This window comes from Magnolia sinica, chromosome 5 (assembly GCF_029962835.1).
Source record: "Magnolia sinica isolate HGM2019 chromosome 5, MsV1, whole genome shotgun sequence".
NCBI lineage: Eukaryota > Viridiplantae > Streptophyta > Magnoliopsida > Magnoliales > Magnoliaceae > Magnolia > Magnolia sinica.
In genome coordinates this window covers 74,396,291-74,468,379 of record NC_080577.1, presented here as the reverse complement: position 1 = coordinate 74,468,379, position 72,089 = coordinate 74,396,291, and the positions used below count along the sequence as shown (strand labels likewise).

Sequence of the window (72,089 nt, the reverse complement as noted above, 5' to 3'; positions counted from 1 at the left end):
AAGAAAGGGAAAAAAAAGAAAAAAGAAAAAGAAAAACCCACTTGAGTTCTTTGGCCTCCATACCATAAAGCTTGAGTTGTGTTTCAAGACCATGGCTCCCACTTGAATCACCTCCACTACCACGCCATTGGGTTGTTTATCAATCAACCACACTTGCACTTCATTACTCCTAGTCCCAAGCAATATGGTCATTTGTATTCTACAAGTCAAATGATGGTGATACAGTCATTGTCCTCAAGTTTGAATGGCTAAAGAAAATGAAAACTCAAAGCTAATTAACCAAGTGCTATGGTTTCTTCCTCTAAACCTGCAGCAGAAGACTAGATTCACAAAGTTAGAAATTAGAATGGAAAATCCAAGGTACTAATCCAAATAGGCCTGGAAAAAAAATACTCAATATTCATACTTTTTTGGAATCTTAAATAGTGTTAAATAGTATGAAATGAGGTCCATTTAAGTTTGAGTCCTATGGGGCTTTTTCCTTTTCTTGTTTTAGTGAATCAGGCCACAGGCTTGAATTCTAGACAGAGTTGCAGGCTGTAGATTAGTTATCTTATACCTACAACAAATAAATCTTACTGTTTTCTGGTTTATGGTCCATCCACATGGTGGCCCGCCAAGTAAATGGCCCTGACCACAATGTAGAAGTACTGCCATGTGTACAGTAGAGATGTTTTTCACACTTCAGGGACCTCCAATACAGTATAAAAACACCAATAAATAATAATAATAATAATAATAATAATAGCAAAGAAAAATACGAGCTTATTTGATAGCCAAAAGCTATATTCCATCACATTTTCTAACCTGATATCGAAAGATATGAGTGCCAAAAAATCACGGTACCAGTTAATCATTTCAAGCATAAAGAAAACAATAACAACAATAGTAACAGAACTTAACATCATACCAATAGGAATTACTAAGATGTGGTTAAAACTCTATATTCCATCAAATTTTCCAATCTGGCCATTAAGACACAAAACACAATTCAACTATTTGAGAACATAAATATCCATTTCCAAAAAAAAAACATAAAAACCAACAAAAAAAATATGATTATGTTGCTCAAATGCTACTTGCACAATGTTACCAATCCAACATTGAAAATCATAATCTTCACAAAAAAAAACCTTGACCTGGATCCGCATCCAGATCCAGACCTAGACCCATATCCATACCCTGAGCCAGATCTTGAACCCTCACCATAGCCTAACCCATAACTGCTTCCTGATCCTGAATCTTGTCCTAATCTTGAGGTAAAACCGTTGAATCCAGATCTAGATCTGGACCCATGCCCATGGCTAGAACTGGATCCTGAACCAGATTGGGATCCATGCCCAGACACAGAATCTGAACCAAATCTGGAACCCAATCCGGAGCCAGAAATTGATACATGCCCAGACTTATAACCTAAACCAAACCCAAACCTGGATCCAGAGCCAGAGCTTGTGTGAGACCTGTATCCTACCCCGTACTGTTCTGTATGCCTCTACGGTCCTCTCGGTCGAATTCCGGTGACCCGCGATCTGTTATCGGCATTTGCGCGTGATCCTGAGTCGTGTCCCTTATATCAGAGTTAGCTCGACCCAAGACTTGTACCCTTACGACCATGCCGTCGCCGCAGTTCCGACACCACTTCTCGGGCGCCGAAACGATACCCGAGCTAGGAGATGTGGGCCCGCGTTCAGTTCGAGAAAAATGCCACGCGTTGCAAATACCGAGGAAATTTCTACGACACATCACATCAATCATATCAATCAAGTACACATCACTCTCATTACTCACACACATCCCCAAGTACTACCACCCTCCCCAAAAGTCAACTTCTCTTACAACAAGTTACACCCTTGCATCACTCACCATCCCTCTCCCATCACATCTCTCCCATCACCTCTCTCTCTCTCTCTCTCTCATTCTCCCAAGCAATCCAAGCCCCAACGTCCAAGCTTCTCAAGCTTCCATGAGAGAAGCTAGTGTGGCCCACCTTCCTACCTACCATCTCCACTATTTAAGGTCCATTTAAACCATTGGAATCATTGCATTGCACCGGTGGAAGGAGTCCGAGAAGATCAAAGGTAGGTGATTTTTATATGATTTTGATGATTAGAGGGCCCACTTGTTGTGGGACCCACTTGATGTATGCATTATATAAGAGAGGGGCCCATAGTGGCGGGGTCCCTCCATCTCACCATTTCTCTCTCTCTCTCTCTCTCTCTCTCTCTTGTATGAATGATGGTGTGTGTGTGTGTGTGGCCCATCATGAAGTACATACTTTATCCATGCCATCCACCTTTGTGGGACCCACCATGCTATACGTCTGAAATCCACACTGTCCAGGCCATGAGGCTGCATGATGTATGTGTTTTACCCACGCTGGTCATTAGCCGTGGGGCCCACCTTGATGGCATGTGGTGTCCATGCGTGTGGACCCACCTAATTTGCACCGTCCATCTGTTGGGCAGCCCAGCAGCATATAGTTGTTGTAATTATCTATCAGTAAACTCTGTGGGTTGACTGATGTATGTGTTCTATACACACCGTCCATCTATATTATGTGGACCCCACCAACAATAATGTATTTCACATGTGGGGTGGCCACGTGTGGACCCACCTTAACATTTGTAAGATGTACCTGGGCCGTCCATTTGCTGGACGGCCAGTAGCAAAAACTGCTGTTAAGGTTAGCAATTCCCGAGGGGTATGACATTGAGGTATGTGTTATACCCATACCAGCCATCCATTTTCATGATGGGTGGGGCCCATCCACATGTGTTGCATGTGTGGGATGGGCCCACCTTGATGAATGTATCCTTCATTCCCACTGTCCATTTGATTTGGGACGATGGGATGACACGTGATGTATGTGTTTTCCCTAGCCGTCCATCAACGGACGTGCTGGAGCCCTGCAACCACCATGATGTATATATTTTATCTAAACCGCTCATCCAATGGCGTGCTCATCTCAGGTGGGCCACGCTCGTGGACCCCACCTTGATCTATGTGTTTCATCTACACCGTTCATTTGGACGGTGCCATATACAGCCCACCTTGATGTCTTATATCTGCACCGTCCGTGCAATGACCCACCATGATGCATGTGATGTATCTTCACCGTCCAACCATTTTGAGAGATAATTTTATGGTATGAGAAAAATAATGAGACAGATCTAGTTATCTAGTGGACCACACTGCCCAAAATAGTGGGATTGAACATCTACCATTGAAACCCTTTTTGGGTGCATAGAAGCTTTGGATCAATATGATATTTGTCTTTCCACTTTATTCCGGTCTTTGTGACCATATACACAGATTAGATGAAAAATAAAATCTATGGTGGGCCCTACGGGGTTTTAACGGTGGAAGTCATTATCACCATTGTTATTTGTGGTATGGTCCAGATGATCTTTCAATATGATTCATTTTTGGGGAATGCTCTAAAATGATCTCTAGCTATAGATGAATGGTGTGGTTGGTTTGGGCCCATTCGACTTGGCCTATTTGATTTGGCCCATTTGAATCAACCAATTTGGCCCATTCGATCGGCCCATTTGATACAACCCATTTGATTCAGCCCATTTGATACGACCCATTTGATTTGGCCCATTTGATACGACCTATTTGACTTGGCCCATTTGATTCGGCCTATTTGATACGGCCCATTTAACTTGACCCATATGATTCGGCCCATTTGATACGACCCATTTGACTCAGCCCATTTGATGTATTTGGAGCCTTTAAGTGAGGCCCCATGATGATGTATGGAGCCCATTGGTGCAGTCCAGTGATGCGACCCACTTGATGTGTATATAGGCCCATTGATGTGGCTCATTGTGATGTGTATTAGGCCCATGGGACGTGGCCATTGTGATTGTAGGTGGCCCATTGAGGCTTGTATGTGGCCCATTGAGATTGTTTAGGGCCCTTTGTGATGTAATTATGGCTATTGATGAGGCATGATATGATGTATTTATGGCCCAGTATGATATATATTAGGTTCTTGTGTGAGGCCATGGGCCCACTATATGTTTGGCTCTACGTGGGCCACTCCTTAGGAGCGATGTTAAATGTCCACATAGGTGAGCAATGATGGTTTAATGTCCACGTTATGACCTTCCCTTAGGCCTTGATCGATCGATCATCAAGGCTGATTACCGATTCTGATTGTAGAGGTCGATTCCGATTGTCGATACCGATTCTGATTGTCGAGGCCAATTCTGATTGTCGAGGCCGATTCCGATTTCGATTGTCGAGGCCGATTGTTGAGGCCAATTCTGATTCCGATTGTCGACGTCGATTGTTGAGGCCAATTCTGATTTCAATTGTCGAGGCTGATTCCGATTGTTGAGGCTGATTCCGATTGTCGAAGCCAATTCCGATTGTTGAAGACGATTTCAATTCCGATTGTCGAGGTCGATTCCGATTGTCGAGGTCAATTCTGATTGTAGATACCGATTCCGATTGTCGAGGCCAATTTCGATTGTTGAGGCTAATTCCGATTCCGATTGTCGAGGCCGATTGTTGAGGCCGATTTCGATTCCGATTGTCGAGGCCAATTATTGAGGCCGATTCCGATTCTGATTGTCGAGGTCGATTCTGATTGTTGATACCGATTCTGATTGTCGAAGCCGATTCCGATTATCGATACCGATTTCGAGTATCAAGGCCGATTCTGATTCCGACTGTTTAGGCCAATTTTTTAAGCTGATTGTCGAGGTCAATTATTAAGGTTGATTCTGATTGTTGAGGCCCAATGTGATGCATATGCGGCCCATATTTGAGGCCCATTGTGATGTGCATTCGGCCCAATGTGATGTATATGCGGCCCATATTTAAGGCCCGTTAGATGTATATTCGGCTCGTGTTTAAGGCCCAATGTGATGTATATGAGGCCTATGTGATGAGGCCATTAAGATGCATTTGAGGGCCAGGCGATGAAGCCCACTGTGATGTATATTAGACCCATGTGAGAGGCCCATCGTGATGTGTATTAAGCTCTTGAGTGAGGCACATGATGTTGTATATTAGGCCCTTGTGTGAGGCCATGGGTCCACTATATGTTTGGCTCTATGTGGGCTACTTCTTAGGGCAATGTTGGTTACGTCCACACTGTCGAGGCCGATTGTTGATGCCGATTATCTAGGCTAATTCTCGGTGCCGATTATTGATACCGATTATGAATATGTGACAACATAGCATCATGATATATGCCCATACGTATCATTTGCATGTTTGTTATGGGATGTGGTTGACCGTTGCATATGTCATTAGGCAGATTGTTATGAGACTCCCTGATAGGCGGAGGTTATCTTACATGAGCACACGGTATGCGCAGGATTAATGCATGCTGGATTGTATGACTCATGCATCTTGCATTGTGTGTTGAGATTACTGTATGGCCTAGTGACATCAAGATCATATCATCCACAAGCATAAACCCTCCTGGTACTAGAGGACGCCCCAACGTCGAAACCGAGTAGATACATGAGCGGCCGAGTACCGAATACGAGGCCGTGTCTCCCACCGTGTCGTGGTCGGTTGGGAGGGGGTGTGACCTTACCTGCCCGAGAGTAGGGGGCATAGTAAGGCTGAGTTTGACCAGCTCGTGAATGGTTCCGCTATCGACGTGCTGGATAGATATTGGCTGACTACTGGCTAGGCGGATAGTGAGGTCTCTTCCACTTGCATGGTCGCGTGTCAGTGGGCGGCGATTTTCATATAGAGTGTACTAGACCCTAGTGATGATCCCAGAGATAAACTGTACTGATATGTGGACTTATTGAGCAGGAGTTACATACCCATTCATTCATTCATTCATTATCCACTCGAGCAGGTAGTGCACAACTATTTGTTACGTGTACCTTCGCAATGGCTAGGATTTTGGTTGGGGTGCGCGACTAACCTGAGATCAGGAGTTTACTACATTGAGTCTGACTATCTAAATTAGGTATGGGACTGGTTTGGATAGAAGTCCCTTATGATGGACCCCATAGCTTACGATACTGCGTACTATCATCCCGACTTCACACTCCAGTATGGTCATTCTATTCACACCGCATATTGCATTACATCCGCGGCATATGACATTTTGGGTTACTGTGTTTTTGCATTTATACGGTCTAGTACGGCTGATGGTATTCATGAACTCATTAAGAATTGTATATTACATTGCATCCTCGACATCTGATATTTGACTCTTTATGACTCCTCATTTGCATAGCTGATTTTTATTGCGTACTCTGATATTGTATAACTCATGGACTGGTCGATATTTTTACTTATTTTGATATCATATGATTCATGATCTTGCTAGTATTTTCGACATTATATAATTACGACAATGTATTGAATACTTAGCACTTACCTTGTGCACACACTTACACCACCCTCTAAGCTTTCTATAAGTTTATGCACAATAGATGCGTGCAGGTGACGTTAAGTCGCAGCAGAGTTGAGCTTGGAGCATGGAGCTGTCTTCTAGAGCTTTGATTTTTGATATATGTATTTCCCTTTCAGCACTGTATTCAAATGTTTATATTAGTGGAAATGTGATGATGATATTGCCTTTGTGATTTGGGTATACTTGTAGTTATGCTTCTTATGAGACAAATTGATGTAAAAAAAAATTCCTCCTTATATGATCCAAGGATCGAAACCTGGTGTATGCGCACTAAGAGCCAAGAATGGGGTACTACGGAGGTTGTTGGCACCGAATTCGGCGATTTAGAATTTTGTGAGCCTGGTTTTCGAGTTTGGGGTGTGACAGCCTGATCCATGCCCAGACCCAGAACCTGAACTAAACTTGGATCCAGATCTAGAGCCAGAGCTTGATCCATGCCCAGACCTTACCTGTAACGCTTAATCTGAGCTCTGCACTGCGTGGTGGTAGGGATTGGGGGGGGGGGGGGAGAGAGAGAGAGAGAGAGAGAGAGAGAGAGAGAGAGAGAGGTGGAGGTGGACGTGGCTGGTGGTAGGGATTGAGGGAGAGAGAGATGCTGCACGAGATGCAACTGCTTGTAGGAATCCAGGGAGAGAGAGAGATAGAGAGAGAGAGAGAGGTGCACGAGTATGGCTTCAGCTGAGTAAAACTTCCTATTTGAAGGGCCGTGTACATGCTCGCCCTCAATGAAACCGGTATGACCGGTTCTATTCCTCCAACATGGGGTAAAAGGATGATTTCCCTATACAATCTCCCATCCAAAGAATAATGTACCGCCAGCACTCGACCTCATGGAAGGTACAATATGGTCGAGCGTATAGTATATATATATATATATATATATATATATATATATATATATATATATATATATATATATATATATATATATAAGAGCATAAGAAAGGATTAACAAGCTAGATGAAGTTAGTTTGGCATGGAGGGACGAAAATGACATTATTACTCCCATCGGACCTCGAAAGATTCACCAGATGAGGATCCACATTGAAAGCTGCTTCCAGAAGTGATGGTGATAGAGCTCTGAACAGTGATGTCTTCCCACCAAAATGGCTGAACACAGGCAGTGAACTAGAGATGACAGAAAACCATTCCAACCCTTCACCATCTGCAATTGAATATGAAGGGTAGACTTCTGCTATATGCTATAGTATTAAAGATTTAGTTAAAGATTCATACATGTAGTAGCCAGATCTATTGGTGATTTCAGATTTACATCTGTTGACTATTTCATATCTACATCTTCTCTTTGTAGGTTGATGATTTTTTACTGATCGATCTGGTAAAATGGCTTATTCATTTGGTAGCCTCTTTATCATGTCTTAATGTTCTCTTTCTTTCTTTATTATTATTATTATTATTTTGTCTTAACTCTCCCTTAGCATTAGAAAAAAAATGCAAGGGATTTGTTTGTTAAAATGCCAAAGAGATATAATTTTGCAGAAAATTGTGCTTGATCTATGTAGTCATTAGCCATTTACTGGGTAAAATGGTTTAAGTGAGTATGAAGAGATCATGGTGAGACTACTGAGCCCTATGCAAATGTACGCGTTGCTGGAAATTGGATGTGCTTTGTCATGCATGCCCAATACATGGTGTTATTGCACCTCGTAGGCATCCTCAAATCCTCCCAATTTTTTTGAGACTTTTTATCTAGTCTTATTCTGAGTGTTGAATGGCTGCAAGCTGATATCACAAAAGCTTGAAATCATTTATGTTGGAGGTTGAAAGTGGTTCAGATGCCTTTCTTACATGTTCAGTCTATTGGAAATGTAAGTGGGTGTTTCAATTGTTGCATGTTGGTCCTGTGAAGAGTTGTTCTAAGTACTTGGCAACATATTAATGGATGGTGAAATTTTTGCAAGATCGAGGTTAGATTCGGCCATTCAACAACGAATTGGTCTTTGGTAAATTCACAATACATATCTTGCATAAAAAATTAAAAAAAAAATAAATTTCATGCATCAATTTTCTCATAGGATGTTGCTTCTTGTGCAACAGATTCTGTAGGTGACTGTTTCCATTTTCACCAAGACACTAAGAATAAAAGACAAACAACAGATGACTGTGACTGTCCGTAACAGCGAAAAAGTTAGAGTGCCACCAATTTTACGGTTAGTAGTAGCAAAGGTGGAAATGGACGGTAGAGATGTGGATAGAAATTGAAAATAAACATGTTACTTGTAAGGAGAAAGAAATCATACCTTACCAAGTTGGCTAGTTGTGGCCAGTAGTAGATTACATTTCTGTTTATTTTGGATTACAAAGAAATCATACCTTTGTACTCTTATTGAGGTCAATGCATTATAAATTTCGAAGTAACCATTGACATAAAAAGGGTAATTAACCAATTCAAGGGAACCATAGATGTGGATAGAAATCCAAAATAAACATGTATGTCGTAAGGAGAAAGCAATCATACCTTACTAAATTGGCTAGTTGTGGGTAGTAGCACATTACTTTTCAAATTTTCTATTAACAATGCTAGTTGAGAATACCAAGGTTTAGCTCACTACAAGAGATGATCCTATAGAAACCATTTCGAAGACATAATGGGCAAGTCATGTAGACCATGGGGACCAATTGATGCATAGGAAGTAGGGAGGGGTATTAGTTGATTCAGATAGGTGATATGAATGCCAACAAAATTACACAAGCATGTCTTAAAAATATATATATTTTTTCAAACTCTTACCAGGGCACTTTGTGCTATCTTTCACTGTTTGTTTCATTTCAGATATAGTCAATAGGCATGTCTGCAAGTCACAGAGGAAGCAGAGAAGGAATATAAGAAATTATCAGACTGGATTAGTGAAAATATGGAAGTAATGAAGGTGCTCTCATCTTCTCTATGAGCATTAACTATGGATTCTCTTTGAAGGTCCTTGCTGGCAGGAGTATAATCTGGTTATTTGTTGGTCAGGCTTCATATGCAGATTTCATTACAGAAGCACAAACTTCTGCATCCCATGGTATATAATATTTCCTTGGTGTATTTTTCTTCCCCTTCTTCCTTTTAGGCAAGATTGGGAAGTTATGTACGCATATGTCTCTGTTTCTTGATTTGTCTTCTGTTGGGTGTTTTCTGGTTTGAGCGCGAATTTCAATTTCTTGTTTTTAGTTTAGGGTTCATTGTGACTATGCAGAACTATGCAAAGTTTTGGTGATAGACATGGACATCGGGTGTAGGATGGGACAAAGGTATGTGGTTTTTTTTTTTCTTTCTTTTTTACAATTATCTATCACATGCAATTTGCACAACATTTTTTTGCTGAAATACATTAACCTAATCTTTACTGCTCATTGATCATCACAAATCCTGCACATGTTTTGTATGTCCGCACATGTAAGGAATCACCATTCTTGTATAGACCCACTGATTTGATAAATACCCCCCATCCCTTCTGCTTTTAGTCAGATATTAATACTAAATTAGAAAGTAGACATGATGGGTGCATTTTTATCAAGGTTGCAACAGACACAGGATACTTTCTCATATTGATCTCAGCAGTTCATGTTTGCTACTTTCTTGTAATCATGCATCATTGATGATCCTATAACCTTTGAATCTTGGATTTGAACATGACTCATTAAAAATTTTACTTTTCAATATTCCATGTTCCTATTCATTCACAATCATCCGAAACCAATTTTCTTTCAATGGCACTAGTAGCATATAATCCACAGCATGATTCGGTTCAGATCATCATCTAAGATACAATTCAGTGGTGGATAGCACCCGCAATGGATATATTAATTTTCAAATTATATTTTTGACATTAACTGGTTGGACGAATTTCATTTCTTTTATGGTGGTTGACATGCAGAGCTAGTGGAACCAGATCGGATACAGAGACCTCTTCATAGTACATGTGGCAGAACCCGTCTCTCTAAGTTATGGCCTAAAATTTCTTATTGGTCTAGCAATCCTAAACTCTAACTCAGGTACACTTGTTTGTTGAGAGAAGAATGTTGGATAATTTTTATTTTTAATCATCCAATAAATGTCCGCCTATCTGATAGTCAGATAATCAAATAAGCTAAGTGCCTGATTATAATCCATGACACTCTTTTAGAGCATCTAAGTTATTTTTTCTTCCAAGCATTATCTTTGGAATATATAATAATTTAATTCCTAAGGTAAGTTTCACTATTGGCAATTTAGAATTTGGCTGGAATTCAATTCCTGATTTTAAGCCATTTACTATCCTTTCTAAAAGGCTACTTCTCAAATTCTTATAGATTGGATTCAAATTTGAAGTTGTCAAACACAAATAATGCACTGAAATTCTCAAGAATCCAATTACTAGTCGTGATTGAGGTCCCAGGTTTAGCCATGAGAAAGAAAGGGAGGATGGATTTTATTTATTTTTTAATGTATGTTAAATTGACCTCATGTGAAAATTTTTAATATGAAAATTTCAGTGTATATGTTTTTCATTTACACAGTAAGCATTTATAAATATAATGGTCTAAATATATTTATTTTCAAAAAATTGATTGATAGGGTACTAGTTGTAAGGATTAATTGGAATTCCAACAATACAAATTCAAATTTTGAAATGGACCAAAATATACAGTCAATTATAATTATTTTTTTTTAAAAAAAAAAAAAAAGAAGTTCAAAGGTGTTTGAAGGTGTCTCTAACCTCTTTGAAGTCACCCGTGCTGACAAAGGAAAAAATAAAAGAAGTTTACGAAGGAGAAGGTATGTTTTGTAGTTTTTTTTTTTTTTTTTTCCAGATGGCTGCTTGCTTTTGGGCTATGGAATAGAAACCTCTTGGTTTTATACTATTTCCCAAACTCCACCTCCTTATTTTTATCAATGGTCCTAGTGAACAAAGAGGTATGATCAACTTATCCATTAGTCAGGATCGAACAATGTTTCTTCCGAACTAATTGATTTGAAAATTTCAACCTGTAATATCTATTTTATGATCAATGGTCCTAACTATCCTAAAAAGGGCAGTTTTGTTGTAGTGATGGTGGAATCAATTTTGTATAGCCAACCCCATTAGTAGAGATAACTATTTGGTTGTTCAGTGGATTTTATTTCTATATTTGGAGTTTTGGAGTTGTTCAGCTTGTGATAGAAAGACAGACATTCCAGAATGTACTAAAAGGCTGTGTTATAAATTGCAGATCCATATGCATGATGTTATGATGATTTTTTATGAAATATAGTTGCAGTTTATTGCCTGGTTCTTGCGATGGGGAATTTCTGGGTGAGATGCCCTTCCTCCAGTTGTGTGATTACACTTGATAACCTTATATGGTGCTATGCCATTTATGGATTATATATCTTATTCTATCTAATTCCATTTGTATGATTGTTGTAAACATTTTTTTGGACTTCTAACTGGCACAGAAAATTTCAGAGTTAGGTTTGTTTTGATCTTGCTTCGTCACCTTCTTTTTAGTTTGGTTAAATTTCAAGAATATGATTTTGTAAATGGAGGGTTATGATCCCATCTAGTGGGAACAATCTAAAACTGCTTTGTCACCTTTTTGGACTGTTTTGATTGTATTTGTGGACTGCGTCCCAAGTACATCTTATATAGCTTGATTAGTTGTTTCTACAGACTAGACATGATAGATGTAATGCAAGTTTTGGAGAAAGTAGGAGAGCAAACTTGGAAGATCTAGGTATTCTTATAGGAAGAGAGGTGAGATGTTGTCACGCCCCAAACCCGAAAATCGGATTCACAAGAATCCCGATCACCGAATCTGGTGCCGACAGCCTCCGTAGTACCTTATTCTCGGTTCCTAGCGTCCATATACTAGATTTTGATTCTGGGATCCTACAAGGAGGATTTTTTTTTTGTACATTTAACTCATAATAAGTATAACCACAAGATTACCCAATTCACAAGGGCAACATCATCATCACATATCCACTAATATAATCATTTTAGTACAATGCTAAAAAGGAAATACATAAATCGAAAATCAAGCTCCAGAAGACCACTGTACGCTCCAAGCTCAACACTGCTGCAAGCTAACATCACCTGCACACATCTATTATACATAAACTTATAGAAAGCTTAGAGGGTGGTATAAGTGTGTGCACAAGATAAGTGCCAAGTATTCAATACAATGCCATAGTCATACAATACCGAAAATACTGGTAATCCATAAATCATACAATGTCAGAATAAGCAGAAATACTGACAAGATCATGAATTATCAGAGTAAACAGAAATACTGACAAGATCAGAAATTATCAAAGTAAACAGAAATACTGACAAGATTACAAATCATAAGATAACAGAGTAAGCAGAAATACTGACAAGTCCATAAGTCATACAATATTAGAATACGCAATACGAATCAACTATGCAAATGAGGAGTCATAGAGCATCAAATATCAGATGCAGAGGATGCAATGCAATATACATTCCTGATGAGTAACACAAATAGCGTCAGCCGTACCTAGACCATATAAATGCAGAAACACAATAATCCAAATTGTCATATGCCACAGATATAATGCAATATATGGTGCAAATGGAGTGACCATGCTAGAGTGTGAAGTCAGGATGATAGTACGTAGTATCGCAGGCTATGGGGTCCATCACAAGGGACTTCTATCCAAACCAGTCCCATACCTAAATTTGAATAGTCAGACTCAATGTGGTAAACTCCTGATCTCAGGTTAGTCGCACGCCCCAACCGAAATCCTGGCCATTACGAAGGTATACATAACAAATAGCTGCGCACCACCAGTCCGAGTGGATAGTGAATGAATGAATGAATGAGCATGCAACTCCTGCTCAATAAGTCCACATATCAATATTGTTCATCTCTGGGATCATCACCGGGGTTTAGTATACTCCAAACGGCACTGCCGCTCTCTCATCTACATAGTTCAAGTGAGCGTAAGAAACCTCACTATTCGCTTGGCCAATAGTCTGCCAATACCTATTCGGTATGTCGATAACAGACCCATTCACGAGCTGATCATACTCAGCCTAGCAATGCCCCCTACACTCGAGCGGGTAAGGCCACACCCCCTCCCAACAGACCATGACACAGTGGGAGATGCGGCTTCCTGGTATTCGGCACTCAGGCGCTCAAGTATCCACTGGATCTCGACGTTAGGGCGTCTTCTGGTACCAAGAGGGTTTAGGGATTTTCACCTAGGGCCATCTATGGCAGCCCGATACTAGTAACAGATTTTCGGTGTCCCATCTGCCCATCTACGATATGTCTGTGGAGGCTACGGCCTTGATGTCGCTAGGGCGTACAGTAATCACAATGCAGGATGCATGAGTCATACAACCAGTCATGCATTAATCCTGCACATACCGTGCGCTCATGTGAGATAACCTCCGCCTATCTAGGAGTCTCATAACAACCTGCGTAATTTCATATGCAATGGTTAACCACATCTCATAACAAACATGCAGATGATGTGTATGGGCATGTATCATGATGCTATGTTGTCCCATACTCATAATCGGTATCATCAACCGGCATCAACAATCGGCCTCGATAATGTGGACATTTAACCAACATCGCATCCAAGGAATGGCCCACATAGAGCCAAACGTATAATGGGCCCACTGCCTCACACAAAGGTCTAATTACAACACAATGAGCATTACCCAAGGGCCACATATACGCAATAGGTGGGCCCTACTCATGGGCCTCAAATACATGACATGTGGGCCCTGCACATGAGTCTCAAATTCATCAAATAGGCCATGCATCATGGGCCTAATACACATCACAATGGGCCTTGTCCATGGGCTACGAATACATCACAATGGGCCTTGTCCATGGGCTACGAATACGTCATAATGGGCCTTGCCCATGGGCCTTAAATACATCACAATGGGCCTTATTACATAGACCTCCTATTCACATTAGGCCTTAAACACAGGTTGAATACACATCACAATAGGCCTCAACTATGGGTCGCGTATATATCATATAGGTCTCGACAATCGGCCTTAGCATTCGAAATTGGCCTTAACAATCGGAATCGGCCTTGATACTCTGCCTCATATACATTAAATGGGCCACGACAATCGGAAATCAGTAAATCGGCCATGTCAATCGGAATCGGCCTCAAGACGGGGATCCATAGATGGGTGGCCGATGATGGTCCAAGCAATATCAATGGGGCCCATTTGTTTGGGGTAATCCACTAGAGGATGACAAAAATGAGCCTATCCAGGCCTAAAGGAAGGTCACAATATGGACATTTGACCATCACTGCTCATCAATGTGGACATTTAACCAACATTGCTCCCATTAAGTGGCCCACATACCTAGGCTTATATACATCACAATGGGCTGCATCTTATGGGCCGAAAATACACCTCATTGGGCCTAACCAAATGAGTCTCAGATACATCATACCAGGCCTCATCATATTGGTCACAATTACATTGCAATAAGCCTCATATCTGGGCCTCAAATATACATCACAATGGGCTATGACCCATGGGCCTCAATATACATCAGTTCGACCGCATAAATGGCCGCACCAATGCATAATAGGTGGGCCCTGCACATGTAGCAAATGGGGCCCCACCAGATGGTCGACGTGGATATAGGATGCATACATCAGGTGGGTCACATGTCCCACGGACAGCGTGGATAAGGCATACATCATGGTGGTCCCCTGTCCCTAGACGGCGTGGATGAAATCATATATTAAGGTGGACCACACGTCCATCGAGTGGACAGACAGTGCGAAACAACGCATCATGGGCCTAATACATATCACAATGGGCCTTATACATATCAAGGTGGGCCTCAATGGATGGGCCATAAGCATATCAAGATGGGCCTCCTCAAATGGGTCTTATACATATCAAGGTGGGCCTCAATGGATGGGCCATAACCATATCAAGATGGGCCTCCTCAAATGGGCCTTATATATGTCAAGGTGGGCCTCAATGGATGGGCCATAACCATATCAAGATGGCCTCCTCAAATGAGCCTTATATATGTCAAGGTGGGCCTCAACAACGGCCCACAAATACATCAAGATGGGCCTAATCACATGGGCCTCATATATAGCAAGTGGGCCGATCAAATGGGCCGAGTCGAGTGGGCCGAGTCAAATGGGTCGACTCGAATGGGCCGAATCAATCATCCATCAATAGAGATCATTATAGAGCATTAAATAAATGAATAAATAGATAAAATGAATCATATCCAAAAAATTAAAATGAATCATATCCAAAGGACATCTGGACTATACTACAACTAACAGTGGTGATATTAATTTCTCACTTTCAAATTCCAGTGGGCCCACCACAACTTTTAATTTCCATCCAGACTATTCCCATGGTCACAAGGACCTGGGGAGAAACAAATATCATATTGATCCAAAGCTTTTGTAACCCAAAGGGGTTTTCAATGGTAGGCATTCACTCCACTATTTTCTGTAGTGTGGTCCACCTAACAACTGGATCTGTCTCATTTTTAGTCTTAAGCGTTAAGACGGGCTTTCAAAATGGTTGGATGGTTTAGATGCAACACATGCATCATGGAGTGGGTCCCGCCATCCAGGGGTGGACAGTGTGGATAAAACACATAGGCCAAGGTGGGGTTCCACCATCCACAGCTATGATCGGGGCAAATGAAACACATACATCAATGTAGGCTCCACCATCCACAGCCGTGGACGGTGTGAATAAAACACATAATTCATGGTGGGTTCCACGTGGGGCCCACCACAATGTCTATTTACAATCCAACCCGTTAATAGGATCATAAGAGCCTGGATGAAAAGGAGAAACAAATTTCATATTAATCCAAAACTTCTGTAATACCCAAACAGGGTTATAATGGTTGACGTTCAATCCCGCTGTTTCCTATGATGTGGGCCACCTGAACTCCAGGTACGGCTGATTTTTGAGGTGGGGCTCATAGCAAAAGGGGGCCCACTTTATGCACGGTGGGGATGTCCAACACACACCATGGTGCGCCCACGTATGGGACCTACGTCCCTGCCCATCCCCGTCCAGCACAGGATGCTGCTGCATCGCTAATGTTAGCAGCAGAGGTGCTGCTTATTTATTTTTTATTTTTTACAAAAAGGTTTTTCCAAGGTTTTTCATAGGTGGGGCCCGCATCAATAAAATCCACCCCGCCCATTGGTTCTTACTAGTCAAGACAGACCAAACAAGCCCAATATCAAGCATGTTTCGGGGTACAGAAACAGTAGGGTGATTTTCAATGGTAAAGGAACTGTTTGCTATGCTATGGTCCGCCAGAACCTCGGATTGGCTCCATTTTTCGGCTCAACACCTAGAATGAGGTAGGAAAGGGGATGTACAGCTTGGATTGAAAATATATATCAAGGGGGGGCCTACACAAGTGGTCCACCTAAATCCCTTTTTTTTTCCTTACTGGCGTTAATGCATCCACTGTCAGCTCACACTTTATTGTGAAGCCCATCCAGCGTCTAGGGACGTTGGACGGCTGCATATCACACATTTAAGGTGGGCCCCACCCATAGACATGCTACTAGGGTGGGCCACCAAATGTTTGGATGGTGTGCATAAGACACATCAAGGTGAGGTCCATTTGATGAACGGTTTGGACATCTCACAACTCATTAAGTGGGCCACACAATCACATCTTCACACACAAAACAAATGAAAAAGAGAGGGAGAGAGAGAGAGAAGCACCCACCTTTAATTTTCTTGGACCTCTTCTTCCATCAACGCGTCCTAGAGTTCCGAGGGATGCATTTCAACGGTGGAGATGATCATTAGATGGTGGAGATGGGAGATAGGGAGGTGGGCCACACTAGCTCTCTCATGGGAGTCATGGATGTGGGTTGCTCCATAGAGGGATTGCTTGGAGAAAAAGAGCTGAGAGAGAAAGAGTGATGTAAGAGAAGTGATGGGAGAGAGGATGGTGAGGTGATGGGAAAGTTAACTTTTAGGATTGCTTTTGTACTTGGGAATGAGAAGAGTAATGGGTTGAGTGATGGGTGTACTTTTGACAAGTGATGTGATTGATGTGATGGATTCTCTTGGATTTACAAAGCGCGCCATTTTCTCGAACTAACGCGGGCTCACATCTCCTGGCCTGGTTATCGCCTCGACATGTGAGATGCAACATCGGAACTGCGACAACGGCGTGATCGCTAGGGTACAAGTCTTGGGTTGAGCTGACTCTGGTTTACAAGACTTGACTTAGGATCGCTCGCAAACGCCGATAACCGATCGCGGGTCGCCGGAATTCGACCGAGATGACCACGGAAGCCTACGAAACAGTACAGGCTAGGATACGGGTCTTACAGATGCAACCCGAACTTCTCAATCTCCAGTAATTTAAATAATTTCCAGAATGTAGATAATTTTTTTTATAAGTGGGAATTGATTTTGTGCAACTAGGAATCCTTGGAACTGTCTTCAGCAATGATATGTCATTTTCCAGTAGCTAGGACAATAATTCAACCTCCAAAATACAAATTCCAATATTCAACATATTTATTTATTTTTTGGAATAAATCGATGTTAGTTATTTCCTAAATATATGACTAAATACAGAGTTATTTCCTAAATGACTGTTTGGGCTTGGCTTCTAGTTATTTGTTCTCCTTGGTGTTTAAATGATCGTGCTATGTAAATGTATTTAAATATCCTAATATTTAATTACAGGCCCTTGACACATTCAACACAGCAGTTGTATCGCCTATATACTATGTGAAGTTTATGTCCTTGACCATTTTGTCTAGTGTGATAATGTTCAAGGTAATCGTTCCCACTAGTTGAATACATGAATGAGTACTGTTTTGTTTCTTATTTGCCTTCTTTCTAAAAAAATTTGTGATAAAAAATGGCGTGTTGATTGTAGTTTTCACTTAGTGAAGGCACACTACTTTGTTCATGGATTTTTATCTTTTCTGTTAGGATGTGACTGTTGCAAGAAACATATTATATCTTGGATTGAAGGAACCTAATCAAACCACACACAGACTAGATATTGCAAAGTATACAATGCATGGTTCTAAATCAAACTTCTCCAGAAGAGCACAACTTTCTCAAGTTCTTTTCTCAATCATTGTAAGAGCAATCCTAGCAAGCTGCACCCCTTTTGGTCACTAGGGCCCACCCATATTTATATATTATCACAATATTACATCAAATACCTTAGTAGTTCTAAAGGCTATGGCGGCACATGGTGTAAATACATTGATTTATTCTAGTACTTGTGCTACTTATGGAGGGCCTGAGAAAATGCCTAGAAGAAACTTCTCAGGTGAGTACAGAATGCCATTTGATTGTTTGCGACTCTAAAGGCTTGTTTGGGGGAGAGAGTGCCTATTCCAGAAGAATTACTGCAGGTACAACCGAAGGTTGAGAGGATCCAATAGTTTGTAATTTCTAGCAGTTGAGAGGACTCTAGTTGAATCTTTTACATTTAACATATGTAACAACAATTGCCTTCAGAATAGTGAAATAGGATTGTGCTCATGTTTTTTTATTTCTTAGGAAATAGACATGGATACTCTCATTTCTTGTTTCCATCTTTCTGATAACAGCTAAAGTGAGGAAGACATTTTATGCAAATGTTCCTGATGAATACATGCGAGCTGTTGAAGATCTGGTTGTCCCAAGGATTGAATTTGGTAATGCATCATAGAAAGAGCATTACCATGTGAAGGTATTATTTTAGCCTCTGTGGCTACTTTGTTACCAATTTCAATTGAATCGATGAAGTTGTAATGCTCAAAGTTTTTTTTTTTTAATTATTATTTAGTGTAGGTGCTTGACAAACATGGAGTGACTGTTTCATGCAACTGTTCTGCAACAGAAGATGCTTCATTTATCTTATGGGCCACAATGTTAGAAATGAATAATAGCCCAGAAACTTACCCATTAGATAAGTATTCTAGCATGGTATGTGCACCATGGAACCTTTAGATGGACATTTGTGTAATATATCTTCTTCAAATGATCAATTGCATGCAGTCTTCTACAGTCTACTATTTGTCTTACCTTTGTGGTTAAAAACTATATTTTTGTGGTTTTTAGATGAGGTTTCATGACTTGGTGACTAAGAGTGACTCAACAAATCTTTATGGGGTGCATTGCACACTAAATCTGAAAAAGGAAATTATTTTCTGACACCGGGGTTCTTACCTGGGGATTGTTGAATATTAGAAGAAACGACTTTAAATGGGCCATCGCATAGAAATAAGATCGATTATATATATATATATATATATATATATATATATATATATATATATATATATAGATATATATTTCTGATTGTTGTTTGCTGAGCTCCTATGGATTTGTAAACTGAAAGAAACACTCAAATAAATATAGATTTAAATGTTTCAATGTATTAATTACTAAGAGTAATCTGTAAGACAGACCCTCCTAGCAATTTTCCTAGCTTCTTAATAGAGGTTGTTCGAATATATCATTTAACTTGCCCAACTTCTCCAATCTTCTACAAATACAATCCTATTAAGGTGAATATGACTCTACACCTCATTTATGAATTACAAATTTCTGTTTATCATTTTATCTTTGAATTTATGTTTCAAAGTGATCATGCAAGTACCTTTGAGTGCTTATGCATGACATTTTTGGGATTCATGAGTATGTTTACATATGATTTTGTATAGATTTATATATGATTCATTTTTGGGATCCATGAATATGTTTACATCCCTTGCTTTTTGTATAGATTGGTTTGTTGAATTTGGAAAGTGAGGACTTCGCCAAGAAAGTAGTATACGCTACGCAAACTAGTTTACAGGTTTGAAATTTGAGACTCTTGATTGGTTTTGGTAGTTGGAAGATTTACTTGGCTAAGCTTAGATTGAATTTGACTTCTAGCACTTTATTTCTTTAGTTAAATGTCATATCATCTCTTTCATTAGATTGGTTTTGCTCTGATCTTTCAATCATTCTCTAATTTAATTTTCAATATCTTGCTAACCTTCATTTGTGGATGATCTTGGCTTCTGCTTAGATGATTTTTGTGCATATTCAGTATTCCATCTAGAGCTAGAATGGAATGTGATTGGTGAGTATTATTTATATATGTTCTCCATCCTTTTGGCACCAACACACTTTGTAAAATCATTCTGTTTCTTTTCTTTTTACAGGTGGTCACTTGGTCATCATATTTGTAGTGTAATAGTTCCTATCATGCCTTTTAGTACTATTATAAGTCTTAGGCTCCATTTGGTCATCAAATCAATCTTTATGAATGTAATTTTTTTCCTCAAACCAAATGGAGTTTAAGCCCTTTTTTAACTCCACCAATGCAACTTCTTGCATTGTCGGTCCCAAGCCCGAGTAAAGGAGGAGGGAGAAGGGCATCAAGGTGAGTTGTGTCCTTTTCTTCCACATTTCTTTAATGCAACAGTGCTAGCAACAATTTAATTGACCCACTTCTTATTCTCTGCTTAGATGACATTGTCATGTTTGTTCTATTTCCTTTCAATGAGACGTTGAACAATTCTTTCCATTGTTTGAATCTCGAGATGGGTCTTGTTTTTCAGGTGATGGGGTTGTGTTTTTTGTTGTCTGTATTGGTTGCTAGCCCCAATAGAGTGCTTTGCCAGAAAAGTGTAGTAGTAGTTGCAACAGCTAATGTGAGTGAAAGGACTATTACGATCAATTGTGGTTTTTAATTTGTGTGTTTATATGTACATATGAATGTGTATGTATGTACATGTGGAAATTTGTTAGTTTTGAGTGTTGGAGATGATATACAACAATGGATTCTGATTTGGGTTTTCAATATTTCAATGTGGTTGTCTTCTTTTTCAAGAGGTTGTTTGATTTTCTGTGGAATTTGATTGATGGGTCTGATTTAATTGTTGTTTTCTATTGGCAGTGAGATCACGATAGAGTTCAATGATTGCTCAAAACAAGTCGGTGCTTATGTACATTATATGGTTGAGTTGGGCCTATGACCGACCATAATTGTCATTCAAGCAGAGGAGTGAATCTCGACCCATTAAGCAAGTGGTCAAAGGTAAGAATTGCCTGAAATTTCATTTACCTTTTCATTTGTTACTGCACATTGAACATTCTAAGTAAAATGTTCAATTACATGTACTTATACGAATAATGATTTTTCCCAGTGGTAGACTCCCAGGAGTTTCAACACCCAGTCAAGTTCAAAAGATTACACACAACTTTTCTATATATTTCCAATCTGTGCATCATTCTTTCAAAGAAACATGAAGCACTAGCTACCTTCGACTAGCATTCAAATATAAGATGTTGACATTAAAAAATATTGAAATATAAGACCGAATACTAAGGATTAAAAAAAGGAAGAAAAAGAAAAAGAAAAAAAAAAGAAAAAAGATATAAAACTAAAGTGATTTATGTGCTACTTTTCATCCACTATGTGTAAAGATTAGTAGGAAACAACATACAATAAGTTCTATTATTTCTATTTGTTGCTGAAATTGACACTCTTGGGGAAACTTCCAACTGTGTTTCAACTAGGCTGAGTTTATACATATAAGTTGCTAGGAATCCTCCTGATAAACACCAGAGGCACCACTTTGACATTTGGAATTCTTAATTGTGCAGGTTTTGGAGGCCAAAGCTGAATTTTATAAAAAGCCAATTGCTACATTGGATTTTGCATCTTTGTATTCGTTCAACATGATGGCATATAATCTATGTCACTGAACTCTGGTAATTGCTTTTGCCACAGTTGAATTATTGTCTCAAACTGGAGTTCATTCCTTGCATACTTGGAATAAATTCTATCTAAGCTTGAATTTAGGTTTCAAGTTTTCTAAGCTCTAAAGAAATGTTGCTTACTTGTGGTCTATGTGAAGGTAACACCTAAGGATGTTTGTAAGTTCAACTTGCCCCCAGAATGTGTTAATAACTCCATCTGGTGAAACTTTTGTCACACCAAATTTATAGAAGGTTGTCTATTACTAATCTGTCACTTAATGTTTCAATTCGTTCTCTGAAGCCATGGCCAGCTGTTAGATGAAAGCTTTTAGATTTTTTGCAGAGCCATGGAGATGTAAATACATATGCTCTCAGATAATGATATAGATGTCACGTCCCAGACCCGAAAACTGCCCTCACAATATGTAACATCCTGGAAAATTCCGTACAAAAACCCGAGCACCACCTCAACCAGATTTCTCTTAGAACCCAATCCTTTAGAAATTAAACATGAATTAACTAGCGCTAAAATATATTACTTGTAAAATTAGCACCAATCACTTTAAATTCGATCTGTAAGCCCCAAAACCTGTAGAATCATTAGTGCTACGTTACCCTGAAATATAGGATTTAACGCTAAATCCAGTTGCTCTCGGGAGTACTTGGAAACTTTGTATCGGACCTGGACCACATGTTGAAAGTCCGATTATGATAAACTTAGACAATTATGACCGTCTAGTTGGGCTTGACAACCACCTCGAAAATCAAGTCCAGATGATATTCTAAGACGATTTGCTTGAGTCCGGAGTAAAGAGTGTGAGAAAGGTGAGAAATTAAATCTGAATTTAAGTAATCTGAGTCATGTCGCTTGCGCGCCGATTTTAAGCATTCTGACCATTGGATTTTGACCCAAATTCACCCTCGGATCAGGAAAGATGGCCCACACATGTCGAAGTGCTTGTAGCCCTGATCGACTTTCGGTGGCCGTTGAACTAAAATTGGTTCACCATGGACGATCTGGAAACCCGATCGGACTGAAAACCATAACCATCAGCCAACTTTCTAGTTTAAGGTGTGGACTATATTCGTATAGGTTATGGTTTTCAAGGCTTTCAAAGTCGGTTGATGGTTTATTATTGTTGTGGGTGAAATTTCACATGCCAAATGCGATGTTTATATTGTGCTCCTGATATATATGAGCTATATTGAGATTTGTGTATTCCATGTATAGGTAGAAAGTATCGTATACGTATGAAATACGAGCATGTGTTTGCCATGATTAATTGTCGTGTATTCATGTTAGTTGTACGTGTGTCAACTCCTTGGCGAAAGGAATTGTCCAAATGTGTGTTATCACTAACATACGTCATGTATGTTGGAATATGTAGTCTAAGTGTTTGTAGAAATGTCTGAATGATCAAGTGTGTAATATATTATCCTGTTTACGGGCGTTGAGAAGAGATTCTCAACTATCTTATTGATGTGTATGATTTCCTACATGCAATTTACATTCTTTGTTGTTTAAATTCAGGCACTACTTAGGTGTGAATTCATGTTAAGTTAAAATCCATCAAATGCTCACATGCTTGTATGACTGGAATTGTTGTTCTTTTACTGTTCTGAATTGCTAGTATGAATATCTGTTATAATTGAAGGTGTGGGACTATGGAATAGTCCAGGCAATCAGTAATAAACTTTGAGTTCGTGGATGAGGTTGTTTTCGCCATGTAGGACGTGTTTGACGAACCCGAATCGTATTAGGGTTGTCGGCAGTGGTTTAGCCACACAAAGTATTTGCGCACTTCATGTCGTTCAACTCAACGTGCGCTCGTGCCAGTTGAGCTCGTCAAGCAACCCGATTGGCCCGATGGATGTTCATCATGTATGGACGCTACTGTTTGAATCTAGGGTACCAAACTTACCAATGCAATCCCGTTAACCATTGTACCTTGATCCGCTAAGACTCATGAGCTGGGAATGGTGGTATGGGATACCGTGGTTGAGCTGTCGGCCTACGCTGGGGCGACGAGCCTCCCCGTAGTGACCAGTGAGCAAACCAGACTCGTGAGCCGATTATGGTGGTATGGGACACTATATTCGCGCTATCGGCCTACATTAATTGGTGACGAGCCCTTTGTAGTACCCTTGAGCGTACCTTGATCTGCATTAAGGTGACAAGCCTTAGTGTAGCAACTAAGGTATGACTAGGCATGCATTGATTGCTGACGAGCCCTTTGCAGCGACCTTAAACCATATGATCATATGAGATTGTCCAAGACTGACGACCTTAGAATGGATCACTGTATGGGAATCGATATAAAGAAGGTACCTTAGCTTCCTAATCCTGCTGTATGAAAAGGACTAATAACAACTTGGTAATCATATGCATGCACCGCATTGCATGTGCCTTGGTGTCATGGAGCACTGCGGGAGGTTGTCATGCGTACCGTAAGATGAAGACGCTGAGGGAGTGTAGGCGAGGGCATGCATCATTGCTACATACATCCTTGCATTAACAAGAGTAATTAGGACATATTTGATTATATTTCCTTATCATTATTGCTTGATTGAATTAATAATATGTTAACTTTTACTGCATAGTTCCACTGAGCTGATCACTCGCTCCCATGTTCTGGGATGGTGTTTCGACACCAACCAGACTCTGTCTTAGATGTAAATGATGATGCGACCCCCGAGGCAGAGCAGGAGTTTGAGGATGATGAGGAGGCGTTCTCCTCTATGCAGTTCTCATGCGAGTTCATGTGAGCCATGTCCTAATCTACGGAGATTCAGGGTTTATTTTGTAATGGTTTATTCCATTTGATACTTGCATTTTGAGACACACATACACGTAATTATAACCTGGCAGAGTATGCATATCTCAAGGACATATACCGATATATATATATATATATATATATATATATATATATATATGTATATATATATTTCTTTAAGTCTTCCGCTTGCGTCTTTCACCTATCCCTGGATTATGTTTGCAGTTTGGCTTAATCTACTCCATGTTTTATGCACTATACATCCATCGTTGCATATGTTGCATAAGTGATGTTTTGAAACTCAAGAGTTGAGTTATACTCGACCCCCGAATTTCAGGGCGTTACACAATATTCCCGATCGCCAAATCCGGCGCCGACAACCTCTATAATACCCCGTTCTCGGTTCCTGGCACCCATACACCAGGTTCTGATCCTGGGATCCTACAAGGAGGATTTCTATAACATAAGTCTGTTTCATAATCAGTATAACCAAGATCATAACCCACAGATAATAACCATAGGAGCATCATCACAAAATCCACTAAAAATAAAAACTTTTTATAATACAAGGTTGAAAGAGAGATACGAGAGCTATAAAGCAAAACTCTAAAAGATCCACGGCAGCTCCATACTCCTGCTCAGCTACTGCTACTGCCTAGAATCACCTGTACCCATCAATCGTGCATAAGCTTATAGAAAGCTTAGAGGGTGGTGTAAGTGTGTGTAAGATAGGTGCCATGAATGCGATATCAGAATATGCGGAAAAATGCGGTACGACCATGAATACCACTAGCCATCACAAGGCTAAGAAATGCAAGGCAGGAATACTATTTGTCAATTAAAGGCTATGCAATGCGGGGCTATACAGCCAAGTGCCATATGCAATATGCAATATGATCATGCTCATCCTCATTTAAAGTTCATAAATCAGTACAATTCCTCTCTAGGAAATCACCAGGGTCAAATACACTACATGCTAACTACTGCCTCCCTAGCAACGCAGCCCAGCGAGCAAAAGAGACCTCACTATCCACCTATGGACAGCCAATCACCAACAAGGCTCGACGGTAGCGGACCTATTTATGAGCTGGTTAAACTCAGCCTAGCTTAAATGCCCTCTCACTTAGGCGGGTAATGCCACACCCCCTCCCAACCGACCACGATACAGTGAGAGATGCAACTTAGAGGTAAAGGCACCGACGCTTATGTTTTTCACTTGGTCTAGACATTGGTGTATCTCCTGGTACCATGAAGGTTCTGGGACTTTCACCCAAGGACATCCTACGTGCCCACAGTGCTTAATCAAATATTTCTGGTGTCCAAAACTTGTCCATCCACGATATACCTGTGGAGGCTATGGTCCTAATGAAGCTAGGGCAAATATTAACTATGTTATGCAAATGCTAGATGCATGAGTCACACCAATCAACCATGCATCAATCCTACACATACAACGCACTCAAGTTGGGCAACTTCATCACTCCGGGAGTCCCATAACAACCTGCCCAAAGGCATATTACCATGACCAATCAACAATCAACCAATCACACATACGATGTTCATGAGTCACTAAGTATGCCATGCGGCGATGAAGCTGTACTCTCCCCTTAACAAGGTAGGGCCTAGGTACTTAGACAATTTTACATGAAATAGAAAGAGCACAACTACTAGTGGAGGCCCATTAATTTGGGGTAGCACACAAAGACTAAGTAAGAAATACTATGGGCCTAATAGGTAAGAATGAGCCTACCAAAGGGTCTAAGGTGGACATTCAACTACCAATAGATGGGAATGAGCCTAACAAATAGGCTTAGAGGGGTCCACAATGGGGACATTTAACCACCATTATCCCCTAGAGGGCAGCCCAACAAAGATTCTACCTAAAGCAAGGCCCAAGGCCTAAGTACTACCTTAAAAATAAAATGGCCAACAATACATATATATTATATTACATAATGGGCCCTAAGAAAAATGGCTCAAAGCCTTCACACAACATCATGGGCCCAAAAAGGCAAACTATGGCCCAAGAACAATGGCCACCGAATTCATGCATTATGTTAGACCTAATAGGCAGCCTATAAGCCCAAGCATATAGGCAAAAACATATCCAAGTTGGGCCAAATGGGCCTTACAACATCAACCCAAAATTGGGTATAATAGGTGGGCAATCAAGGACCCAATCACACATACAAATCAGCCCACAAGTCCAGCATGATGATGAAAATAGCCCACATACACAACCAGGCCAAGGCTGGACGTCCCCAGCCCATCTAGGCCTGTTGGACATCCCAAAATTTGGTCTATTTATTTGGGGCCAAACAATCAACTAAAAGGTGGGCCTTACTTGGCACTAATTAAGCCCAAAAAGCCTTAGAATAAAAAATATAGTATATGCACACAATACTTCTCCATTTGGTGGGCCTCACTTCATTCAAATATTCAGCCACATACACAATTTCTTTCTTAGTACCTTGCTAGACTTTCAGCCCACCAGCTTCCTAGGCCTACTGAGGTTCAGTAGATAATAATTATGGGGTAAAAATATATTTTATAGTGGTCCCTGGTCATCATGGTGGGCCCCAATAGATGAAGAGGGTGGATACAACACAAAATCAAGTGGGCCTGCTACTGGACTGCAAGTCCAGTAGCACCGCAGGAGATTCTGGACATCCCAGGTGGGCCTGGGCGTTCCAAGGGCCTGGACGGCCAGTAAAATACACATCAAGGTGGGCTCCAAAGGTGGACGTCCCACTAGGGAACGGTCCACAAATTAGTGGGCCACACCAGGGAGGTCGGTCTGGAGGAAATACATACATTAAGGTGGGCCAGGGAGGGGAGGACGGCCAGCCCATGGCTGAACGTCAGCCCAGCTAGGCGTCTAGCATGGTGTTGTTATTCCAACCCCCAAAATCCCCCCTAAATGTTGCAAGTTCAAGTGGCCCACATGTATCTGAGATGGGTCCCCACAAGGTGGGCCACAAAATGGGTAAGGAGTAACGCCATAAACTCAATTAAACACATGCATTTTTATAAAAATGGACAGAAATGTCTAGAAATAAAATTCTACAAAAACAATGTTGTTGTCCCCAACTTGTACACCTCATTAGAGTGGGCCCAGGTCTGCCAAAAATTGGAAAAATATGGGACCAACCTCCCTCTACTAGTATACATCAAAGTGGGGTCCACAAAAGTGCAACTCAAGATCAAACTAATATCTTAATTTTCACAACATGCAGAGTGGCTGGACAGTCCAGAAAATCTGGACCGTCCAACCCTCTTGGCCCACTCTTTTGGGTGATCAAATAGGATGGATGGAGGTGAAATTTAACATACTTCTAGGTGGGGTCCACACCTCGAGAAATAATCTAACAATGGGGGTAAAACATCCCTCTAATCAGTCCACAATCCATTTCAAAAACAACCTAAAAACAATTCAGAATATTTTTAGACAGCAAGGTATGGTTAAAAATAACTGAACATAACTACTGAGTAAAGGGAAAAATACCCCACAAAATTTGTATTATGGTCCACCTTAGTAGGCCCCACAAACAACTAGGTCATACCCCCTTCATAAAACCAATTGCATGTATCCAATATGGAGCAAATGGGACGCCAACGTCCATAGAATGGACAACAATAGGCGTCCACTTTGCTTGGATGGTCTGGATATTCTAGGGCCACTAAGTGGGCCACACACATCAGGAATCAAGAATAAAATAAGGGGAAAATAAAAATCCGGCCACAAGAGAGGGTCTCCGCCACTATTGAGGCCCTCCCTTCATCACACACATACATATCATCCATTATAGCATTTACAACCTGGATCTAGCACATGCATGTATCAAAAGGAATCAAATTTAAGGTGGGGATGCCATCCCCACCGAGATCTAGGGTCTAGATGACCCCAAAATGACATGCATTAAAGAAAAAAACCATGATGGGGTCCATGGAGAATGACCCCATCCATGGAACATGTATGCAAAAGGGGTGGGCCATTGGCCACACCCATGGAGACTTGGGGACCTCCATCATCATTTGATGGGCCTCACAAGCTCCTAAAGATGAGATGAAGAAGATCTACAAATAAAAATCAGAAAACCTAAGCTAAGTGTGCACCCACCTCAAGAGATCTTCAAGATTCTCCTAGCAATGGACTCCTTATGCTCCAAGGTGTAAGGATCTATGGTTGAGATTAAAAGTTGAGTGTTAGATGAGGAGGGAAATGAGGGAAAAGGTGCTGGAATTTTCAGCTAGGGTGGGACGGCCATGGGTGCTCTAGCAAAGGAGAATGAGAGAAATGAGGGAGAGAAAGAGACATGGAAGACTTGTAGCATGGGAGCAATGATTTGTTTTCTAGAGAAGGCAAGTAATGATGGCCTAGATAAAAGAAAAGTCATGATTTGCTTGGGAGAGATCTCCCATGCCTTGCTAGGGGCTAGAGCCTAGGCTAGCTATAGGGTGGCTTGGCAATTATGGATGGATGATGTCATGCATGTATGGGAAAATGTGCCAAGCTAGGTGGGTCCCACCAAAACACAATTAATAGTCCAAATAGAGCGCAACTTATATCTTTTGATGTACAGGTCGGATTTACGCACGAGACGTGGCGTTGGAACCGCAGCGTCGATGCAGTCGCAACGGTATAGGTTTCGGGTCGATCAGGGTCGGGTTTACATTATGAGACTTAAGGATGATTGCAAACAAAATCTATAGGTTGCAGGTCACTGGAATTTGACCAGTATGACCGCGGGACCTAACAGAACAGAACAGAACAGATACTAGAAGCAGGCCTCACATAGAGGTCATTTCTCTTTCAGGGCATACTTCCTTAAATTGTCGAAGAATTATTGGCTGCTCGTAAAAGGGCTAAAGCAGATCTTAAGGTGTTTTAGTTTATTTTATTATGATGAATGTATTTTACAATTCTAGCTGTTATTGAGCACTGTACAATTTACTTTTATATATGTGTGCACGCCCATGCACACGTCTTTGTTTCATCGTTTCTTGCATGCTTATTGTTGATGATCAATGATTAATCCCTTTCTGGTTGTGTTAATCTTGCATTCTTTAGGTGGTTAGTTACATGTTATATTATGTTTCAGGAAGCAAAGGATCTATTTGAGAAGGCTATACTGGATGGTCGTCGGTTGGCTCTAAAAGTAAAACTCACCACCATCCTTTTGTTTTCTATTCAACCATTGTTTTCATGTGAATCTACCCTTGTGATATTCGGATGCTCTGTTCCTTCTGGAATGTGTGTTGATTTTTCAAACAAGTGCGAACTTAGTGTATGGATTTACTGGAGCTACATTGGGACAACTACTTTGTGTGGAGATATCTTCCAGTGTGACAAGCTGTGGTAATTTGAAGTTCTTTCCACATTACCATCTTCCTCATCATACTATTTTTTTTTTTTACAAAAAATAAAATAAATAAAAATAAATAGTTGAAGAGATTTCAAAGAAATTCCTTTCTTTCCATGACCTTGTAATTGCCTTAAACATCCCAGGTCGACAGATGATTGTGCAGACGAAGAAGCTTGTAGAAGACAAATTCACAACGCTTGGTGGCTATAGTTGCACTTAGGTTTTCTCATCCAAGTCAATTCAGACCATCTAAACCATGGGCCGGACTCGGGTTATTTTTCTTGAAATGCCATGGTTGCACTTAGGTTTTCTCATTAGGAAATACATACTAGTGTGGCACATTTGTATGAAATCCAGGCCACTTATTATGTGAGACCTACCATAAACAGGTCTTGGCCCAGGGCCAATGTGTATATTGAATATAGATAGACAGTCAACATCTTCTTCCAGCAAGTGATTTCTTTCACTTATGTTTGACCCACCTGATCAATGACTCAGATCTCGCTGATATTTTCACATCATCATCTCCACCACCCTTGTAGAACACATCCTTTTCCTCAAGTGATTATTGACGACATGCAACATCACAGGTGTTCCTCTAGTTTTAGTTGTTGAATAGTCACTCTTTTGCTTGTTTAGTTTTTGAATCTTTATGTTGTTTTTGGCTAATCAAATTGCTTACTGTCTTTGTTTTGATTTTAATTAATAGTTACAATGCAAGCCCAAAAAGAAGCTTTGCTGGGACATGCAATGCAAAGACAATTTCCTCTTTCAGAGTGTCATTGCAGGTGCAACCACAAAGGACATAACCCCAGAAATGGTGGGACTTTGTGTTTTCTCTAGGAGTGGAGCACATCATGGATGATTTTTTATTTATATTTAATGTATTTGGGCAATTGTAAACTTATTGTTGTAAATATATATATAATTTTTATTATAAAGTTGTATCATATTTGTTCAATATTAATTTTAAATTGTATATAATATTCTTTGGTTTTTAAAGATAAAAACAAATGTACAGCTTTTATTGGCCATTCAGAAATAATGAAAAACACCGTTTTTGATCGTTGGCAACATAAAGAAGGGTTTAAAACTGTTCCTAAAATTTAAAATTGACCATTTGCAACCTTAGGAATGGTCCCTAAGAGTGTTCTTAAATTTGAAACGGTACTTGATATGGTTTTGGACTGTTCCAGTTTTTTTGCGATGCCTCTTTTAGGAACAGTTTAAAACTGTTTCTAAATCCCTTAGGAACGTTTTTAAACCACTGTTCCTAAATGACATTTTTGGTGTAGTGATGCCTCGAACGAGAAATATAAGGAACAAGCGAACAAGCATTGGCAACAAAAAGTGTTCGAGATGGGCGACTGCGTTATGATCCATATGCGCAAAGAGAGATTCCGACTGGGACATACAACAAGTTTAAGAATAAGAAGATCGAATCTGTCTCAATCATTCGAAAGATCAATGACAACACTTATGTTGTTGATCTTCCAGATGACATAGCAATCTCACGGACTTTCAATGTTGTGGACCTGACCGAGTATCATGAAGCAAACCAGGATGAGAACTCGAGGACGAATTCTTTTGAAATGGAGGGGACTGATATAGAGTGGGTCGCGCATAGTTTCATGGTTAAGATGGATTATAAAAGGCCTGGCCGACGACAGAAGTGATCCGGACCGTCAGACCTTATATCAGGCGTATCTCACAATCCGGAATGAGTTATCGGGGGTAGAATATATGATTTAGAACGAGCTACTTTAGCCAACCAACCCTACTATGCCAGGTTGCACAAGCCGGATTTGCGAAATACCCCCGGATCGACGGTCGTTTCCCTATTTTAATTTCATTTTTACTATAAATAGTAAGTTTTAATTTGATTATAACTCTTCATCCATCAGGCTTTAGGAGTTGCGCCCAGTGTCAAAAGAGCTTAGGATAATTAAAAGAACAGTTTGGTGAAGCCAAATAGGACACTTACTATTTTTGGCCGAAAAACTTGTACATTAGTAGACATCATAACTGTCCATAAATACTAAGTTTACTATTTATAATAAGTTACGAATTCTAGGAGTTTTAGTTGTAGTTTGCTTCTGATTTCTCTCACATTGCTTGGTATCCCTATTTAAAGGGTTGTGAACTCATTTATTTTATTCATTAATCAATTTCAAATTTTATAGAATTTATTTTCTATTTTGCTTGTTTTCTTTCTTGTGGATTCGAGAAGTTTCTGTGAGGAGTCCAGAGAAGTTCTATGGATTTGGAATAATTATCCTCTTGAGGGAGACGGTGCTCGACCTCATCACGTTCATCCCTGCATCATCAGATGGGATACTCGGACTTACAGAGGTTGACATTAGATGTATTTATGCTAGAGGGAGAGAAAACCTTCTTCCGCAACATCCAATTTGGAAACGTTTACTAAGGAGATATTATTGACAGGTCTAGACATCTAATTTGGAAACATTTTCTCAAAGGAAATGTTACTGATATAAGAAGGGAGAAAACATTTTTATTTCTATGCTTTCTATGGAACTGTCATTGCTCGATAAACATTATTTCCTTTCCCATGCAGTATATGAATCTTTAGCACTTATTCTACCAAATAAATAAATAAAGATAATAAAAATCATTCCACCATATTTAGTAAGCCAGTTTATTTTCATTGCATGGATAAACGAGACGATACAATATAATATCATGACTGGAAAATAGTTGGAGGACGACAATCCAACTCTCACTAAGCCATTCAATTACTCCACCATATATATATATATATATATAAACCAACATATACCCATCAATCACACGTAGTTTTACTTAGGGAAACACGACCAACGGCCGTGGCAGCATGTCGTATCTTTGCTTAGTCCGTGCAGCATCGGTAGAGAAGGAACTTCTCCATGGGGCGCTTGCACTCGGCGCACACCACCTTTTCCTGAATTTGGCCGGTGTTCCCAGGCAAGATAAGGTGAGTGCAGTGCTCGACAGTATGGAACGGAACAAGAGCATTAGTCAGTGCAGGGATAAAGCCGTCAAGTTCAATGTTCGCTTTCCACGTGTCAAACTGCACCAGACAATCGATGATCTTGTTTCCGTGGGCTTTCACCATCTCAAACGACCCTTTGCTTATCACGGCCCACCCCTGATCACTGCTGTCGAAAGTAAGCATCGTCATAACCTCCTGCACTATAGGATCGTTCTCAATGGTCCGGCCGTGTTGCATCTTCGAGTACCACATGCTCTCTAAGCGAGTCCAGAAGAACCAAATCATCGTCAGGTCATGCCAGCTTCCGCTCAGTTTCTCATCAGTGATGGTTGCGATGATTTTCCGTACACGTTCCTTTGGGTTGCTCTTCCCAACATACACCATCTCGATAGGGATTCGTGCCTCCTGAGATACGCGTTTCAATGCAAATGTGAATTTCCTGATCCATTCGATGTCTTCTCCACCATAGATGCAGACGAATTTTCCTTCGCGTATCTATCAATTAGACAAAAGGAAAACATAGTTAAATACCTAATGATGTTTAATTAGAGTGGATATTGGTGTGTTAATGAGGCTATTTATACAGGCAATAGAATGATCAACGCATGTAATGCAAGGAGAAGACGTGGAATCCTACCCATTGAACTAGCAAGGGATCCATCTCGTCCACCAAGAATTCGAGCCTCCAGGCCTCATCTTTCCAAAGGGTTTCCTCCCTTAGAGAGGTGAAAGGGAAGGCCAGGCTGCCCCATATCCACATCATGTGAAGCGCATTCGGGCACGCCACCCTTCCCTGAGTATCCAACACTACCAACAATGGCTTCTTCACGAAGTTCCACTTCTCCTTAATGTATCTGATGACGGCAGGGTCTAGCAATGAAGGGTGGTAGAGTGAGTACCATGGCATCGCGTTTGCCAAGCGAACGAATAACTCTTCTTTGGCATTAGTCCATTCAACGGACCTATCTATGACCGGAAGCCAAACAACTTCGTACTGCCTATCAACTTTCCCAAGGTGGGGGTCGTTGTAGATCTGCGTGAGGATCATAAGCTCATCGTGGGATACATCAAGGTCCGAAATAAACAGTACCACTATCTTCCTTCTTAACACCTCCACGCTAACCTGTGGTGCACAATCAAGAAAATGACTTGAGTCAATGCTACTAATGCACAATGTAAATTATATTATTTGATTCATAATCACAGGTTCCTCCAGAAATAGGGGCTTTTAATGGTGTAAATAGGGTTAAAGATTTGAAATAATAGGTGGGGAGGGCACGTTTTGGATGTGCACTATTGAATTACAATAGTAGCAATGGCAAATTTTCTGTTCCCTTTGGGGCTCGCTTTGGAAATAAAAGGAAAGAAAGTGACATTTTCTTTAGAAGTTATTTTTCAAGAAGACATTTGGAGAGAAAATAAAAACAATAGGGAAGCATGGAAAGCACATTCTTGAAAAATGGTTTCTTCCCAATCTTAGAAAAAAAATGTCATTTTCTTGAAAAGTATTCTGCCCAAATTATTTCAGAATCATATATTGATATCTTGGGCTCCTTGCTACCTAAATGTGGAAAAGCATTAAACTCACCGTGACAGATGATGATAGAATTCAATTGTTCATCAATTGGATGCGAATTGCAATGGTTCAGTACAATGAAAAGTAAAATTCCAAAGTGGGGCTATCCTCACTCCATCCATGATGAGGAACTAACCCAAGGATTGTAATTACGGTCAGCTCAGCTCACGTCCAAGCCGAAACGAAATGGAATTGTAATAGTAGTTTACTTGTCACCATTAATTAAATGGTGTGAACCATGTTTTTGTAATTTTCATGGTAATAAATCAAATAAATCTGAAGTCAGCTCCATTCGGAATCCATGTGCAGCGTTAGACCACAGCTATGGCAAGACTGGATGGCCAAGTTGCAGTTTTACTGTTATCTTCAGCTTGTCTTTGAAATGAGTTATTCAACTTAACAGGAGCCTTCGTTGAGGTACCATTTGGTTGCTATTTGAAAATGAGTTCATCTCATTTTAGTTATCAGTAATTACATATTAGAGATTTTGGTAAGGATTAAAAATAGTTTATATATAGTATGATCTCTAATGAATAATTACAGTTAATTAAAAAGAGAGGAAATCATTTTTAAGTGGCAAAAATGGAAGAAGAAATCTTTTAGTAGACATGAAAACAAACCCTTTTCTTGGTGAGAGGATTGACGAGGGGCGTTTCGTCCTTGTATGCAAGTAATGCCCTGAGGATCTTCATGTTGTCAATGTGGATTGAGTCGAAGAGGCGTTCGAGTAAATGGAATGCTTCAATATGTCTCTTCTCCTCTGTAGACATTAGCTTTCAGCACATAAATCGAAATGGATTTCGGTTACTAGTCACTGAATATAGTCTAAAATTTCTGTTGAACCACCTCTATTAGTAGCTAGCACCTCCAACTCATTCTAGAGGTAGGCCCATCATTCTGGGGTAGATACGATTAAACTCTAGCGATCGGATGGTTTCACCCAGTGTCCCGATCATGGTGTGGCCTACTCATGAAAAATTCTATTCAATGAACAGTGGAGATCATTCCACCCCATCAACTCAGACGGTTTTGGCAGCCACCTTCCATGTCCATAACTTCTTTAGCTTACATCTAATCAATCCAAAGGTTTAAGAAAGTAAAAGAGTGTTTGAACACTCACCTATGTGTTGATGGCATTGAACCAACTGCTTTTGAAGGTGCTCATGTATGTTGGTAACCTTGTGGGCCAAGCTCGATAGTTCCCAAGTCTCTGTGGTGGAGCTCAAATAACTGTAATTTATAACATGTAGAGTAATTAATAATCATCTCTCTCTCTCTCTCTCTCTCTCTCTCTCTCTCTCTCTCTCTCTCTCTCTATTAAATTAATAAGCATGTAATGCACATTAGCACAAGCACTTGAAACTGATGCAGTGCTCGGAACTCACTCATGGCCCATGCCTATAAGACCCATGATCTGCGAGGTACATGCCACAATGCTCCTGATGGTCCAATAAACAGCAGTGGGGATATGGGTTATGGCCAAGGCCATGGGTGGCGTTTCTGGAGTGATGTACTCCGTAGGAAGTTCTGTCAATTCGACAATGCACATGGTCACATCAAGCATGACGTTCATAATATTGTTGAGCGCGTCAAAACGGGGCTTTAGAACATCGGTGTGCTCTAAGATGTCGGGCAGCTGCTTAAGTAGGGCCACCGATTTGGCAAGGGGATTAGAGGTCTGAAGCTGGGCAGTGAGCCAGAACTCGCCGTAGCTCATCGCGAAGGCTGCCAGGGCCAATACCAACTTAGCGTCCCATGCATAGCTCCCTACAATGTGGAGCAATGCAGCTGTCGTGGCATGCGCGTCGCCACTTCCCGAGCACTTGCAACACATCTAGCAGCAAATGGTAGAGTGATAAAATAAGATTTACATGTCTGCATGCATACACTAATAAAAGTATGGTGATAATGACAAATAGCCACCTACCTTTTGTGCTATTTCTGAATATATATGCTTACTTACCCACCTATAATTTTAGGTTGTTATTGATAAAATCGCTTGGTGTTTATGCCGTGAGGATTCCATTCCGTTTTAGAACCATATTTTCTACAAGGCCGAATTATCCTTCATTTAACACTAAACCATGCCATAGAGAGGGGGGGTTCAATGTTCAGTAATCTAGAGCTAGGTGAAGCCCACCATGATGTTTGTGAGAAATCTACCCTGTCCATATATTTTTCCAGCTCATTTTACAGCATGACCCCAAAAAATGAGACAGATCCAAAGCTCAAGTGGCCACAAGAGAAAACTATGGAAATTGTACGCCCACCGTTGAAACATCTGTGGGGCCACAAAAGCATTAGATCATATTAATATATTTGTTCTTTTGGTTCATGCCAGTGTGAATAACCTTATGAATGGTTTGGATTACATATAAACGTTATGGTGGAGCCCGGAAAGGCGTGAACGGTAGGAAGCCCTTATACTGCTTTTTTTTTCCAGCCGTGTGTCTCACTTGAGCTTCAGATATGCCTGTTTTTGGTCCCAAGTCTTAACATGAGCTGTCAAATTGGATGGACGGATGGATTTTTCTCAAACATCATAGTGGGCCCCAACTACGGTGGGATGATTCAGGCCATTCAAAAATTCACGCACCACCAGCCTGACAGAGAGGTTTGCAACGACCTCGGTGGTGTGTTTACGTCGCCATGTTCTGTGAGTTCCACCATGATGTATGTGTTATATCCACACCATCAATCCATTCTGCAAGATCATTTTAGGGCATGGCCAAAGAGATCCAAAGCTCAAGTGGACCATACAAAAAAAAAAAAAAAAAAAAAGAGAAAAGCAGTGGGGAATAAATGCCTACCATTGAAAACTTTTTGGGAGCTATAGAAGTTTTGGATCAAGTCCATATTTTTATTTTATCTTCATTGACGTCTGAGCGTCCTTATGAATAGGTTGGATGGAAAACAAACATCATGGTAGGCATTAGAAAGCTTTCCACGGTAGGTGTTATAATTGTCCCCACTGCTTTCTGGGTGTACTCCACTTGAGCATTGCATCGGCTTCATTTTAGAGTCGTGCCCTAAGTACATTCCCAAGTAGTGAGCAATAGGAACATTAGTTATCTATTTTAGACATTTTATATCATTCATAGATAAAGATTTCTACTATTATGTTTTAAATATATGTAATTTCTTTCTCTAGTATTGAGTCAACAAAGACTTGGTTGAGTCTTAGAGTGACCCAGCAAAAGCCCGAGTTTCAATTTATAAAGTATGGCTTTTATTGCCCAGCCCAACCATAATACAGGCTCATTTACACACACTAGGGCTGGGCAATGGTCTAGGAAGGGGCCTATGCCACAAGATAAACAGGCAAGTTCTGGCTTATTCCTGCAGGGAATGAACCAGACCACAAATAACAACAGCCCTACGATTAAGGAAGCAGGCAATAGTTATGAAAGAAGTTTAATACCTTTGTATAGATTTATCAGATGTATCAGTCGTGGGCAGGTAGAATTACCTCGTTTGCTAGCTTGTGGATGGTGTAAGCTAGCGCTTCAAGCATGCCTGTTTGCTCCACAGTTTGCCCGGCATGGTGGATCTTGTTGTCCACCATGTCCATATGTGCTTGTGGGACCTACATAAAAAATATATATGGTGTTGATTGTTATTAGTTCAATCCTCGCCGACCATTATTTCATATATATGCAATGCCCATGCATTTTTATTTATTTATTTATTTATTTATTTTTAATGTGCATTTCATTGATGGCAAAATATACAAAAACTAGCTATTTGGGCGGGGCTAGAGACAAAAGGAAAAGCCCGCCTCTCATATCCTATACAAAAGAATTCTTATAAAACTCTCTAATAGAGCCTAACCCCACTTTATTCAGAAGAATCAGACCCTTGATAAGAGAGGGAGACTGGAGATATCGTGGAAGAATCGGTTCACTTGCCTCACACTACCTTTTTTTAGTCAAACCGTCAGCCAGCCCATTTGCTTCTCTAGGAATTAGGAAGAACTGAAAAGATCCCCCAGCTAGTACCTCCATTTCCAGGCGGGAATGGATTTTCCATTGGTCTAGTTTGTATGGACCATGCATGTGTAAGTGGGGTTCAATGTTCAGTGATCCCAGCCATTGGTCTAGTTTGTATGGACTATCCTCTGAAAATCTCCTTAGATAACACTATCCAAACCTTGTGATTCATGGAGTGCAAACAGACGGTTGAAATACGTTCAAATTTTTAAATCAAGGAAACATTTGGAGCGGATTCCATTCACGCTGGGACTCAGCATGACCAATGATCTGGTTTGGGTTTGTCAGGCTACAGCAGCTCTGTACCACAATACCATTTCCGGCCGGTTTCCATCCCCCGAGTGCATCTTATATAGTGATCTGAATCATTCACGTCCTGGATTCTACAATAATTTGACCAATCTAAGAAACATTTGTTCAACGGATGATTGTGTATGAAGAGATATATTTAATGGATCATATTCATTTGCAAGATTCAATGGTCAGGATCATTTATGAAGCATGATTATAAGATTAATGAGAACACAAACGGTACAGATCAATATAACGGTAGGGTAGTATGGTATTAATTTGATGTGGAGGAAATAAAATTGTCTTCTTATCGTAGGAGAGAGAGAGAGAGAGAGGCACGGTATCCCAACAAAATCTGATCTAGATTGGACTACAAAGCCCGATCTAGATTGGAGTTAACCAAAGAAAAAGAAAAAAGACGAGTTTACTGATCAAAGCCCTAGGTCGCGAGTATAAGGCAGCCCTCTCAACCCAGCTATATTTGCTGAGCTGGCACAGGTAGTTGAATCCAAGCTGTTCATCCCTCTCCCAAAAGTTCAGCAGGTCCCCTCTTCAAGTGGACCACACTTTATTAAAAGAAAAAATAATAATAATAATAAAACAAAAAAAATATATCTTATGAGAACTTTTTTAAGCTGAACTTTATTCGATCATTGTTGCCCACTAGATGAGTGGCCAGCTGGTTTGCTGGGCCAGGTTCCATACAGGTGAGACTCACCTGATGAGCATTTTGGGTCTGGCCCCCAAAGCAGCAGAACCAACAAAAGTGATACCATCTTATGATTCTCTTAGAGAAAAGGTACAGAAGCTTTCAGAAAAATAAAGATTAACGAGATGTATCATTCTCATAATCAAAGAATACCAAATATATTAATGAAGTTTTCCAATACGTAGTTGCACAAGAAATTCAGATGATGCCACGTGGCAATGGAGTGGACTATCAGCTATATGTGACCAGTAAAAATGTATCCATTAACAACGATGACAATGATAGTAATGATGATGATGTTGGCAAAGAGGATTACCACTAGGTTGGTTGGAGTGGCACGTTGCATGATGTCTTTGATGATTTGGAGTAGCGGTCTGACAGCTACTTCGCGACCATCTGGCGCGTGGATGGATTCGACTTGCTTCATGATGGCAGAGTCATCAGATGCCGAAAACAAGTGGCGGTCGCTCTTGATCAGCTGCATTTTCTGGGCCTGTGATGCCATTGCCTACACAAAATAAGATATAGCACCAAAAAGACAAGGAATGAGTTGCGAAATGGCTTGTGTGGGAATAGCGTGCATGCATGCAGGTTTATATGGTGAAACTTTGGGAATAAAGCCAATTCCTTGCTTCTCGATAGAGTAAGACCTTTTCATGTTCACGTAAGGTGTTGTTCCTGAGGTGGGCCCTACCGATTCTTTACAGTGCAAAAGGTTGTCCTTCATATATTCTCGGCCGAGGATGGAGGACGCCGGTTGGGTGTTACCCCACCTTTACTGACTTCGGCACAGGAAGGGGCTCTGAGGGCCCATCGTGATGTATGTTTCAATCCACACTGTGCATCCATTTTCCTATGTCATTTTAGCTTATAAGATAAAAAAATGAGGCAGATATAAGCCTCAAGTGGACCACACATTGGTGATTAAACGTTGTTCACCGTTGCAAACTTCTTGGGGGCCACAGAAGTTTTGGATCAAGCTGATATTTCTGTTTTCCCTTTCATTCATGTCCATGTGATCTTATGAAAAGGTTGGATGGTAAATAAATATCACGTGGGCCCTAGGAATGTTTCAATGGTGGGCGTCATTATCATTGCTGCTTCCAGTAGTGTGGTCCACTCGAGTCTTGTATCTAAGTCAAATTTATGATTATATCTTAAAATGACATGGAAAAATGAATGGACGGCGTGGATAGAACCCGTACATCATAGTGGCCCCTCAGAGCCCCTACCTGTGCCGAGCTGGGGACAGGAGGTTAGTACTCAATCCGCGTCCAAGAAACATCGACATATCCACACAGATGGTCCCACACAAACGACTGTGTTAATTACAAAGTGAAATGATCACGTGACGCTGCCGGATATGAACATTCACGTACAATCATCTCTTTCCCGTCAACATACGTGCCTAATATAGAAATTTGCAGAGTATGGACCCCACCTTGTATCCGATGGTTTTTTTTTTTTTGAAGCAATACAATCTTCAGTTGCAAGCTTAGACCTCCACGTACCACGTACTGACGGTGAAATTCAGAACGAAAATGCCCCTCTTTTTTCCATACTCTTTTCAGTGCATTGCTTTCGCTCCCCTTAACTAAAACAACATGTGCTTCCAGCCCTACGCTCTCTTGGAACAAACAATCCAAGTACGAAGGGTTTTCTTCTCATTTTCGTTACCGTGAATCATCTATATATCCATCTAGATATCATCATTCTACATTTGCCATTTTTCATCTTGGCTAGGGTTACGTGAAATCCCATGAATTGGTTGCATCTTCTTGAAAAGGTTTAAAATATTCCCTCACTCCAAAGCACTTCTCTTCAACTTGCATTTGACCGGTACTGCGGTAGTCGGATGTATAGATCTTGAAAAAAAAAATGCTAGGCTCGTACAATTACATTGCATGCGTAGTTTGGTCAATTCCATGTGTTAGGCTTAATCAATTTCATGTGTTAGGCTTAATTAATTTTATGGGTTGATCGATCAAATCCATGTCAAACTCTTTGAAGGTAACTCAATTTCATGTTAGGGCTCACTTGATCTCATGCTAGGCTCGCTGAATTTCATGTTTACCCTACTCAATTTCATGCTAGGATCGCTCAATTTAATGTTTGCCCAGCTTAATTTCATGGTAGATAAGGTCAATTTGATGTTTGCCTCAATAAATATCATGTTAGGATTACTTAATTTAATGTTTGCCCAGCTTAATTTCATGGCAGATAAGGTCAATTTAATGTTTGCCTCGATAAATTTCATGCTAGGATCGCTCAATTTAATGTTTGCCCAGCTTAATTTCATGGTAGATAAGGTCAATTTAATGTTTGCCTTGATAAATTTCATGTAAGGCTCGTCAATTTAATGACTGCCCAGCTCAATATCATGTTACGCCCACTCGATTTAATGTTTGCCCAGCTTAATATTATCCTATGCTCGCTCAATTTACAATTCGCCCATTCAATATCCATGCAAGGCTCGCTCGATTTAATGTTTGCCCCCATCAATATCATGCTATGCTCGCTCGATTTAATGTTTGTCAAGCTCAATATCACGCTATGCTCGCTCGAAATATAATTTACCCACATCAATATCATGCTATGCTTGCTCGATTTATCATTTACCCAGCTCAATATCATGCTATGCTCGCTCGATTGAATGTTTGCTTGCATAGCTGAATTTATAGTTTATCCTGTTCAATTTTCAGGTTGCACCATTCAATTTCGTGCTTGCCCCGCTGATGTTTCGAATTTTCCCGCTGAATCTTTTAGTTTGCCCTGCTCAATTGCATGTTTACCCTGCTCAATTTTCTTGTGCCTCGCTCAATTTCATGTTTGCCCCGCTCAATTTCTAGTTTGCCCCACTAAATTTCATGTTTGCCCCGCTCAATTTCTAGTTTGCCCTGCTCAATTTTATGTTTACCTTGCTGATTTTCTAGTTTGCCCCGCTGAGTTTGATGTTTCCCCGCTAAATTTCATGTTTGCCCCGCTGATTTTCTTGTTTGCCCCGCTAAATTTCATGTTTGCCCCGTCCTATCTTCAGTTTACCCCACTGATTTTCTTGTTTGCCTCGCTGAATTTTATGTTTGCCCCGCTCAATCTTCAGTTTTTCCCGCTGAATTTCATGTTACCTCCGCTGAATTTCATGTTTGCCTCGCTCAATTTCATATTTGCCTCACTAATTTTCTAGTTTGCCCCATTGAGTTTGATGTTTTCCCGCTGAATTTCATGTTTGCCCTGCTCAATTTCTAGTTTGCTCTGCTGATTTTCTTGTTTGCCACGCTGAATTTCATGTTTGTGCTGCTGAATTTCTTGTTTGCCCTGCTCAAATTGATGATTTGCCCTGTCAAATTTCATGTTACCCCCACTGAATTTCATGTTTGCCCCGCTCAATTTTCAGTTTGCCCCGCTCAATTTCTTATTTGCCCTGCTCAAATTGATGATTTGCCCCGCTGATTTTCATGTTTGCCCCGTCGAAGTTCTAGTTTGCCCCGCTGAATTTCATGTTACTCCCGCTGAATCTCTTGTTTGCCACGCTGAATTTCTAGTTTGCCCCGGTCAATTTTTAGTTTGCCCTGCTGAATTTCATGTTTGCCCCGCTTAAACTAATAATACTTCCCTCACTCAATGGCATGACAAATAACGTCACAAAATTAAACTAGCACCACTTGAAACCATTCGTTAAAGACGAAGGCCTAATTCGTATAAGATCTAGTTGTTTATTTGCAATATAAACGCGTAGCTTATTGTTTATTTCCTTAAGCTCTTTATCATCCTCATCAATAATAAAAACTGAGCTGTCGGTCCTTCAATATTTAATCGAGTTTTGTCTTATGGTAAGCTTCTATTGATTTACGATTCACTGATAATGTGTCATTGTATTTGTTTTCAGATAATGGCTGCAAGAATCATGTGCTCTTTTAGCGAGGAGTTGGAATTTGAAAACAAGCGATACTCGTACACAGGTGGAACTTTAAAACAAATTACGCTACGTCTCGAAACTACGTACGAGGAGCTTCGATCTAAAATTTACAAGATTATTAAGAGCAGACCAGAAGATTGTGATATTGGGATGAAAGTATTGAATCCTTGCACTAACGAATTAATGCCTCCAATCGAAATCGAAGACGACGATGACGTCAGAGAGTTCTTGTGTTACTAGTTTGAGCATTCAGATGAATTCATCCCATTAGTCATCAAGACAATGCAACACATTAATACCACAACATATGTGGACAGTGTGGTTGAGGAGTATGGCTTGGAATTCAAATACAATCATTCTCCATTACAAGTGGTAGTAAGCAATGATTAATTACCCGACCCACCGCAAACATCAAACGTTGTGAGTAGCCAAGTCAGTAGTGCACGTGACATTAACAGTAATTATGAATACAAGACACTGCCGTTAGCATCAACAACAGATCTGCCATCATCATCCACTATCCCATCTGTGCGTGTAAGCAACATTCCACTTCGAGACTTTCCCAAAACATCAAATCTCATCACTCGTCAAGTTCTCGCGCGGTTTGATGATGCTGCATTCACCAATGCAAAAATGCTGGAATATATTATTTCATTATGTGAACCGATTGATATAGCTGTTGGGCAAAAACATTTAAGGACAAGAGTCGGTGCCAGTATATTTTGAGCCAATTTGCAATTCGCAATAATTTTCAGTATAAAGTAATATAATCAAATTCTAGGAGATGTACCATGGTGTGCTTCGAAGATACATGCGAATGGAGGGTTCATGCATCTCATGTGAATGATACGGGGATATTCAAAATACGAACTTATACATTAAAACACACGTGCGGCATGGCATGGATGAATAGCAATCATGGGCAAGCCAACAGTAAGTTAGCGTGTGATCTTATTATTAGCCGTATTGAACAACACCTAGGGTTGAGGCCACATGATATTATCTTCACCATGCACGAGAAATATAATATTCTTATCAGTTATTGCAAGGCATGGAGAGATAGGGAGCTTGTAATTAATCACGTGATGGGGTCTTACGAAGACTCCTACAATCAACTCTCTTTGTATTTGCATAAGTTGAGGACGACCAACCCAGGGACAGTTACTGCCGTGCTTATTAACCAATAGACTTGCAGGTTCGAGAGATGTTTTGTACCTCTGGGATAATGCATTCAAAGTTTTCAAAAAACATTGCGGAGGGTATTAGCCATTGATGGGGCAAACTAGAAATTGAGAGGGACAGCTATGCTCATTCAGGCCTGGCTCATCCTTAGTCTCAAGTGTTTTCTCCTTTTTGTGGTAATGTAGCAGCTGTGAAATGCAATAATGTATACTAACCATCGTATGTCTTTGTCATTGTTATGTTATTTAGGCTGCAAAAATTTACAATAATATGGCAATGGCTATAAGCATGCTCAGGCTATGGCGGTAAGCAGGCTCGGAGTGGTTCTTGGTCTCTGTTGCACGACTAAAACATCTAACTCTACTTTTCCCTATCTTATTACCTATTGGTGCTACTCATAAGTTCACTTAAATATATTCATTTCTAATTCTACTATTCCCTATCTTGTCAATCATCATTCTCAACATCCTTATTTTAGCTACACTCTTCCCATGAACATGTTTCTTAACTCGTTAATTGTAATCAACATATGTAATAGACTATAAGATAGCACTTAATTGTAATCAACATATGTAATAGCCTATCAAATTGCACTTGTGGGTGTTTTGCACTATCATTACGGATGTATAGCCCAGATAAAGGAGGGTTGCATCAAGTTGGTGGCCACCATCAAACCTACGCCACAACATTCATCAAGAAATTGTGACTGTATGGAAAAAATAATTAACTAAATTGAACTATATGCTCACTTCAACCTCAAATTCACATAATCTTGTGATATTTTCATGTGCTATTGTTTTTACCCCACTCATTTTTTTATTTTTTTAATATGTATGCCTTACAAAGATGATCTGAGTCGTATCCACAAAGCAACCCAAAACTTTCATGCATAGGTCTCTAGGGATGATTTATGGGATTTGTCACAGGGTATCCAATCACACAATCATAGAATTGATAATTTCTTTATTGCTGAATTCTAGTATCATAATCTATTAGTTTTAATTTCAAGGCCATTAGCAAACATGAAATTCAACAGGGGAAACATGAAATTGAATGGGGCAAATATGAAATTGAGTGGGGCAAACGTGAAATTCAGCAGAGGAAACTGAAAATTGAGCAGGGCAAACTAGAAATTGAGCGGGGCAAACATGAAATTGGGCAAGGAAAACATGAAATTCAGTAGGGCAATTTTGAATTTCAGTGGGGCAAATAGGAAATTGAGCGAGGAAAACATGAAGTTCAGCAGTGAAAACATGAAATTCAGCAGGGCAAACTTGAATTTCAGCGGGGCAAACAAGAAATTGAGCGGGACAAACATGAAATTCAACGGGGCAAACTAGAAATTGAGTGGTGCAAACATTAAATTGAGCCGGGTTAAATAGAAATTGAGCGGGGCAAACAGTAAAATCAGCGGGGCAAGCTACAAATTGAGTGGGGCAAACATGAAATTCAGCAGGGCGAACTAGAAATTCGGCGGGGCAAACTTGAAATTCAGCGGGACAAACATAAAATTCAGCGGGGCAAGCATGAATTTCAGTGGGGCAAGCATGAATTTCAGTGCGACAAACATGAAATTCAGTGGGGCAAGCTTGAAATTTAGCGGGGCAAACTAGAAAATCAGCAGTGCAAATATGAAATTAAGAGAGGCAAACTAGAAAATCAGCGGGGCAAACTTAACTAATAATTTATTGGCTTGAGTCCAAAAATCTAAACATATCCAATGTTCAAATGGACCACACCATATGATAATTTTAATTTGAATTTCTACTATTGATCATTTCTTAGGGGCCACGGAAGTTTTAGATCAAGCTTATAATTGTGTTTTTTATTAATCCATGTCTGTATGATCTTCTGAACAGGTTTCATAACAAAAAAACATCACTGTTGGGCCTATTGTGGTTTCAACAGTGGAAATCATTATCCACACTGTTTCTCGTGGTATGATTCACTTTGATCTTTTCATATGCTTCAATTTGAGGCTCAATCCCTTAAATTAGATAGATAAACGGATGGATGGCGTGGATATACTACATATATTCAATGTGGGCCTAACAATGTTTAAAATATACCTGTGGTGCATGCTTTTTTCACTGAACCCACCATTTTCAAAAGAGGGTGTGATTGCTGATGTACAAGAAACTTGTACTCTAATGCTATTATGAAACCGGCAGTGAAACCAGCAGTGGAAAGGGGTGAAAGCAATGGAAGCAGCGGTGGAAAGGGGAGGGAAAGCGACACAGTGAAAAGGGCAATGAAAAGAGGGGTATTTTCATCCTCTTTTTTGGTGTCCGTACATGGAGGTCTAAGTTTGTAAATTAAGTTTGTATTGCTTCAAAAAAACCATTGGATAAAAGGTGGGGTCCATAGTCGTAAATTTCTCTGCATAATATCACGACAGTAAGAAACCGTGGGCCATTCCATAACGAGGTACATGGTGTGAAAATGATGCAGGGATGTGCAAGATAAGGTCAAGCACCGCGTTCCTCATGGGATAATTATTCTGAATCCATAGAGACTCTCTGGACTGATGCGGAGTAGGTTGCTGACAGTGTCATGGCCAAGATGGACCTTAGATCGGGTGTATCTTATAGTATGGAATGAGTTATCAGACAAAAAATATATGATTTTGGGGTAGGACGAGCTACTTTAGCTAACCAACTCAACATGAGCCGGGTTGCCCACACGTATGATTTGAAAAATTCCATCATATCGACGGTCGAATTCCATATTTAATTTCGTTTTTACTATAAATAATAAGTTTTTGTTTAATTATAACTCTTCATCTGTTGGGATTTAGGAGGTGTGTCCAAGTGCTTAGAATAATTATGAAAATAACATGGTTAAGCCACATACGAAACTTACTATAAAAAGTAAATTTACTATTTATAGTAAGTTATGAATTCTAGGAGTTTTAGTTGTAGTTTGGTTCTGATTTCTCTTCCATTGCTTGGTATCCCTATTTAATGGGTTGTGAACTCATTTATTTCATTCATTAATCAATTTCAAATTTTATAGAATTTATTTTTTATTTTACTTGCTTTCTTTCTCATGGATTCAAGAAGCCTCTGTGAGGAGTCCAGAGAAGTTCCGTAGATTCAGACGGTTATCTTCTTAAGGGAGACGGTGCTCGAGCTCATCACATTCATCCCTGCGTCAATTGGTATTAGAGCGAGGATTCCCCTCGGGTCGATGGCAAACAACGAAGGTATGAACCAAAATTCTGTAGACGATGATCCAAGGATTCATTATCTTTTGGAAAGAATGAAAACTTTTCACCGAGAGAATCAGTTGACCATATAAGGGCTACAGGCAACCCTTGACTATGTTACGGATGCGCTACTTCTGCCCCGAGTCCTAGGTGGTGCTCTGCCACTTATGGTTGCTCCACCGCTCGTGGTTGCTATACGACACAACCCCAATTTTTATAAAGCACTACCAGTGGCAAATCGTAAAGCTACACCAGATGATTCAAGTTCTAGCAATGAGAATCTTAATGAAGGTTTTGCCCGACGACCAATACATGGAGGTGATCATCTAGATCGTGTTGAAAGAGACTATCGAGGTAAAGCTGAACTTCTAAGTTTTAATAGTTTATTATGCATAGAAGATTTTCTCGATTGGTTAGCCGAAGTAGAGAGATATTTTAATTATATGAACGTGTCAGATTATAAAAAAGGTAAAATTTGGTAGTGTTTAAATTAAAATCCGGTGCTTTTGCATTGTGGAAGCAATTACAACTCTCACGAGCTTGCTAGAACAAGGTGTCTATCTCATCATGGCCATGGATGAGACATCTTCTTCGATCATGATTTCTCCTCGGTGATTATGAGAAGATATTATTCTAACAATATCAGAATTGTCGATAAAAAAATCAAACCGCCACAGATTAAACTGAAGAATTCCAGCGGTTGGCAATACGAAACGATATGTCAGAATCTGATCACAGAAGGTAGTATGATTTATAGGTGAGTCATGACCGACAATTCAAGAACGAGTTCAGATGTACCCAGTCAGGACTGTGGATGAAGCAGTTCAATTTGTGGGTATGGCAAAAACGCAACTTGTCAGGTTTTCTGCTCGGCCCTATCCTTCAACTTGACCCCCCATGACGGGTCTCATATGGGATCCAGTACTGGCACGAGGAAAAGAACTAGTAGGAGAACGTCCTCAACCTCCTTCAATTGTAAACCGTAATATAGGGAGCGGCTCATCCAGACCTTAACATGTAGCACTCACAACAGCGGGCCCGAGTAGGATTCCAAATCCTTATGCTCGATCAAGATTAAACAATTGTTGCCGTTGTGGCCAATCGGGCCACTTATCAAACACTTGTCCTTAACGTCTTGCAGCACACTTAACCATAAACGAAGGGGGTTCTGAATGTGAGGTTGCAGAAGAAGACCATGACTTTGATGAACATGAACAAGCCACTGAGGAAATAGTAGATGCGATAAATTGACGGGCGAGGATCGTGGTGAATCTCTAGTTGTGAGGCAATTACTGTATACCACACGGAAGGAATTACATCCACATCCACACAATATATTCTTTACGTGGTGCACTGCCAACGGAAAGATCTGTGATGTGATCATAGACGGTAGTAGTAATGAGAACATCGTCTCAAGAGTGATGGTGGACAAGTTGTAGCTATTAATGATAAAACATCCTTTCCCATGCTTAATTGGCTAGATAAAAAAGGTGAACGAAACCAAGGTAACTGAATGATGTACTATCTCGTTTTCAATTGACAAAAATTATAAGGATTAAATACTTTAAGACGTAGTCGACATGGAAGCACGCCATATGTTACTCGGTCGACCCTGGTAGTCGGACCGTGATGTGACCCATCGATGACGAGACAATGTCTACATATTCGTCAAGGATAGTTAAAAAATAATCCTTGCCCCTATGGCACTAGAGAACCACCTTGAAGCCTCTAAAGTGGAGGTGAGTTCCCTCTAGACCATTCAAGATTTCATGGAGGAATTCAAGGAAACTGATGAGGTATACGCCGTAGTAGTGAAGGGTGAGGAATCAGAACCCTCAAACATTCCTCCAAGTTTAAGACTATTGCTAAACGAATTTAAGGAAGCCTGGCTTGAAGATTTACCTGATCGATTGCCCCCAATGAGGGACATCTAATATCACATAGACATCGTTCCTAGGGCTAGCCTACCCAACAGCCCTCATTATCAGACGAGTCCGAAGGAGTGTGAGATACTTCAGGGAAAAGTTGAGGAATTGATTTGTAAAAGTCTCTTGAGAGAGAGCATGATCCTATGTGCTGTACCAGCATTATTAACTCCAAAAAAGAAGATAGAAGCTGGCGCATGTGTGTCGATAGTCGGGCAATCAACAAAATTACCATCAAATATCGGTTCCCAATACCACGGTTGGACGACATGCTCGATATGTTAGAAGGGGCCAAGGTATTCACTAAACTAAACCTATGGAGCAGGTACCATCAGATTCGTATCTGACCCGGTGATGAGTGAAAAACGACATTTTAAACCAAGGAAGGGTTGTAGGCTCATTTATTTCATGAATCAATCAATCAAAATTTGAATTTCTTTAGACTTTATTTCTATTTTCTTACTTTCTTTCCCCGTGGAGTCGAGAAGTCTCTGTGAGGAGTCCAAAGAAGCTCCATGGATTCGGAGTAGTTATCCCTGAGGAAGACGGTGATCGACCTCATCATGTTCATCCTAGCATCAGGACTCCTCATAGAGATTCCTCGAATCCATGAGGAGATATACAAAATAAAAATAAAAATAAATTTAATAAAATTTTAAATTGATTAATATATAAAAAATAAATTTACAATCCCTTAAATAGTGATATGAATCCTAGGAAGAAGTTTCGGAATCAAAGTACAACTCAAACTCCCTAAAATCATGACTTATTTTAAATAATAAACTTACTATTTATAGACGGTCATGATTTCCACTAGCCCTCTAAGTTTTTGGCCAGAAATAATAAGTGTCTTATTTCTCTTAACCATGTTATTCTCCTAAAATTTTTAAGCACTTTTCATGTTTGACACAACTCCTAAAGCTCAATGGATCAAAAGTTATGATCAAACTAACACTTACTATAAATAGTAAAAACGGAAATAAAATAGATTTTCAATTGTTAATTTAATGGAATCTAACAAATTCGGCGTGGACAACTTAGCATAATAGGTTGAGTGGATGAAGTAGCTTCTCCTACCCTAAAATCATATATGGTACATCGAATATCTCATTCTGATTTGCGAGATATGCCTGTTTTAAGGTTTTGGCAGTACAGATCACTTCTACCTCTGATCTGGCCTTCTCTGGTCCATCCTAGACATGAAAGTGTCTATGACCCACTCTACATCAGGAAATTAGGCCGGTTCACTCATTGGGTGGATTAGAACCTAACGCAGGGATGAACGTGATGAGGTCCATCACCGTCTTCCTCAAGGATAACTACTTCGAATCCATGAAGCTTCTCTGGACTCCTCACAGAGACCTTTCGAATCCACGAGGAAAAAATAAGGAAAATAGAGAATAAATTCTATAAATTTGCAATTTTCTTGATAAATAAAATAAACGAGTCTACAACCCTTTAAATAGGGATACTAAGCCATGGAAGAAGATTCAGAATTAAACTACAACTAAAACTCCTAGAATTCGCAACTTACTATATATAGTAAACTTATTATTTAAAGATGGTCGTGATTCTTACTAGTGCACATGGTTTTCAGATAAAAATAGTAAGTGTCCTATTTAGTCGAACCATGATGCTCTTCTAATTATTCTAAGAACTTTTCATGTTGGGCGAAACTCCTAAAGTCCATCGAATGAAGAGTTATACTCAAACTAAAACTTAAATAGTAAAAACAAAATTAAAATGGGGATTCGACCGTCAGTATGATGGTATTTTGCAAATTTGGCATGCGCAACCTGGCATAGCAAGGTTTGGTGGCTAAAGTAGCTTGTCCTACCCCAAAATCATATATGGTATGTCTGATAGCTCATTCCGCTTTGTGAGATACGTCTATTTTAAGTTTGATGGTTTGGATCACCTCCGCTTTTGATCGGGCCTTTTCTGATCCATCTTGGCTATGAAACTGTCCACGACCCGCTCTACATCAGTCCCCTCCACTTCCAAAGAACTCGTCCTCGAGTTCTTGTCCTGTTTTGGTTCAGATACTCAGTCAGGTCTGCGACGTTGAAAGTCCATGAGATCGCCATGTCATCTAGAAGATCAATAACGTTAGTGTTGTCATTGATCTTTCGGATGATCGGTACCAATCTAATCTTCTTATTCTTCAATTTGTTGTACGTCCTGATTGAAAACCTCACTTTGTGTAGATGGACCATAACGTGGTCGCCTACCTTGAACACTTTTTTATCACCGATGCTTGTTTGCTTGCTCCTTGTACTTCTCATTCGAGGCATGTACCTTGGTTTGAACCTTCGTATGAATGCCCATAATATTTTCTGACATATGTCCTGTTGCAATGCTCATGCCTGAGAGCTTGGGTAGAGAGACCAAGTCAAGTGTGTAACGATACACTCGACCATAGATAATCCGGAACAGGGACTTCTCTGTCGAGCAATTCACCATATTGTTGAATGCAAACTCTAGTTGAGATAAGGCCAAATCCTACTACTTTGGTTTTTTACCTGAAATACTTTGAATGAGGTTTCCCAATGTGGGATTCACAACTTCAGTTTGCCCATTAGTCTGTGGGTGTTGGCATTACTGAACTGAAGTCGTGTATCGAATTGAGTCTACAAAGTTTGCTAAAAGTGGCTAATAAACTTTGTGTTAATGTCAGAAGTAATGGTCTTGGGAACCTCGTGTAGCTGTATGACCTCTCTGAAGAATAGATTTACCACGTATGTTGCATCGAGAGTCTTCTTGCATGGAATAAAGTGTGTCATCTTTGAGAAACAGTCTACCACCATGAACACCGAATCCATGTCATGTTGTGTTCGTGGGAGACCAAGTACAAAGTCCATAGAGAAATCCTCCTAAAGACCATCAGGCACAGGTAACGGGGTGTAAAGGCCCATATTTTGAGATTGTCCCATAGAGGTCTAACAAACATGACAACGTTACACTGTTTTTCCTATATCATGTATCAATTGCAGCCAGTAATACCGCTCCAATATTAGAGCTCGCGCATCTTATCTCGCCCGAGGTGTCCACTAAGGCCACCTTCATGTAGTTCCTGAATAATCTTCTCCCTTAGAAAACTTTGGGGGATGCATAATCGATTCTATTTGAAGAGGAAACTGTCATGTAAATGTAGGTCATTGGGTTGACCGTCTTGGCACTTTATTTAAGAATCTTTGAAGTCTTCATCATTGGCATGCATATCCTTCAGACAGTTAATGCCAACCACCTCATTGCTCATTGTAACAGGTAGTGATGTACTGCGGCTAAGTGCATCAACCACTTTGTTCTGCTAACTTGTGCTTTAGAACGAATGTAAATTCCTATAAAAATGCAACTCATCTAGCATGCACATGATTCACGTTAGTCTGACTATTATTAAACTTTAATGCTTAATGGTCAGTGTACAGAACAAACTCTCTTTGAATCAGAAAATGAAGCCAATGTTGCACTGCCTGAACAATTGCATGCAACTCAAGTTCATACGTCGATCACTTCTTTTGGGCTTCACAGAGCTTCTCACTGTAGAATGCTACCAACATGCTGTTCACAACCCCAAGTGTAGGGTCGCGATGTAGTAATAATCTTGATAAGACCGAGGTCAAATCCACAGGGATTGAACCTTGTACGTAATTTGAAAGTAACTAGAACTAGAAGTAGGAGAAGATGTAATATAAATTAGGAAATTTTAAGAGAATAATGGTGAAATATTAAACTAAAACTTGTGAAATTCAAAGATGAGAAACTAGGGTGCCAAGGATCCACTTGTAGCAATTGGAAAGCTACCTATCAATGATTCAAGGGCACAACTGGAATCAGTCCTATCCTATCCAATCGGTAAGAGGAGATTTGTCAGATCTCTGAACTTCTCATGGATCTAATCATCAATAGATGAGAGTGGTAAAGATTTGGAAGTGATTTCGTCACCTAACCATTCCCAGGAAATAATGGCAAACAACAAGAATTTACCAATCTCTTAGCCAATCATAAGAGAATTGTGAAAGTTAGGAAGGATTCCGTCACCCTACCATGCCCAAGGGATGATCATGAATAACATGTCTGCCTAATTTCACAATCTCAAAACATGAAAAGAAGATATTCAAAGCAATCTTAGATCCATTGTAATTTGAGTCACAATAAACCATTAAAAACTAAAAATATTCCTTCATAATCAAACTAGAATCCAAGAGAGTTCAATAAACATGAATCAAAGCAAAGCAACCATCCCAAACACGCTACAAGCTTCACCTCTTAGCCCCAGCTAAGAGGTTTAGCCGGTCATAGACATGATTAAACTAAAGATCTTAAAAAGCATAAAGTAAAGAAAAAACTGCAAAAGAAAGGAAGAATGAGAACTCGTTGCTGGCCTGCTCCACGCTTCTACGGCTGCTCACGTCCCAGGATTGATGCCTTTCTCTCTCTCCCTCGTCCTTTTATAGATAGCAAGTAAGAGGTCGGTGCTGCTGAAGTTGGTGGAGAAACCACCTATGGAAACTCGCAGCACGTCCCATACACAGTTGAAAAATGCAACCGACTTGCATTTGATTTGGTTTTTCAGCGAGAAAGGGAGCTGAAAAATCCAGTTTCTCTACGTGGTTGGGGTCTTTTTCGACTTGGGATTCCCCTGAACGGTTTAGATCATCCAACTGCTTAAGGACGGTGGGCCACAACTTCCCGCAATGTCTGGGAAAACCGGACGTGCGTATCCTACGAATTTTATTACGCTGACGTGTTCAGTGGGCCCCACAGTGATGTTTTTGGCGAAATCTACCCCGCTTATTAGATTCCTGGCTAAAAACTAGTCAGAAAAGAGTGGTTTTGGTCGAGTTTTGGTGCGGTCCATTGTATCAAATCAACTCGCTATTCATCCTACATTTTCTGGCGATCCACGTGTATACGTATGCATGGGGCCAAAAGGCTACCATGCCAGGGTTGTGGCCACCCCCTGGACATAATGGATGGTCCAGATCATCCGTTTAGACGATGGGTATGGCCCACTATGATTAGCCAGCTCGTTGTGGTGCATCTGCTCAACGCACGCGTTGAAGAAGGATCGGGTCAGCGGGATTGTTGACCGGATCTTAGTCCAGTGCACGTCCAGTGCACGTGCGCACTGTGTATACACAATGCACATGTGGCATCCATTGTGATGTGTATACAAAATCTGCTCCATCCATCCATTTTGTCATCCCATTTAAGGGCTTGAGATCAAAATTGAAGCATATCCAGATATCAGGTGGGCCCCAGATTGATGATTTATGGGTTGATCTATCAGTTGGGCCAGTTCCACAAGGATCCAATGGCTGAAATTTTGTGTACGGTTAATTTATGGTCCCTAGGCCAGATATAAAGTTTTAAGCCGAATGGATGGTGGGAACCCTATCATCTCGCATTCTGGATGATTTTCAGGCCTCTTTAACGTGAATTGCTTGTTTTTCTCAGATCTCCGGTGTGTAAATTCTTCAATCTTAGTCTCTTAAGATCTGTCCCTTGCCTTGGTGATTTTTGAGTATTAAATCCATGCTTTTAGTACCCTTTTTCAGTCCAAGCTCTTAACTTTACCTTGCAATAAAAACATGATTAAAATAAGATATTAAACATTATCATGTACGTAAAACCAGGTAATAACTAGGGTCTAATATGCAATATTTTACCCTCAACACAATCCCCAACTAGCATTTTGCTAGTCCCGAATAAAGTATGCGAAAAATATTTTAAGAATTATAGGATAATTTCTATAAACCCGAGTGATTTTGAAAAAATAATCCAATCAATAGAATTTTAAGATTCATGAATGTTGGGCATTACTTTCTCTTAGACTCAAGCGCACGGTAAACTTCATGGTCAACTTCAAAGTATTAATCCATTCATTAGAAGAATTCTAAACATTGAGTTTCATGTATAGTACAACTTCGACTTATCACAATTAAAGGTCTGATCATCAATTTTCATGATAACATTGATAACCAAAAAGGACATTCCAAATAACTCAACCTAAACCGAAACTTGCCTTACAGTCCAACCTTTTTATTCTTCTAGCCTTTAATTTTTCCATCGATGGCTTTCACTCTTTGTCACCCTTTTTAAAGATCTTCAACAGGTAGCAGTTTTCGAAGACAACTGTTTTTTTAGATGGGTATTCATCATTCTTTTTTTTCCCGAATATGATGGACAAATTCCCCAGGTTGGCTCCTTCCATGCCTAGTGATTACCAGGTTAACAATTCAATATCGAATTGAAGCTTTAATGTGTAAGCTGGTGTGACATGTGAAATCATGACTCAATTAATGTTTAAAACTTCTAATCATGGATTAAAAATTTGAACTTATCTAACAGATATCTGAATCCAAGAGTCATAAGTTACCAACATTATGTATCTTATACTTTCAAATCAAGGATGGCCTTCGAAATCACTTCGAATTCACAAGAATTTTTAGAAAAATTTTAAAATTTTTCACAATTTTTGCTGAAGACCATGAAAATACTAATTAGGTAACCTAATCTCCCATCCCCAACCTAAAATCTACATTATCCTCAATGTAAAAGATATAAGGATGCAATGCACATGAGACAACGAAAGTCAAGGAGAAGTGATGGAAAGATAGTACCTGGGGAAGAAATTAAGAGGCTTTTCTAAAAGGATCGCAGCATGAGAGTGGGTCAGCACAAGAGTAAACTATCCTAATACACTGGAAAGCAAACTATCCTAACAGCATAAAGCCAACTATTCTAGAACGACAAAAAGTAAACTACCCTAGTCCTATGAAAGGAGGGAAAAAGCTACTCAGTCATGCCACAAGGTTCCTCCTCAGGTCAATATCTTGATAAATTTCTCATCAGGTTTCTCAACAAGATCATTCAAAAGCCCTTTTTGAAATAGGCTTGGATACCCTGGAGCATGAAATTCCAGAGAAATCTATAGACCTCATCAAAAAATTATCATTGCATCGCCTGGGGTATCCAATGTATATATGATTCACTTATGACAGAAAAAGTTGTATTGTTAGTATTTCATGATGAATCAGAGACTACAAGTAGATATAATTCAGCAAAATTCTCAGCATATGATGTAATCTCAACACATTTTGAAGTTTCAGACTTCAGTTCAATTTTTAGCTCTTCCTCATTTAATGGTAAGCATTCAAGATCTATGGAGGGAAGGATTTCAGAGTAAGGGTTCTCTCGGTCCGTGACAACCACCGAGGTATTGTCTTGCAAGGCATCCACTATTTCTTTTATCATAGGATCATTTGAATCTGTAAAGTATGCCAAGCAATCATCCAAAGAGTTGAAAATTTTCACATTGAAATCTGTAATGAGATGCTCATGGACTCCATCGTCTTTAAAAGTAGATGGAGGTATGCTCTCTTACTCCAGCCTTGCATAGATAGATTGAGGGTCAGTAGATGAAGTATTGATGTGAGGACTCTATTCATTGATACTACTCAGAAGCGGTATTGAATCGTCAAAATTTGATGGTTCAAATAGTGATCTCAACTGGGTGGTTTCAAATTCTAGAATCTTATCAGGCAATTCGTCTATCTCCCCAACTATCTTATAAGTCAATTCAGGGGAGTGGTCTAAACATGCGTCACAAAGGTTGGAAGGTTTAGGTGAAAGTAGTTCATCCTTCATATTTAAATTCACCATGTCAGATAGGTGGAGTCGATCATTATGGTTGACAACTTCGTGAACCTCTTGATCATTGATATGGGTCAAACTTGAGATTGAATCCCAATATACATCATCTTCTAATTCAGTGCAGTACATACTTGGAATGAGATCGCTTTCCTCACATTCTATTCCTAGATTGGGTTAAGGTTCAAATAAACTAACCTCTTCCTCATCATTAAAATCAGGTGTGTTATGTGAGTGAAGTTTGTCAATATTATTATATTTGAACACCAACAATGTCACTTGATTATTCCTTTGGATCGTCATCGAGATCGACTCAACGGGAAATTGAGCCAGATGCTCATTAATGGATTCCAAGTCCTTATTCCAAATTTCAGAGTTCTCTACAAGCAAGTTAAGATCTCTCTCCTCGTATTGTGTTTCTGGATGGAGTTTTGACTGGGACGAACTAGCCTCCATTATCTCATCATAAGTAGGGAATCCAAAGGAATAATCAACAAAATCAATTGGTTGTTCATCTCTCCAATGTGTCGGGTTGAAATCACTTTCCTTGCACTGTATTTGTACTTTGGGTTACGGTTGGGATGAATTAGTCTCTATTAGCCTATCGAACTATGATTCAAGTGCTTCTAACAATTTTCTCATGTCAGTAACATTGTTTGTATAACTCTGAGGTGACTCCTCTTGCATCGTTTCTGGTGGATATTCAAAAGTGGCTGATCCAAGAAGGTTTTCACCATGATGTTTTACTGACTCAACTTTGAAATATTTATGTTTCCACTGATCATAATCATACCGGTCATAGGTTAGGAGTTAATACACGTCATCATTCCAATAATCACGTATTGTTTTCTTAACTCGTAAAGTGTAATTATTTTCCCACAGATAATCACCGAAGGACTTCTTAATCGGTGAAGCATCGTATTTCGATTGGTTGAAGAAATTTTTAGAAAATATTTGAGGCATATGCTGTTTCCCATCATAATCATCATACATCTTTTTCCAAGATTTCTTAGCTATCTCAGCATGCTGACGTTCTCACTCGTGCATATACATGGTGAAACCCTAACTCTAAATCTAAACCTAAGAATAAAAGAAAAATCCCACAACAATAAGAGATCTAGAAATATAAAGAGAAAGAATTAGAAAGAAGTTACCAGATTGGAAGTTTTTATGTTAGAATCTTGCGAAAGAAAATAAAACAAGTTAGTTTCTAAAAATAAAAGAGATCCTAAAAATAGAAAATAAAACCCTAATCCTAAAAATAGAAAAATAGAAAAATTAGAAAGAGATCACTAATTTAGAAAACCTATATCAGGGTCCTACAAAACATGAAAGTTAGATTAGTTTCTAGAAATCAAATAGAAAAACCTAAACATAGAATTAAAAACTAGAAAAACCCTAACTTAACCTAATTCTAAAACTAGTTATTCTCAGAAAAACGTAACCATCAATCCCCGACAACGATGCCAAAAACTTGTTCACAACCCCAAGTGTAGGGTCGCGATGTAGTAATAATCTCGGTAAGACCGAGGTCGAATCCACAAGGACTGAACCTTATACATAATCTGAAAGTAACTAGAACTAGAAGTAGAAGAAAATTTAATCTAAATCAGGAAATTTTAAGAGAATAATGGTAAAATATTAAACTAAAACTTGTGAAATTCAAAGGTGGAAAATTAGGGTGCCAAGGATCCACTTGTAGTAATTGGAAAGCTACCTAGCAACGATTCAAGGACACAACTGGAATCAGAGTCCTATCCTATCCAATTGGTAAGAGGAGATTTGTCAGATCTCTGAACTTCTCATGGATCTAATCATTAATAGATGAGAGTGGTGAAGATTTGGAAGTGATTCCGTCACCTAACCATGCCCAGGAGATAATGGTAAACAACAGCAAGTTACCAATCTCACAACCAATCATAAGAGAATTGTGAAAGTTAGGAAGGATTCCATCACCTTACCATGCCCAAGGGATGATGGTGAACAACAGGTCTGCCTAATTTCACAATCTCAAAACATGAAAAGAAGATATTCAAAGCAATCTTAGATCCATTGTAATTTGAGTCATAATAAATCATTAAAAACTAAAAATATTCCTTCCTAATCAAACTAGAATCTAAGAGAATTCAATAAACATGAATCAAAGCAAAGCAACCATCCCAAACATGCTACAAGCTTCACCTCTTAGCCCCAGCTAAGAGGTTTAGCCGGTCATAGACATGATTAAACTAAAGATCTTAAAAAGCATAAAGGAAAGAAAAAACTGCAAAAGAAAGGAAGAATGAGAACTCGTTGCTGGCCTGCTCCACGCTTCTACGGCTGCTCACGTCCCAGGATTGATGCCTCTCTCTCTCTCCCTCGTCCTTTTATAGATAGCAAGCAAGAGGTCGGTGCTGCTGAAGTCGGTGGAGAAACCACCTATGGAAACTCGCAGCACGTCCCATACACAGTTGAAAAATGCAACCGACTTGCATTTGATTTGGTTTTTCAGCGAGAAAGGGCACTGAAAAATCCAGTTTCTCTCCGTGGTTGGGGTCTTTTTCGACTTGGGATTCCCCTAAACGGTTTAGATCATCCAACTGCTTAAGGACGGTGGGCCACAACTTCCCACAATGTCTGGGAAAACCGGACGTGCGTATCCTACGAATTTTATTACGCTGACGTGTTCAGTGGGCCCCACAGTGATGTTTTTGGTGAAATCTACCCCGCTTATTAGATTCCTGGCTAAAAACTAGTCAGAAAAGAGTGGTTTTGGTCGAGTTTTGGTGCGGTTCATTGTATCAAATCAACTCGTTGTTCATCCTATATTTTCTGGCGATCCACGTGTATACGTATGCATGGGGCCAAAAGGCTACCATGCCAGGGTTGTGGCCACTCCGTGGACATAATGGACGGTCCAGATCATCCATTTAGACCATGGGTGTGGCCCACTGTGATTAGCCAGCTCGTTGTGGTGCATCTGCTTAACGCACGCGTTGAAGAAGGATCGGGTCAGCGGGATTGTTGACCGGATCTTAGTCCGGTGCACGTCCAGTGCACGTGCGCACTGTGTATACACAATGCACATGTGGCATCCATTGTGATGTGTATACAAAATCTACTCCATCCATCCATTTTGTCATCTCATTTAAGGGGTTGAGATCAAAATTGAAGCATATCCAGATATCAGGTGGGCCCCAGATTGATGATTTATGGGTTGATCTATCAGTTGGGCCAGTTCCACAAGGATCCAATGGCTGAAATTTTGTGTACGGTTAATTTATGGTCCCTAGGCCAGATATAAAGTTTTAAGCCGAATGGATGGTGAGAACCCTATCATCTCGCATTCTGGATGATTTTCAGGCCTCTTTAACATGAATTGCTTGTTTTTCTCAGATCTCCGGTGTATAAATTCTTCAATCTTGGTCTCTTAAGATCTGTCCCTTGCCTTGGTGATTTTTGAGTATTAAATCCATGCTTTTAGTACCCTTTTTCAGTCCAAGCTCTTAAATTTACCTTGCAATAAAAACATGATTAAAATAAGACATTAAACATTATCATGTACATAAAACCAGGTAATAACTAGGGTCTAATATGCAATATTTTACCCTCAACACAATCCCCAACTAGCATTTTGCTAGTCCCGAATAAAGTATGCGAAAAATATTTTAAGAATTACAGGACAATTTCTATAAACCCGAGTGATTTTTGAAAAATAATTCAGTCAATAGAATTTTAAGATTCATGAATGTTGGGCATTACTTTCTCTTAGACTCAAGCGCAAGGTAAACTTCATGGTCAACTTCAAAGTATTAATCCATCCATTAGAAGAATTCTAAACATTGCGTTCCATGTATAGTACAACTTCGACTTATCACAATTAAAGGTCTGATCATCAATTTTCATGATAACATTGATAACCAAAAAGGACATTCCAGATAACTCAACCTAAACCGAAACTTGCCTTACAGTCCAGCCTTTTTATTCTTTTAGCCTTTAATTTTTCCATCGATGGCTTTCACTCTTTGTCACCCTTTTTAAAGATCTTTAACAGGTAGCAGTTTTCAAAGACAACTGTTTTTTTAGATGGGTATTCATCATTCTTTGTTTTCCCGAATATGATGGACAAATTCCCCAGGTTGGCTCCTTCCATGCCTAGTGATTACCAGGTTAACAATTCAATATCGAATTGAAGCTTTAATGTGTAAGCTGGTGTGACATGTGAAATCATGACTCAATTAATGTTTAAAACTTCTAATCATGGATTAAAAATTCGAACTTATCTAACAGATATCTGAATCCAAGAGTCATAAGTTACCAACATTATGTATCTTATACTTTCAAATCAAGGATGGCCTTCGAAATCACTTCGAATTCACAAGAATTTTTAGAAAAATTTTAAAATTTTTCACAATTTTTGCTAAAGACCATGAAAATACTAATTAGGTAACCTAATCTCCCATCCCCAACCTAAAATCTACATTATCCTCAATGTAAAAGACATAAGAATGCAATGCACATGAGACAACGAAAGTAAAGGAGAAGTGATGGAAAGATAGTACATGGGGAAGAAATTAAGAGGCTTTTCTAAAAGGATCACAGCATGAGAGTGGGTCAGCACAAGAGTAAACTATCCTAATACACTGGAAAGCAAACTATCCTAACAGCATAAAGCCAACTATTCTAGAACGATAAAAAGTAAACTACCCTAGTCCTATGAAAGGAGGGAAAAAGCTACTCAGTCATGCCACAAGGTTCCTCCTCAGGTCAATATCTTGATAAATTTCTCATCAGGTTTCTCAACAAGATCATTCAAAAGCCCTTTTTGAAATAGGCTTGGATACCCTGGAGCATGAAATTCCAGAGAAATCTATAGACCTCATCAAAAAATTATCATTGCATCGCCTGAGGTATCCAATGTATATATGATTCACTTGTGGTAGAAAAAGTTGCATTGTTAGTATTTCATGATGAATCAGAGACTACAAGTAGATATAATTCAGCAAAATTCTCAGCATATGATGTAATCTCAACACATTTTGAAGTTTCAGACTTCAGTTTAATTTTTAGCTCTTCCTCATTTAATGGTAAGCATTCAATATCTATGGAGGGAAGGATTTCAGAGTAAGGGTTCTCTCGGTCCGTGACAACCACCGAGGTATTGTCTTGCAAGGCATCCACTATTTCTTTTATCATAGGATCATTTGAATCTGTAAAGTATGCCAAGCAATCATCCAAAGAGTTGAAAATTTTCACATTGAAATCTGTAATGAGATGCTCAAGGACTCTATCGTCTTTAAAAGTAGATGGAGGTATGCTCTCTTACTCCAGCCCTGCACAGATAGATTGAGGGTCAGTAGATGAAGTATTGATGTGAGGACTCTATTCATTGATACTACTCAGAAGAGGTATTGAATCGTCAAAATTTGACGGTTTAAATAGTGATCTCAACTAGGTGGTTTCAAATTCTAGAATCTTATCAGGCAATTCGTCTATCTCCCCAACTATTGTATAAGTCAATTCAGGGGAGTGGTCTAAACATGCGTCACAAAGGTTGGAAGGTTTAGGTGAAAGTAGTTCATCCTTCATATTTAAATTCGCCATGTCAGATAGGTGGAGTCGATCATTATGGTTGACAACTTCGTGAACCTCTTGATCATTGATATGGGTCAAACTTGAGATTGAATCCCAATACGCATCATCTTCCAATTCAGTGCAGTACATACTTGGAATGAGATCGCTTTCCTCACATTCTATTCCTAGATTGGGTTAAGGTTCGAATAAACTAACCTCTTCCTCATCATTAAAATCGGGTGTGTTATGTGAGTGAAGTCTGTCAATATTATTATATTTGAACACCAACAATGTCACTTGATTATTCCTTTGGATCATCATCGAGATCGACTCAACGGGAAATTGAGCCAGATGCTCATTAATGGATTCCAAGTCCTTATTCCAAATTTCAGAGTTCTCCACAAGCAAGTTAAGATCACTCTCCTCATATTGTGTTTCTGGATGGAGTTTTGACTAGGACGAACTAGCCTCCATTATCTCATCATAAGTAGGGAATCCAAAGGAATAATCAACAAAATCAATTGGCTGTTCATCTCTCCAATGTGTCGGGTTGAAATCACTTTCCTTGCACTGTATTTGTACTTTGGGTTACGGTTGGGATGAATTAGTATCTATTAGCCTATCGAACTATGATTCAAGTGCTTCTAACAATTTTCTCATGTCAGTAACATTGTTTGTATAACTCTGAGGTGACTCCTCTTGCATCGTTTCTGGTGGATATTCAAAAGTGGCTGATCTAAGAAGGTTTTCACCATGATGTTTTACTGACTCAACTTTGAAATATTTATGTTTCCACTGATCATAATCATACCGGTCATAGGTTAGGAGTTAATACACGTCATCATTCCAATAATCACATATTGTTTTCTTAACTCGTGAAGTGTAATTATTTTCCCGCAGATAATCACCGAAGGACTTCTTAATCGGTGGAGCATCGTATTTCGATTGGTTGAAGAAATTTTTAGAAAATATTTGAGGCATATGTTGTTTCCCATCATAATCATCATACATCTTTTTCCAAGATTTCTTAGCTATCTCAGCATGCTGACGTTCTCACTCGTGCATATACATGGTGAAACCCTAACTCTAAATCTAAACCTAAAAATAAAAGAAAAATTCCACAACAATAAGAGATCTAGAAATATAAAGAGAAAGAATTAGAAAGAAGTTATCAGATTGGAAGTTTTTATGTTAGAATCTTGCAAAAGAAAATAAAACAAGTTAGTTTCTAAAAATAAAAGAGATCCTAAAAATAGAAAATAAAACCCTAATCCTAAAAATAGAAAAATAGAAAAATTAGAAAGAGATCACTAATTTAGAAAACCTATATCAGGGTCCTACAAAACATGAAAGTTAGATTAGTTTCTAGAAATCAAATAGAAAAACCTAAACATAGAATTAAAAACTAGAAAAACCCTAACTTAACCTAATTCTAAAACTAGTTATTCTCAGAAAAACGTAACCATCAATCCCCAACAACGATGCCAAAAACTTGTTCACAACCCCAAGTGTAGGGTCGCGATGTAGTAATAATCTCGGTAAGACCGAGGTCGAATCCACAAGGACTGAACCTTATACATAATCTGAAAGTAACTAGAACTAGAAGTAGAAGAAAATTTAATCTAAATCAGGAAATTTTAAGATAATAATGGTAAAATATTAAACTAAAACTTGTGAAATTCAAAGGTGGAAAATTAGGGTGCCAAGGATCCACTTGTAGTAATTGGAAAGCTACCTAGCAACGATTCAAGGACACAACTGGAATCAGAGTCCTATCCTATCCAATTGGTAAGAGGAGATTTGTCAGATCTCTGAACTTCTCATGGATCTAATCATTAATAGATGAGAGTGGTGAAGATTTGGAAGTGATTCCGTCACCTAACCATGCCCAGGAGATAATGGTAAACAACAGCAAGTTACCAATCTCACAACCAATCATAAGAGAATTGTGAAAGTTAGGAAGGATTCCATCACCTTACCATGCCCAAGGGATGATGGTGAACAACAGGTCTGCCTAATTTCACAATCTCAAAACATGAAAAGAAGATATTCAAAGCAATCTTAGATCCATTGTAATTTGAGTCATAATAAACCATTAAAAACTAAAAATATTCCTTCATAATCAAACTAGAATCCAAGAGAGTTCAATAAACATGAATCAAAGCAAAGCAACTATCCCAATCACGTTACAAGCTTCACCTCTTAGCCCTAGCTAAGAGGTTTATCGATCATAGACATGATCAAACTAAAGATCTTAAAAAACATAAAGGAAAGAAAAAATTGCAAAAGAAAGGAAGAAGGAGAACTCGTTGCCGACCTGCTCCACACCTCTATGGTTGCTCATGTTCCAGGATTGATGCCTCTTTCTCTTTCTCCCATGTCCTTTTATAGACAGTAAGCAAGAGGTTGGTGCTATTGAAGTCGGTGGAGAAACCACCTATGAAAACTCGCAGCACATCCCGTATGCAATTGAAAAACGCAACCGACTTGCTTTTGATATGGTTTTTCGGCGAGAAAGGGCGCTAAAAAATCCAGTTTCTCTCCGTGGCTGGGGTCTTTTTCGACTTGGGATTCCTCTTAACAGTTTAGATCATCCAATCACTCAAGGACGGTGGGCCACAACTCCTTGCAATGTCCGGGAAAATTGGACGTACGTATCCTATGAATTTTATTGTGCTGACGTGTTCAGTGAGTCCCACAGTGATGTTTTCAGTGACATCTACCCCACTTATTAGATTCTTGGTGAAAAACCAGTCAGAAAGGAGCGGTTTTGGTTGAGTTTTGGTACTGTCCACTGTATCAAATCAACTCACCATTCATCCTACATTTTTCGGTGATCCATGTGTGTACGTATGCATAAGACCAAAAGGCCACCATGGCCAGGGTTGTGGCCACCCCTTGGACGCAATGAATGGTCCAGATCATCCGTTTAGACGATGAGTGTGGCCCACTGTGATCAGCCGGCTCGGTGTGGTGTGTTCGCTGGATGCCCGCGCTAAAGAAGGATCAGGTCAGCTGGATTGTTGACTGGATCTTAGTCCGGTGCACGTGTGCACTGTGTACGCACAATGCACATATGGGGTCCACTGTGATGTGTATGCGAAATCCGCTCCATCCATCCATTTTGTCATCCCATTTAAGGGATTGAGATCAAAACTGAAGCATATCCAGATATTAGGTGGGCCCTAGATTGATGATTTATGGGCTGATTTGTCCATTGGGCCACTTCACAAGGATCCAATGGTTAAAAATTTTCATGTACGGTTAATTATGGTCCCCAGGCCAGATATAAAGTTTTGAGCCGAACGGATGGTAGGAACCCTGTGATCTTGCATTCTGGATGATTTTCAGACCTCTTTAGCGTGAATTGCTTGATTTTCTCGGATCTATGGCATGTAAATTCTTCAATCTTGGTCCCCTAAGATCCGTCCCTTGCGATAGTGATTTTTGAGTGTTAAATCCATGGTTTTAGTACCCTTTTTTAGTCCAAGCTCTTAAATTCACCTTGCAATAAAAACACGATTAAAATAGGACGTTAAACATTATCATGTACATAAAATCAGGTAATAACTTGGGTCTAATATGCAATATTTGACCCTCAACACATGCCTTCCTGTGACAATACTTCTTCAATTTCTATATATAAAGCGTCACACTCAACCTCAAACAACTTGTCAAAATTAAAAAGAACCAAGACCGATTTTGTGGACAACCGGCGCTTGATCTCATAAAAGCTCTTATCAGCCTCTTCAGTCCACCAAAATGATCCATTTTTCATGCAATTTGTAATAGGTGCGACTATCGTGTTAAAAATCCACATGAATCGACGATAAAAGGTCGTCAACATGTGGAAGCTCCTCACTTCATGAATGTTTATTGGGATCAGCCATTTCCTAATGGCTCACAAATTTTCATCGTCCACACAGATGCCCGTGGACATTATGACAAATCTTAGAAACAATAGGTTGTTTGTTAAAAAACTACATTTCTTCAAGTTGAGGTACAACTTGTTAACTTGTAGGACCTACAACATTTCTTCAAGATGTTCTCTGTACTCTATCTCATCCTGGCTATATATCAGGATGTCATCAAAATATGCTACCATAAATCAGCTAGTGAACGTTTTTAATAATGGATTCATCAAATGCACAAAAGTGCTTGGTGCGTTCGATAGACCAAAGGACATGACCAGCTACTCATACAACCCTTCCTTGTTCTTGAATGTTGTTTTCTACTCATCACTGGGTTAGATACGAATCTGATGGTACCCGCTCCTCAGATCTATCTTAGAGAACACCTTGACCCCTTCTAGTATATTGAGCATGTTGTCCAACTACAGTATTGGGAATCGATATTTAATGGTAATTTTATTGATTGCCTGACTGTGGACACACATGTGTCAACTCCCATCTTTTTTGGTGTTAATAACATTGGCATGGCACATGGGCTCATGCTCTCTCTCAAAAGACCCTTACGGACCAATTCCTCCACCTGTCCTTGAAGTATTTCACACTCCTTCGGACTCATTCGATAGTGAGGGCAGTTGGGTAGGCTAGCCCCAGGGACGAGGTCTCTGTGATGTTGGATGTCTTCCATGATGGAAAATCCATAGGGTAAATCTTTGGGCCAGACTTCTTTGAATTCGTTTAGTAATAGCCTTAAACTTAGAGAAGTGTTTGAGGGCTTTGATTCCTCTCTCTTCACCACTATGTTGTATACCTTGCCAGTTTTCTTAGATTCCTCCATGAAATCCCAAATGGTCAGGAGGAAAGTCCCCTCCACTTTAGAGGCTTTAGGGTGTTTCTCTAGTGCCATAGGGGCAAGGATTATCTTTCAACTATCCTTGACAAAGATATAAACATTGTCTTGTCCTCAGTGGGTCACATCACAGTCCGACTGCCATAGTCAACCGAGTAACATATGGCATGCTTCCATGCCAACCACATCATAAAGTATTTGATCATTATAAGTTTTACCAATTGAAAAGGAGACAGTGCATTGTTTAGTTACCTTAGCCTCGTTCACCTTTTTTATCTAAGTAATTGAGTACAAGGAAGGATATTTTATTGTTGGTAGTTGTAACTTGTCCACCATCACTTTTGAGATGATGTTCTTGCTACTGTCACTGCCTATGATTACATCACAAAGCTTGCCATTGATGGTACACCATATATCGAATATATTATGTCGTTGTGGATGTAATTCCTTTCGTGGGGTGTATAGTAATTGCCTCACAACTAGAGATTCTCCACGATCTTTACACATCCATTCATTGTCATTTTCTCCTTCCAAAATGGCTTGTTCATTTTCATCAAAGCCAAGGTCTTCTTCTGCGGCCTTGCCTTTAGTGCCCCCTTCATTTATGGTCAAGCGGGTTGCGGGGTGTTGAGGACAGGTGCTTGATAAGTGGCCCAGTTGGCCACAACAATAACAATTGTTCTGCCTTGGCCAAACGTAAGGATTTAGAATCCTACTCGAGCTCACTGTTGTAGGTGTTGCACATTGAGGCCTAGATAAGCCGCTTCCCCTATCATGGTTTGCGGTGGCAAGAGGTTGAGGTTATCCTCCTACTGGTTCTTTTCCTTGTACCACCATTGGAACCTGTGAGGGACCCATCATGGGGGGTTGAGTTAAAGGATAAGGGTGATTAGAGACTCTTGCAAGTTGCATTTCTATCTTACCTACCAACTGAATCGATTTATTGACAATCCTGACTGGGTGCATCTGAACTCAATCTTGAATTGTTGATCGTAACCCACCTATAAAGCATGCTACCTTCTGCGATTCAAATTCTGACAAATCATTTCATGTTACTAACCACTGAAATTTTTAGTGTAATCTGTGATGGTTCGAATTTCATGTCGGTAATTCTGGTATTACTAGAACAATACATGCTCGTAATTACTATGGAAGAATCATAATCGAAGAAGGCATCTCATCTATGGCCATAATGAGAAGAGCGCCTTGTTCTGTCGAGCATGTAAGAGTTGTAATTGCTCCCACCATGCAGAAGCACTAGATTTTAATTTAAATGCTAATAATTTTACCTTTTTATGCTCTGGCACGCTTATGTAATCAAAATAGCTTGCTGCTTCGGCTAACCAATCAAGGAAATCTACTCTGCGTAATAAACTGTTAAAACTAGGAAATTTAGCCTTACCTCGATAGTTTCTTTCATCATAATCTAGATGATTACCTCAATGGATTGATCGTCAGGCATAGCCTTCATCAAGGTCCTCATCGCTAGAGCTTAAATCATCCAGTGCAGCCCTACGATTTACTACTAGTAGTTCTCTACAAAAGTTGAGGTTGTGTCATACAACAACCATATGTGATTGAGCATCGCCTAGGGCTCTAGGCAAAAGTAACGCGTCTGCAAGACGGTTAAGGGTTGCCTGCAACCCTTGCATGGTCAGCTGACTCTCCCGGTGGAAAGCTTTCATTATTTTCAAAAGATAATGAATCTCTGGATCACCATCCACGAGATTTTGGTTCACACCTTTGTTGTTTGTCATCGGTCCTTGCTCTCACTACGCCAAAACTGTGAAAAAAGGACGATCCAAAACCGTCTCAAATGACTAAAAAGGACGGTCATGGACCGTCACAAGGGCCATCAAATTTTGACGTGTCGTATTACTTAAAGGACGGTCGAAAACCGTCATTCTTATTGACGAAAAAAGGACGGTCATGGACCATCTCTTATGAGCCTTTAAAGGACAGCCATCGACAGTCCTTTTTAAGGACTGTCATAGACCGTCTCTGATGAGCCTTCAAAGGACGGCTATGGACCATCCTTTAAAAGGACGGTCATGGACCGTCCTTAAAAAGGATTGTCATGAACCATCTCTTATCACCATTCAAAGGACAGCTATGGACTGTCCTTTCAAAAGGACGGTCATGAACCGTCCTTAAACAGGACTGTCATGGACCGTCTCTTATGAGCCTTCAAAGGACGGCCATAAACCGTCCTTAAAAGGGACTGTCATGGACCGTCCCTTATGAGCCTTCAAAGCACATTTTCAAATTTGAGAGGATCACCTGTTACAATATATTTCATCATATTCTTCCTAATATACACCTGTTATATAATATATTTCATCATATTCACATTCATATCCATCTAAACCCAAACTAGGTAATTCCAACATAAACTACATTCATCCAAACATAAACTACATCCATCCAAACACAAACACAAACAATCTTATCCACATTACATTCATCCACGCATAAATACATATAAGTTTAACTTCAGAAATAAAAAAAGGAAAAAAATCAGCAACAATTTTCTTTTTGTGTCTTTCATCTGAAAAAAATAATATTAAACCAACAAAACATTATAATTCAGAATCATGAAGAATTGCATAAACTTCTTCCAAAAAAGTGGGCACTTTTTTATAATAAAACTGATTATTAAAATAAAACTAATGCAAGCAAATAATGCAAAAAAGTGTTTCAATTCAAGTTAATAGAAACAACAACAAAAATAAAAACTTTGTAAAAAGGGGCATGTGTTAAAAGGGATACATTCTTGTTTCTTGCCATGTGATTGGGCTATATTATTACAACAATTGGGTTTGGGTTCAGGATCGGGTTTAGGTTTGGGTTTTCAAGTTTAGGTTTAGGTTAGGGAGTTGAGATTAGGATTAGGTGTAGGTCTAGGTTTAAGGATGTGATAATACATTTAGGTTAAAGGTTTAGGTTTTGGTTTTAGGTTTTAGGTTTTAGGTTTAGGTTTAGGATTAGGTTTTAGGTTATAGGTTATAAGTTTAGGTTATAGGTTATAGGTTAAGGTTTAGGTTATAAGTTTTGGTTTAGGTTAAGGTTTAGGTTTAGGTTATAGGTTTAGGTTAAGGTTTAGGTTTTAGTTATAGGTTATAGCTTTAAGGAATTGAGAATAGGTTAAGGTTAAGGTTTAGGTTTAGGAAATCGGGTCCGGGTTCGGAATTGGGTTTAGGTTTGGGTTTTCAAGTTTAGTTTTAAGTTTCGGTTATGGAGTTGAGATAAGGATTAGGTGTAGGTTTAGGTTTTGAGGATTTAAGAATACATTTCGATTTTAGGTTTAGGTTTAAGTTTTAGGCTTAGGTTTAGGTTATAAGTTTAGATTATAAGTGCAGGTAACAGGTTTAGGTTTAGGTTAGGTTATAGGTTAAGGTTTAGGGAATTGAAAATAGGTTAAGGTTTAAGTTTAGGTTAGGGAGTTGAGGTTAGGATTAGGTGTAGGTTTAGGTTTAGGGATTCGAGAATACATTTAGGTTTTAGGTTTAGGTTTAGGTTATAGGTTATTGGTTTAGGTTAAGGTTTAGGTTTAGGTTATAAGCTATAGGTTTAGGGAATTGAGAATAGGTTAAGGTTTAGGTTTAAGAAATTGGGTTGGGTTCGGGATTGGGTTTAGGTTTGGGTTTTCAAGTTTAGGTTTAGGGAGTTAAGATTAGGATTAGGTGTAGGTTTAGGTTTAGGGATTTGAGAATACATTAGGTTTTAGGTTTAGGTTTAGGTTATATGTTATATAGGTTTAGGTTTAGGTTTAGGTTTAGGTTATAAGCTATAGGTTTAGGGAATTGAGAATAGGTTAAGGTTTAGGTTTAGGAAATCGGGTTCGGGTTTGAGATCGGGTTTAGGTTTGGGTTTTCAAGTTTAAGTTTAGGTTTAGGTCAGGGAGTTGAGATTAGGATTAGGTGCAGGTTTAGGTTTAGGGAATTGAGAATACATTAAGGTTTAGGTTTAGGAAATCGGGTTCGGGTTCGGGATCGGGTTTAGGTTTGAGTTTTCAAGTTTAGGTTTAGGTTTAGGTTAGGGAGTTAGGATTAGGATTAGGGATTTGAGAATATATTTAGGTTTTAGGTTT

At 39.6% G+C, this 72,089-nt stretch overlaps 1 protein-coding gene across 1 annotated transcript; it reads right to left on the bottom strand.

The window, feature by feature from the left end:
* Positions 1 to 32,879: 32,879 nt before the first annotated feature.
* Positions 32,880 to 40,363, bottom strand: LOC131246158 (protein SIEVE ELEMENT OCCLUSION B-like). Its single transcript, XM_058246065.1, has 7 exons — positions 40,118 to 40,363; positions 38,282 to 38,398; positions 36,198 to 36,646; positions 35,933 to 36,042; positions 35,433 to 35,572; positions 33,874 to 34,359; positions 32,880 to 33,731 (listed from the first exon to the last, which is right to left on the bottom strand). Exons 1-7 carry the CDS (start codon positions 40,304 to 40,306, stop codon positions 33,114 to 33,116), a joined length of 2,109 nt encoding a protein of 702 aa, XP_058102048.1. The 5' UTR covers positions 40,307 to 40,363; the 3' UTR covers positions 32,880 to 33,113.
* Between the last annotated feature and the right edge of the window lie 31,726 nt (positions 40,364 to 72,089).

What these genes read in the sequence shown, in the direction of transcription:
- LOC131246158 (XM_058246065.1), bottom strand. Translation starts at nt 40,306, where the DNA reads ATGGCATCACAGGCCCAGAAAATGCAGCTGATCAAGAGCGACCGCCAC. An exon ending in TCCACAAGCTAGCAAACGAG is followed by an intron (nt 36,647 to 38,281) that starts GTAATTCTACCT and finishes ATTTGCTGCTAG; the next exon opens with ATGTGTTGCAAGTGCTCGGG. An exon ending in ATCCTCTCACCAAGAAAAGG is followed by an intron (nt 34,360 to 35,432) that starts GTTTGTTTTCAT and finishes TGTGCACCACAG; the next exon opens with GTTAGCGTGGAGGTGTTAAG.